General features: G+C 34.1%; 1 long non-coding RNA gene and 1 pseudogene across 1 annotated transcript; both read right to left on the bottom strand.

Annotated features, from left to right (window-relative positions):
• Positions 1-22,708: 22,708 nt before the first annotated feature.
• LOC135274803 (uncharacterized) lies at positions 22,709-68,038 on the bottom strand. Its single transcript, XR_010342540.1, has 4 exons — positions 67,987-68,038; positions 53,634-53,754; positions 50,369-50,445; positions 22,709-22,830 (listed from the first exon to the last, which is right to left on the bottom strand). It is a non-coding gene; the product is annotated as an uncharacterized LOC135274803 (long non-coding RNA).
• On the bottom strand, positions 40,168-40,603 carry LOC105734635 (ubiquitin-conjugating enzyme E2 variant 1-like; annotated as a pseudogene).
• Positions 68,039-72,089: the final 4,051 nt, after the last annotated feature.

Genomic DNA, 72,089 nt, shown 5'->3' with positions numbered 1-72,089 from the left:
GATATGAGAATTATTTTTAAAAAATAATAACTGTGAAGCCCAATTCCAACTAACCAGAAAATGGATTGAGCCTCTCGGTTAAGGAATGAAGCTGCGATTAGGTACAATTGTACTTTTGGTTTCATACTGCAGTGCTAGAAAATGACCACGCTTTGGAGCTACGTATTCTTTCTTCGTTTCACTCTGACACTTTTTCTTTTTAAATTGCACATAGAAAATGGAATCTACTACCTCAATGTTCCTATGAAAATATCAAAAAATTTTCTTATTATACATGGGATGCATATTTTTCCCTATGTCGTACACATGTTGCATGGGGTGGATGGGATGCAGGATAGTAAGATACACAGCTTCCAACTAAAGTGAAGAAGGAGTTTCACAAAATATCTTGCCAGAAAATTACAACACAGTGTGTTATGTGCTATATTTACAGTCATGATAACTCACTGTGCAGTGAATTACAACTAGTGATAAATGACGAAAACAAAACTATTTACTTAAAGATCCAAAGAGTTTTAGCTACTGAAAGAAAATTTTTCAGAACACTTTACTGTCAACATTATCATTAAAATTTTGAGAAGTAGACAAACATATTATGATTCTTTAAATGTAATGGACAAGGAAAATTATAATCACAGAGTTGATGTAACATTGCTGGTAATACATAGGAGGCCAAGAAGCCATGTCTTTTGTTTGCCATTAAAAAATCATCAAAAAATACTGACAGTAAAAAGATCATTCATTTATTATAAATGAAAACAATTTACTAACAAAAATCCCTCTTCTTCTGTAAAATTGAAGCCTCATGGTATATTAAATATTAAGTATGTAAAGTATAAGTAATTCAGCCCTGTGCTCATAAGACCATTAAATGCACTTTTTCAATGTACATGTTGAATATTTATTGTCTTATCTCAGTTTTCTATGAAAAAATAGGTTGATACAGCCTTCTTTAATAAGATTTAACTGATGAGTGCAGTAATACAACTACAAGGGTGAAGAAGGAAAGGGCCTCTAACCTTTATATGGGACTGTAACTGCCTTCAGTGTCATCTTTCTGGCTGAAATTCTGATTTTCCTCAAAAACATCCTTGTTTTACCTCTAACACTTCAGGCATACTCCTAATACAATAAAATCTTCCAAGCCTAGTTTTCTGGAAGTAAAAGAAAAAAAAAAAAAAAAAAAACAATAGAGTAATTTTAAGAATAGAACGAAAAGATAGAAGAAATTGGTAGCACCTATGTCTCCCTGGATCTCTTCCCTTAAAGAGTAGGATCATTAAACATGCTTTTCAGAAAGGGGTATCTTTAGATAAACCTATTTCTGGTCTGAGGCTTTTAGAGGAACCTATTTCCTGTCTGTGGGTTTAATCTATTTGTGAAAATCTGCAGAGATATATCTGAAAAACGATTTAATTTCTCTGGGCCTCACATTCTGAATCTCTAAAATTGAGAAAGTATTAGTACTCACAGGGTTGCTGTAAGGATTATTACTATTAAGGATTATTATTATTATTAATTATTATTTTTGAGACAGCATGGATCAGCTCACTGTAACCTCAAACTCCTGGGTTCAAGAGATCCGACTTCCTCAGCCTCCCACTATTCCTGGCTATTTTACTTTTTTGTTTTGTTTTGTTTTGTTTTTTTGAGATGGAGTTTTGCTCTTGTTACCCAGGCTGGAGTGCAATGGCGCGATCTCCGCTCACCGCAACCTCCGCCTCCTGGGTTCAGGCAATTCTCCCACCTCAGCCTCCTGAGTAGCTGGGATTACAGGCACGCGCCACCATGCCCAGTTAATTTTTTGTATTTTTAGTAGAGACGGGGTTTCACCATGTTGACCAGGATGGTCTCGATCTATTGACCTCGTGATCCACCGACCTCGTGATCCACCCGCCTCGGCCTCCCAAAGTGCTGGGATTACAGGCGTGAGCCACCACGCCCGGCGCTATTTTACTTTTTATCTTTTATAGAGGCATTGATTATTTTGTTGCTTGGGATTGATTTCAAACTCTGGGATCCAAAGATCCTGCAACCTCGGTCTCTCAAGGTGCTGGGATTACAAGCATGAGCCACTGTGTCCGCCCTTGCTGTGAGAATTACAATTCACATATGAAAAGCATTTAGAACAATTTCTGGTCCATAAGTAGAGGCAAGAGTGACATATACCAACACTCACCTCCTCTTGTATACTCATAACCTTGTGCAATTATTATCAAAATTTGGGCATTTTCTTTCAACTCTACACCTACACGCTTTACTCCCGTCTCTAGAGTGTTCTAAAACAGATCCTAAATGTCAGCGTTTTATCCACAAATGATTAGGGCTGTGTAAGTCTATAATTCTAGTGGATCAGATCTGTCTCTCCCCCTCTCTCTCTCTTCCCTACAATAACATTATCAAAACCAACAATATTAACAACAAGACCTTAATCTTGTTGTTGATAATGTAATATCAAGTCAACATTCCAACTTGCAGCAATTTTTCAAGACATGCTTTTTCTTCCATATCAAGATTCAAACAAGTTGCAAATGTTTGATTGACATGACTTTTTAAGCCTTCTTTATAATAACAGTAGATTAACAATTTGGTATCACAGCATAAAAAATTGGTTGCAAAGTGCTTGATATTTCAGATAATTTTTTTTTTAAATCAACAAAAACAAATTTTCAGGATGTGCCTTGTGCATCAGTATAGTTTTCCACAGCAACAATGGTGAAATTGCAGAATGCACTGCAACTGCAAAGTAGCAATAGAATGATACTATCCTATGCTTAGCTGTGACTACATATGCTGCTGTTAGGCTGGTTTACATTCAGTGAGAGTGCTATGAGCACTTATGAAATATAACTACAAACTTAATTTATTAAAAAATGTACATTTATAGAACTAAATACATAAGAATAAAAATAGGATGTTTGATTAAACTAAATTAAATAGTTAAAGCATGAGGATAGAAGATCCATGTTTAATGCACTTATCTTTTTGAATCCTACTTTGTTTTTAAATATGGCTTTTTCTTTACATCCACTGTAATGAGCTATAGCCTAGATTTTAAATTTTATCACAGCAGTTCCTTGAACCGATAAGTTACTCTATAAAGAGTTTGTGAAAGAATTTCATAATGAAGCAGCTATGTTAATACAAGCTAATTCTTCCTAAGCAGTTTTGTAACCAGTTTCTCAAGGTAAGTGTATTGTTTGATTTTTTTTAATATAACAAAAATAAAGTTATAACAGCCACTTCCAGGTTCTCTGATGATTTCTCCATTACACAAAATAAAATGGAATGTTTGAGTATCCAAAGAACAAATGAATTCCCTAGATACTTTACAAATTAATACTGAATTTCCAAAAACAGGATAAAAAGTCTCCAGAATATGTATTTAAAATCAGCATGAAATTGCCAATTCACACTCCACAGTAATGTGTTTCTTTATCATCTAAAAACAATGACAATGAAATGAAAAATTGGTCCAGCTATAATGATAGTCATCCTATTTAAGCAAAAATATTTGGTGGCATGAATTATCAAATAATTGCTTCAAATCTTCACTTTATTTTGTATTTGTGTAAGCAGTATCAACGATGAATCCTATCAGCAAAGATGAAATAACCTTATTTTTATGGCATTGGATTTTTTCCAGATGGAGGAATATTTAAGTAGAGCGCTTAAAATCCATATTTTTATTCCTTCATTTACTGATAAGTGATCTGAAGCATAAGTTGTTCCAAGTGCAGAAGTTCTTATTGCTAGATTCATCTGTGCCAATAAGGTAAAATATATGTATATAAATACAGATTTTAATCTTTGATTCATTCTGCTTACTAATTCCATCCATATACTCAGAGGTTTGCTTTATATTGGTAATTCAAACACCCAATTTGTGTATTACAATGTTTTATTCCAATTATCTGTTTATGTCATGTCTTTCATGGAGATATCATATGGTAATGGTCATATCATTCTTATAAAACTTGAAAAATCCTACCACTACACTATTTCAAACAATAGAAATTCAAAGAACAGTAAAAATATATTTTTGCTTTTGGTCATGTAATCCCCTTACCAGTGTTTTTTTTTATGTTGCCTCAACTTACACGTGGTGAGCAATGAGCGTAGGTACTGCCTGCCCTGTCTTGGCCTCTGTAGCCTACTTAGCACTACCCACTCTTTGTGCTGAATCCCCGACAGGTAGTTTCTTCTTCCATAACGAGAGTACCTATTTCTTTTCTACCCTTTCTCTGGTCTTGAAAGTGCCTCTGTAATCTCACAGATCAAATATCTTTCACTGTTAAAGTCCAGTCACATCAGGCACATAGTTCACCACTGGCTCGACACAACTTCACAATGCTAGCAGATTCAAGCAGCCTTTACACATGTAGGATTTGGTAAGTTCAGTCACTGTGTTACTAGATATTTGAACAAGAATAATTTGTTGCCACATTTAATGCTTTAATACTAAAAGTCATTTCTCTAAAACAAGTTACTGACAAATAATTTGTAGCTTAAGTATGACAAATATGATAATATAATATGAATGATTTTACAAGTTCACTTTATTTTATTATTTTACAGGCAAATCATATGCATATCTCAAAATATTTTCATATATTTTTTTAAATCTTCCATAAAATAAGTTGAATGATAATTCTCTTTCTTTATGTAAATAAAATTTGTGGAATGCAGATTTAATTAAAAAAAAACTCTTCACCAATACACTCAGTAATAGGATTGATTTAGTACGCATCACTAAAGTTATAGAAATGTCTTTCAGTGAGCTTAATTCTAGATCACATTGCTGAAACAATTCTGAAGTCCTCTAAAGATACCAAGCTGATGTAGGATTAAATAAGATAAGACTAAGGAACATGATTTTTATGAAGATCACAATGATTCATTAATTTATAAGAAAATTTTATATTCATTTTGTAAATAAATTTATTATTTCTAGAAAAAATCTTACATTAAAAAATTAAGAAATTTTGAATTTCTCATAATAGATGATTAGGAAGAATGTAGGAAGAAAATGTCCTAGAAATATGATCAAAATATTACTTTAAAAAGCTATACAATTAAACAAAATAAATGATTGTGTATTAAGCACCCAGAACCAAAGAATAGAATAATGGCCATGATTATGTCCTTACATTTTTATTGAAGACACAAAGGCAGATGAAAATTGAAGTTCCCAGTGTTTTCTCCTATCTTCCACTCCAGAGGTAACTACTGTCATGAAATTAGTGTTTTTAGTTTTATACCTTAATACTAACTTATGTTCCGTACAAACATTGGTTTTGAAATTGTAAGTTCCATGATTGTCTTCTGTATGTGAAATTATCAAGCATGCTATATTTATTCAACAGTATGATTTCAGAATTGTCAGTGTTGATAAGCACAAGTATGTGTTTATTTCTTTCTTTAAGAATGACATTGTTCAGATTTTCCTGTTTTGTGCTGTAATGATAAACCTGTGACGAAAAACTATGGGTGTGTCTTTATGTGCTCATGTGCAAGAATTTTTTTTATTGAATTTCACTTTTTAAATGAGCTTATAGTTCATGAGTTATACATGTTTTTATCATCCAATGATCACTATTCCTTGACTACTCAGGATATCCTTAAATTCAGAGGTATCATTTCATCCATCTTGCCAGGTTTTTTTTTTTTTTTTTTTTTTTTTTTTTTTTTTTTTTTTTTTTTTTTTGAGACGGAGTTTCGCTCTTGATACCCAGGCTGGAGTGCAATGGCGCGATCTCGGCTCACCGCAACCTCCGCCTCCTGGGTGCAGGCAATTCTCCTGCCTCAGCCTCCTGAGTAGCTGGGATTACAGGCACGCGCCACCGTGCCCAGCTAATTTTTTGTATTAGTAGAGACGGGGTTTCACCATGTTGACCAGGATGGTCTCGATCTCTTGACCTCGTGATCCACCCGCCTCGGCCTCCCAAAGTGCTGGGATTACAGGCTTGAGCCACCGCGCCCGGCCCATCTTGCCAGGTTTATGATGAAACATAATAGCAGTAACATTTGGAAAGAAGTTTAATTATAAAAATGGTGTCTGGGAGATAAAGAACAACAAAAAAGTCATGACACCAGTTATGGAGATCAAAATGAACCATTGAAATGTATTTTTATTCTCTGAAAATAACCCACTAAATGGCTATGATATTTATTTTGGGCGAAATAATTAATAGTGCTCAAATGTGAGGTGCAGTTTATTTCCCTGGGAAATCTACATCTGACCTAAAGACTATTATAATTTCCAGAATTTTAATCTTAGTGCTACCTATCCAAAACGCAATAATCATGGTGAAAATAAAACGTTCCAATATCCTCTCTTGGCATGATATAAGGAATATGGCTTCACAAGCCTGGAAGATAATGTTTACCTGGTTCTACGGAGAAAAACAGTAAGAAAAAGACCTACCATTGACATGCATATTTGACAGTTTGTGCCTAATCCAGTCATCACACTGGACAATCACTTAACCTCTAGAGTCTCAATTTCTCACCTGTAAAATTGTTATAGTAGTGTCTACCTTGCCGTTTTCATTGGGTTGTAGTGTAGTAATTATCAAGCAAAATAATGGATATTATATAGGCTTTTAAAACTGACAATTTTATGTAAATATACATAGTATTTACGCAATATTTCCTAATGCATTCATAGAATGACATCAATGAGCATATGGCTTTGGTGACAGGTAGTACAATCTTTGAGACTCTTAACACTAAATGTAGCACTGCTTACTGCTATGAAAGTCATGTGTACGCACACACACACACACACGCACAGAGGCACACTCACACACATCTTATAATTACCTTGAAGTAGTATATAGTGTTCTAAATGATATTTTGAAAGAAATACTAGCAGAAGAGCATCCTTGATAATGTTAAGTCTAGATGGCAGTTCAGTTGATGGTAACACTGTCCTGGCATTGAATCTGTGTTAATCAACAGCCTGAGCAAATGAATCAAAAGTGTCTTATGATTGCTGTTAACCTCAGCAAAGACAGAGGCAACAACAGCCGTTGTAACAGCTTCATGGATACCAAGGGAACTGGTGCACTGCCATTTCTTGCATAATCTGACAGCTGCTAAGTCATCTCTGATGTAATTGCTATTTGTTTTACTCTTTAATTTTGCACATTTGATTTTGACTGTAAAATATCAAAGTTAGCATAGAGATCATGTAAGGGTACATTAAGTTATAAAAACAATTGTTCAAATCAATCATTGCTCATTTTCAATAGCATTTTATTAGTAATAGTTACACATATATATGCATACATATATATATATATACACACACAACCTATACACACACACACACACAAACATTCATTCCCAAATTTAGCCAAACCTTAATTCAGAGGTGGCTCAAACTGGGATCTGTCAGCTTTGAAGAAGAAAGTAATGCACAGTGATTTCTACATTGCTTAATTGTCTTAAGAATGTCTAGCAACTGACTAAATACTAAGTTTATAACTTTAGAATTTCCTTTAGCTATTCAATTTCCTCATAATATTATAAATATATATTCTTATGTAAAATAACACCCAAAATACAATACTATTAAACCTTATAAATCTAAACATCTTATAAAATTTTATATTATGGAATTTGTATGTTAGAATATATAGAGAGAATATATAAATATTTTATATATTCTGGAATATGATATATAGAGAGAATAAATATTTCCTATGTTCTAGAATAGAGTTTATGGAGTGTATGTAAAGAATTTATACATTTATTACATAATATATATATCAGATAATTATATATAAAATTTATACATAGACATGCACATAAAGAATACTGAATAAATACAAGAAAAAATCATAAATATTGTGAAAGTTGAAATGCTATTGGGTTTCTAAGGTCCTTGACAGATACGAAATATTTATCTGCTATTGTACAGCATAGGTCAGAAAAAATTATTGGAGCTTATGACAAACCAGTCCTAAAGACACATGTATTTTTGAAATGACATAGCTATATGTCATCATGAAAAATAATACTGAACCATTTTTATGTGAAAAACAACAGAATAAACACCTTCTTATAGATACATAGATATCTGTTTTTAGAAATATAAATATATATCTATACATAGATATATAATACATACATATAGGCTGTATTCAAAATTCTAAATATTTCTTAACATTTCAAAATTTATCTTTGCATATCTCAGTATGTTTGTGTGTATATGCACACACACACACACACACACACACATAAGGATGTAAGATCATAAATGCTGAATCATATAGTAATGGTATGTTTAGCTTTGTAGAGACTGCCCAATTTTCTTCCAAAGTGGTTTTACCATTTCTGCATTCTCACCAGCCATGCTTAAAATTTCTTGCTACTTTATATTCTTACCAGTAACTGAGCAAAACCTACAATTAATATCTTAAATCTTAAATTTCCCATTACCTTGAATCCCCATTTCTACTCTGGAATGAAACATTTTCATTTTTATGGATCTAGGGTCTGATGTGCAAGGAAGATATACAATTTTTTTACATCTATTACTCAGTCACTTATGAGGATGTGGAGAGACAGAAACTTTTATTCATGACTGGTGAAAAATGCAAGACTGCAAAACCACTTTGTGAGACAATTTGGCAGTTTCTATAAAGCTAAATATACAATATGGCACTCATGACCTTAGATTCTACCAAATTAATTTGAAAAATGTGCCAACACAAAAACCTGCACATAGATATGTATAGCAGATTAAGTCATAATCCCCAAAAACTTGGAGAGAAACAAAATAACTTTCAATAGACGAAAGGATAAACAAACTATGGTACATTCATACATTGGACAACTAATTAGCAATAAAAAGATATATATATATATATATATATATATTTTTTTTTTTTTTTTTTTTTTTTTGAGATGGAGTTTCGCTCTTGTTACCCAGGCTGGAGTGCAATGGCGTGATCTCAGCTCACCACAACCTCCACCTCCTGGGTTCAGGCAATTCTCCTGCCTCAGCCTCCTGAGTAGCTGGGATTACAGGCACGCGCCACCATGTCCAGCTAATTTTTTGTATTTTTAGTAGAGACGGGGTTTCACCATGTTGACCAGGATGGTCTCAATCTCTTGACCTCATGATCCACCCGTCTCGGACTCCCCAAGTGCTGGGATTACAGGTGTAAAAAGAGATTTCTTATCAAATTAGGTAAAAATCTGGAAGAATCATGTATACATATTGCCAAATGAAATAAGCCAAGATATGCACAGTGACTCATACCTGTAATCCCAGCACTTTGAGAGGCAGAGGCAGATGGACCTAGGAATTCAAAACAACTCTGGGCAACATAGTGAGACCTCATTTCTCCAAAAATATTATAGAAATTAGCCAGATGTGGCGGCACAGTCCCAGCTACTGGGGAGGCTGAGGTGAGAGGATAGCTTGAGCTGAGGAGGTAAAGACTGCAGTGAGCCATGACTGCACAGCTACAGTCCAGCCTGGGTGACAGAGTGAAACACTTCAAAAATGTAATAATGATAAAAATAAAAAGAAATAAAGAAGCCAGACTGGAAAAATAATGCCATATAATTCAATTTAAAGGATATTCTAGGAAAGCCAGAAATACAGAAGTAGTGAAAAGATAAATGATTGCCAGAGGTTTGTGGGGGGTGGTAATGTATGGACTAGGTGAAGCCCCTAGGATTTTTGGGGTGGGGCAGGGTGTTGAATTTATTCTGTATGCTACTGTGATGGTGGATACATAACACTGTGAACTTGTCAAAACCCATAGAACTTTATAGCACAGAGTGGACATTAATGCCTGTAATCTCAAAAAATAGATATTTAGAGGTGAAAGAATCCTATGACAGAATACACACTATGAAAAAATAATTGCCCTAAACTGTATCAAATAACATCAGGAAGTGTTGTTAGGGTTGGGTATGGAGGTTGACAATTCTGGCTCAAGTCACTTTGGAAGTGATCGAAGTCTGTAAGATCTAAGACAAAATAAATTGTATATAAGCACTATATTTGGTGGAATTTTCTCCCCTCCACTTTGGAAGTACAGATTAATTATTCAGAATATATTTTACACATGCACTAAAATGAAATGCATAAATGATTGGCAGAGGTTAAAGTGGGGCTTCTCACTCTCAGACTGGGATAAATCACAGAAAGAAAGCTAGATAGTTTTATGTGGTAATGAATTAGAGCTAAAGGCATCAGTATCACCTCATTTTTAATGTAATACAGAGACAAGTGGACACACATAGAATGTTTTTAGATATGTATATATGTATGCAGGTTAATATATGCACATATATTTTCCTCTTCTTTTAGTGGAGAAGGCCTAGCAAAAATGACACCTCAGAAGAAATGAGCATAGCTAGCACCCACATCTTGGTTTCTAATACCATTTTTCTGAAAAAGGAATAAAAAACCTGAGAAATAGTTGATCTACAACTGGGCAGAGAATTTACAAGATAATGTTGGAGCATTCTATAATGTCAGAAAGTAAGGAAGTAATAAAAAAAAAAGATGAGATTTGTCGAAGAAACACATGAACCATGGGAAGGAGACTCCAATGGTCAAAGGTAGAACAATTCCAGATTCTCACAACCAAATAAATAAAGTGGTATCAGACTGTAACCCAAAATATAAAATAATTATTTATGAATAATATATAAATAAGTGATTGAATAAACACATAGGGCAAATAGACTTTTTTTGTTGTTCAGGAGATTTCTAAATAATTTAATTATATATCCTTCCATTTAAAAAATGCTGAATAACTCTCCACTACTTAAGTATGGACTGCAAAAAGTGACTTCCTTTCACAGAATATAGTTGGTAGAGGGGAAAAAACTGTATTGTTCTACATGCTGTATAGAACAATAAGTAAATTTTATATTACTTGATATGATTAATAACAGCAATTCAAATTGTTTTCTTTATTTGTATTCTTTGATTATATTTTATTATCAAAAGAAATGATTGTTATGTTCTAGCACAAAATAAAAAAATAATCAAAATAGGATGTATTTTTCAAAAGCAGAGTGGTTTAAAGTTAATTTTGTTATCAAGTCATCAGCAAAATTTTGTTCCCTTGACATATCATCTCAACTCTTCAAAATTCTCAATACAGTAAAAATTTCAGGAGTTTTGCCTCAAGTTTAGACACTTTTTTCATTCAGAACCTGAGCCTATATATCGTTGATATTTTCACACTACAGACACAAAAGGAAGAAAGGAATACAGCAAGCATTTGAAACTTTCTTTTAAATAATACAATGCCGGAGGGAACTATGGCCAGAGTGATTCAATAATATTTACAGATTCCTACAGACTGAACCCCTTTGAGACATTTTGTATGGCTATAATCAAGCAAACACTTTATAAACAAAGATACAAACAATATTGAAAGCTTCTGAAGGATTACTGATCATTAAAAACTAAATTTTCATATTCACATACTGTGCATGGCTGTCCTATGGGAGAGCATTGTTTCAATGCTAGAAGCACTTGGTAGAATCTACTCATTCTACTTATTCCAGATGAGTAATATCTCATTCTGTGTGAAGTGGCATAATAGTAACTGGGATAAGCTGAACATGCATGATGTAACTGTTACACTAAACAGTAAAAAGTTACAAAGAATTACAGCTTAAAAGTTAATAGGAAGGATAAAATTGAATGAATACTTGATAAGTACAAAACAAGAATAAAACAAGAAAAGGAAAGGAGATATTTTAAAAGAACTTATAGAAAGCAATTAGCAAAAGGAAGCATTTTGTACAAAATCATATTTACATAAATATAAATGGACTATAGCCTCTAATAAAATTAAAACAGTTTCAAAATATATTTTTTAAATTTTCTTTTCTTTTTTTTTTAATTGTACTTTAAATTCTGGGGTACACGTGCAGATCTTGCAGGATTGTTGCATAGATACACACATGACATGGTGGTTTGCTGTCTCCATCCCCTTGTCACCTGCATCAGGCAATTCTCCTTATATTATCCCTCCTCAACCTCCTCATCCCCCACTGTCCCTCCCCTAGCCCCCCACCCCACTACAGACCCCAGTGAGTGACATTCCCCTCCCTGTGCCCATGTGTCCTCATTGTTAAAGACCTCCATATGAGTGAGAACATGCAGCGTTTGGTTTTGTTTTTGTGTCAGTTTGCTGAGAATGATGGTTTCTAGATTCATCCATGTCCCTACAAAGGACATGAAGTCATCATTTTTTATGGCTGCATAGTATTCCATTGTGTATATGTGTTACATTTTCTTTGTCCAGTCTATCATTGATGGGCATTTGGTTTAGTTCCAGGTCTTTGCTATTGTAAACAGTGCCACAATGAACATACATGTGCATGTATCTTTATAATAGAACAATTTATAATCCTTTGGGTACATACCCAGTAATGGGATTGCTGGGTCAAATGGAATTTCTATTTCTAGATCTGTGAGGAATCGTCACACTGTCTTGCACAATGGTCGAACTAATTTACACTCCCATCAACAGTGTAAAAGCATTCCTATTTCTCTACATCCTCTCCAGTATCTGTTGTCTCCAGATTTTTAATGATCGCCATTCTCACTAGTGTGAGATGGTATCTCAATGTGGTTTTGATTTGCATTTCTCTAATGACCAGTGATGATGAGCTTTTTTTCATGTTTGTTGGCCTCATAAATGTCCTCTTTTGAAAATTGCCTGTTCATATCTTTCTCTCACTTTTGAATGGGTTTGTTTGTTTTTTCTTGTAAATCAGCTTTAGTTCTTTGTAAATTCTGGATATTAGCCCTTTGTCAGATGGGTAGATTGCAAAAATTTTTTCCCATTCTTTTGGTTCCTGGTTCACTCTGATGATTGTTTCTTTTGCAGGGCAGAAACTCTTAAGTTTAATTAGATCCCATTTGTGTATTTTGGCTTTTGTTGCCATTGCCTTTGGTATTTTAGTCATGAAGTCCTTGCCTGTGCCTATGTCCTGAATGGTATTGCCTAGGTTTTCTTCTAGGGTTCTTATGGTCTTAGGTCTTACGTTTAAATCTTTAATCCATCTGGAGTTAATTTTAGTGCAAGGTGTGAGGAAGGGGTCCAGTTTCTGCTTTCTGCACATGGCTAGCCAGTTTTCCCAACACCATTTATTAAACAGGGAATCATTCCCCCATTGCTTCTTTTTGTCAGGTTTGTCAAAGATCTGATGGTTGTAGTTATGCAGTGTTACCTCTGCAGCATCTGTTCTGTTCCATTGGTCTATATCTCTGTTTTGGTGCCAGTACCATGCTGGTATAATTTGATTATAGTAGCATTGTAATATAGTTTGAAGTCAGGTAGACGATGCCTCCAACTTTGTTTTGTTTGCTTAGGATTGTCTTGGCTATGTGGGCTCTCTTTGGTTCCATATGAAGTTTAAATTGTTTTTTTCCAATTCTGTGAAGAAAATCATTGATAGCTTGATGGGGATAGCATTGACTATAAATTACTTTGGGCAGTATGGCCATTTTCATGGTATTGATTCTTCCTAACCATGAGTATGGAATGTTTTTCCATCTGTTTTTGTCCTCTTTTATTTCTTTGAGTAGTTGTTTGTAGTTCTTGAAGAGGTCCTTCACATCCTTTGTTAGTTGTATTCCTAGTATTTTATTATCTTTGTAGCAATTGTGAATGGGAGTTCACTCATGATTTGGCTCTCTTTTTGTCTGTTATTGGTATATAGGAATGCTTGTAATTTCTGCACACCGATTTTGTATCCGGAGACTTGGCTGAAGTTGTTTATCAGCTTACGGAGACCTTAGGCTAAGATGATGGGATCTTCTAAATGTACAGTCATGTCGTCTGCAAATAGAGACAATTTGACTTCCTCTTTTCCTAATTGAATGCCCTTTATTTCTTTTTCTTGCCTGATTGATCTGGCTAGAACATCCAATACTATATTGAATAGGAATTGAGAGAGATGGCATTCTTGTCTAGCACCAGTTTTCAAAGGGAATGCTTCCAGTTTTTGACCATTCAGTATGATATTGGCTGTGAGCTTGTCATAAATAGCTTTTATTATTTTGAGATACTTTCCATTGATACCTAGTGTATTGAGAGTTTTTAACATAAAGGGCTATTGAATTTTGTCAAATGTCTTCTCTGCATCTATTGAGATTATCATGTGGTTTTTGTGTTTGGTGCTGTTTATGTGATGGATTACACTTATATATTTGCATATGTTGAACCAGCCTTGCATCCCCAGGATGAAGCCTACTTGATTGTGATGGAGAAGCTCTTTCATGTGCTGTTGAATTTGGTTTGCCAGTATTTTGTTGAAGATTTTTGTGTCAATGTTCATCATGGATATTGGCCTGAAGTTTTCTTTTTCAGTTGTATCTCTGCCAGATTTTGGTGTCAGGATGATTTTCATCTCATAAAATGAGTTAGGGAGGATTCTCTCTTTTTGCATTGTTTGGAGTAGTTTCAGAAGGAATGGTACCAGCTCCTGTTGGTACGTCTGGTAGAATTCGGCTGTGAACCTGTCTGGACTTGGACTTTTTTTGGTTGGTAGGCTATTAATTTCTGCCTCAACTTCAGACCTTGTTATTGTTCTATTCAGGGATTCAACTTCTTCCTGGTTTACTCTTAGGAGAGTGTAAATATCCAGGAATTTACCCATTTCTTCCAGGTTTACTGGTTTATGGGTATACAGTTGTTTGTAATAATCTCTGATGATACTTTGTATTTCTGTGGAATCAGTGATGGTATCCCCTTTATCATTTTTTATTGCATCTATTCGATTCTTTTTTCTTTTCTTCTTATTAGTTTGGCTAGCAGTGTATTTTGTTGATCTTTTCAAAAAACCAGCTCCTGAAATTATTGATTTTTTGACGAGTTTTCTTTTATGTGTATGCTTCTATCTCCTTCAGTTCTGCCCTGATCTTAGTTATTTCTTGTCTTCAATTAGCTTTTGAATTTATTTGATCTTGCTCGTCTAGCTTTTTCAATTTTGATGATAGGGTGTTGATTTTAGATCTTTCCTCGCTTCTCATGTGGACATTTATTGCTATAAATTTCCCTCTAGACATTGTTTTAAATGTGTCCCAGAGATTCTGGTACATTGTGTCTTCATTCTCATTGGTTTCAGCGAATATCTTTACTTCTGCCTTCATTTAATTGATCCAGTCGTCATTCAGGAGAAAGTTGTTTCAGTTTTCATGTAGTTGAGTGGTTTTTAGTAAGAAACAAATAGTATTATCAGAAATAGAGATTTTATAAAGAGAAGCAATTCCTCAAGAAAGCATAAAAATCCCATATGTATACACAGATGTGAAATATATCCAAAACTAGTATAAAATTACATGAAACAAATCTACCAGGACTAAAAAGGAAATATATTCATCATTGCAGTTACAAATTTGAATGCTCATTTCTTAGAAATTTTGAAACAGACAATATTCAGTGAGGGTATAGAAAATTTGAATACTACTCTCAGTAAAACTAACTTCTTTTTTAGTGCATATGACACTGAATCCAATAGCAGAGAAATATATGTTCCTTTTGAGTGTACATGGAAAATGTTCCAACCTAACATATATGTTGACCTGTAAGGCAAATTTCAGATTTTTCAAATAATTGAAAAAATGTAGACTATTCCAATTATAAATAAATAAAACAATAAAAATATCTTTAAAAATGTCCAAATATTTGAATTTAAATGGCACACACTCATAACCTATGTTTTAATCAAGAATATGAAGTGTTTCAGAATTTTCCCTACTTTCAATATAGCACATTAATCTATTAACTAATCTGCCATTAGTTTACGGATGCTGGTAGAAATTTAAATACTTCTAAGTCAAAGAAAAAATGATCTTTATATTTTTTATACTTTCCAGAGCACTAATTCCTCCAGGGCAATACAGTTATAGACCTATAAGCTCCTGTAACTCTAAAGCTTCAACAGTTAAACACAGGATTGAATCTTTGTGATCTTGGAGAAGATGCTAACTGTTTTAATTGAAGAAAATAACATTTAGTAAGTTTTACTGAATCAATTGAAAAACCTCCTTCTCATGAGAAAAATTTTAAAAACCATCAAAAATATTGAACTCTATGTAATAACCTACATGTGTAAGTATTTAGGGACGATAATACTTATGACCAGAATTTACTTTGAAATAGTTCAAAACTAGGGTGATATTTGACAAAAGACTCATATCCAGAATATATAAGTGGCTCTTATATTTAAACAGTAAAAGATGATTTACCTAGTTAAAAGATATGGGGAAAAAACCACTTAAACAGATACTTCATAAAATTCCCAGATATTTGACCAAACATTATTCTGAGTGTTTCTGTGAGAGTATTTTCAGATGATATTAATATTTACAATAATAAACTAAATAAAGCTTGTTGCCCTTCATGAGGTGTGTTGGTCTCATCTAATAGGTTGAAGTCTTGACTAAAACAAAAGGCTGATCCTGCCCCAAGTAAAAGAGAATTCTGCCTGAGAACTGTAACAGAGCTCTTCCTGGTTCTATAGCAGCTTGACACCCTTAAGGCTCAAACTGAGACATGAGCTATATAGATTTTGTACTTGTCAGCATTCATAATTATGTGAGTCCATTTTTTATTATATATGTATATAGAAAATATTTTATACACACACATACACACACACACACACACACACACACACTCCAAGGGAATATTACGTGCCTGGTTCTCACATGTAACCAAGAAATAGCTATTTGACTTTTAAGTATTTACCCAAGAGAAACAAAAACATATGTGCATAGAACATTTTAGATGAAAATGTTATTAGAAATGTCATTCAGAACAAAAATGTATATAACAAAAATAAATATACACTTATCATAATTTCTTTGACCCTGAATATTTGCAGATATCCACAAGTTAGGTAATACATAACATAATTATTAGTTGTTTCTGGTCGTATTTTATTTTATTAAACTATATGCATCCATAGATTTTTATATCAATTTACATTTAGAATGACAGAACAATAATTCAACCCTTCAATAAAGTTAGCAAATATGTGGCCAGCTCTGTATTCAATAGCCCCAAAATTGATTGTGAAATTCATAAATGTATATTCAAACATTTCACAGCCTACTTGGGTGATAATTGCATTTGAAATTCTGTCAGATGTCAGGTATAAAACTCAAGATTCTTTGTGGAATGTAGTTTTGGCAACTTATGTTCTTTGTAGTTATGTTTGAAAAAAATTAAAATTGGACCTCTATTTATTGTTAAAAAAAACTTACCTCAATAATTATAAAATATTACCATAATAATTATAATCTGTCTTTTATCTAAAGCTGCAAAATTCTTAGGACTAGTTATCCTTCATAACTTTGTATATTCATACAGCATCTACACAGTGACATTTGAACTATTTTGATCTAAATGTCATTGTATATGAAGTATTGCTTTGAAATTTTACTAAAATTATAAAACCTAATTTCTTATACTTGAAAATTCATGAGCAATGGTAAGAAAACATTTTTCTTCAAAATATGTCTCATTATACTATTGTTGATATCTAAATATATTACAATGAGACTCTAAATGGTTCTAGGTTGTATAATATTGTCTCACGAATATTGTAACAAAAAAAGACATTTTTATATGTTCTGATATGTGCTCTCAATTAATTTAAAGGCCAAAGACTTTTGAATTGATGTCACAAATCCTTAACAGATAAAGAATTCTATTTCCTAATATCCAAATGAGATGCAGTAGGTGTTGTTTTCATTAACAGGCTAACTGCATGTGAAGAATAGCAGGTGGGCAATGATATGTGCTCTGAATCAGAAATATCTTATATTTTTAATAGAAAATTCACTGTGATGGTCCAGAATACTTAAGGAAAATTACTTAGAATTTTTAAAATGTGAAAGCATCTGTCAAATTTGAATTAGTACACATATTACTACTTTATTCACTAATTTGTTTGTTTTTAAATGGATGGTTAAATACTTGTGAATTAAATGTTAGATTATTTATTCTCCCCTTATTTACCTATTTATTTCTTTGTTATGAAGTTTTCACTTGGGAAATACATCTTTCACATCAGTGTAATAGTTATTCCCCTAAGAGTTAAGTCTTGACATTGTTCAACAATTTGTATTGATCTTTTTCAAATCTCTTACTTTCTGTCAATATTGGTTTGGTAGGCTAGCTTCAACTCAGACATTTTAGTGTTATTATCATATTTAAATAGTCAGAATGATCTTGATTCTATCTTAATACACGTAAATTTAATGTTAAAATTGACTCAATTCCAATTTTTATCTTCATGGTTATGAGGAACAAAAATACATGAAAACCAAATCTAAGTTTTGGCTAAGTATTTTTAAAAGGTAATCATTTTTAATGCCTCATCCAGTCTAATCAAGAAAAGCACGCTTGAGTTTCTAAATTTCTAAATTTTTACTTGACTATACAAAAAGTGCAGATAACCTGTGCTACTTGTCTGTTTTATAGCGATAGGGGAGATACCCTTGCTTCCTTTTGTTTCCTGGTCTCCACCTTCTCCCTCCACTTCCCTCCAGATGAGTATGGGTGAAAATTAAAAGAGAATAAAATAAAATAAAATACCAAAGAGCTGGGAAGATGGCTCCCTGTTCAGTTTCCAGCATCTCTACTATCTATAACCCTTGAAAGAGTTACAAATGAATGTTATCACTACTGGCTGGAACTCAGCACTGGGTCACATCCCCCATGTTTGCATGACCCAGGCTCCCTCCTGGAAATACCTCTGCCAACTAATAATTTACTACCTTTGTCTTGTCTCTGTAAATCCCCTCCCCTGCCTGTTCTCACACTGCAGATGACCTAGAAAATCAATGAAACCAAAAGACTGTAAGGTCAGATATCCAGCCAATGGACAATGACATAGTTTCACTTCAGTTTCCCCTTTAGTGTAAGCCTATAAAAGAGGAAAGAAGCTGCTTTTCAATAAATGAGGCTGTGGCTCCCTGCAGCTCCCAGCCAAATAAAAAGCCACTTCCATTTGCAGTTTGGTGTTCTAGAGGTTTGTTTCTTAACACTCCTGCTTCAATAGGTGAGACTTTTCTTGACACTGTATACCAAAGCACTTCATCAAATAAGTAAATAGAATTATGGGCATCCTTTCAACCTATCCACAATCTCTCTTTTATATGCTTCCCCTAAAAACAGAGATTCCTACACTTAGCCTTCTTTGTGATAAAGGCTTATCTAAAATGAGTAATGTCAAACTATGTATCAGTCTGTACTCACACTGCTATAAAGAACTGCCTTAGATTTGGAAATTTATGGAGGAAAAAGGTTTAACTGACTCAGAGTTACACAGACTGTAAAGGTAACATGGCTGAGAGGCCTCAGGAAAATTATGCTCATGGTAGAAAGCAAAGAGGAAAGAGTCACACCTTCCATGGCTAGAATAGGTGGAAAAGAATGAAGAGAGAAGTGCTACACACTTTTTAACAACCAGATCTTGTGAAAACTCCATCATGAGACAGTACTAGGGAGACAATGCTAAACCATTAGAAACCACGTTCATAATCCACCCATATCCAACCAGGCCCTAACTCCAACATTGAGGATTATGATTCAACATGAGATTTGGGTGGGCACAGAGCCAAGCCACATAATTCTGCCCCCTGGCCCCTCCCAAATCTCATGTTCTTCTCACATTTCAAACACAGTAATGCCTTCCCGACAGTTCCCCAATGTCTTAACTCATTCCAGCATTAACTCAAAAGTCCAAGTCTAAAAAGTCTCATCTGAGACAAAGCAAGTCCCTTTTGACTATCAGCCTGTGAAATCTAAAACAAGTTGGTTACTTCCAAAATGCAATGAGGGCACTGGCATTGGGTAACTGTTCCCATTCCAAAAGGGATAAATTGACCCAAACAAAGGAGTTACAGGCCCCATAAAAGGTTGAAACCCAGCAGGCCAGTCATAGAAACTTAAAGCTCCAAAATAATCTCCTTTGACTCTATGTCTTACATTAAGGGCATACTGATAAAAGGTGTGGGCTCCCAAGGCCTCAGGCATCACAGACCCTTTAGCTTGCAGAGTACACCCCCGTGGCTGCTTTCATGTGCTGCTGTTGAGTGCCTGTGCCTTTTCCAGGTGTATACTGCCAGTTGTTGGTGGATCTACCATTCTGGAGTTTGGAGAATGGTGGCCCTCTTCTCACAGTTCCACTAGGCAGTGCCCCAGTGGGGACTCTGTGGGGGCTTTAACCCCACATTTTCCCTTTTCCCTGCATGAGTAGATATTCTTCATGAGGGCTCTACCTTGCAGTAGACTTCTGTCTGGTCATTAAGACATTTCCATACATCTTCTGAAACCCAGGCGGAGATTCCCAAACCTCAACGCTTGCCTTCTGGGCACCCAAAGGCCCAGCACCACATGGAAGCTGCCAAGGGTTGGAGCTTTCAACCTCTGAAGCCATGGCCAAAGCTGTATCTTGGCCCCTTTTAGCCACAGCTGGAGCTGGAGTGGCTGGGACACAGGTTGCCATATCTCAAGGCTTCACAGAGCACTGGAGCCTTGAGTGTGACCCACAAAAACATTTCTTCCTCATAGGCCTCCAATTTTCTCATGGGACAGGCTGCCAAGAAGATCTCTGAAATACCATGAATGCATTTACCCCATTGTCTTGGTGATTAATATTTGGTTCTTCTTTACTTATGCAAATTTCTATAGCCTTGAGTTTCTCCCCAGAAAATGAGTTTTTCTTTTCTACCAAATAGTCAGGCTGAAAATTTCCCAAATTTTAATGTACTGCTTCCCTTTTAAATTTAAGTTATAGTTCCTTATCATTTATTTGTTTATGCAAATGCACATAGACCTTTAGAAGCGGCCAGGCCACATCTTGAACTGTTTGCTGCCTAGAAGTTTCTTCCACCAGCAAACCTAAATCATCTCTGTGAAGTTCAAAGTTTCGCACATGTCTAGAGCAGGGGCACTATGCCATCAGACTCTTTGCTAAAGCATAGTAAACAGGACTTTTACTCCTGTTCCCAATAAGTTCCCATCTTCATCTGAGACCACCTCAGCCTGGACTTCATTGTCCATGTCACTATCAACATTTTCATCACAACTATTCAACAAGTCTCTAGGAAGTACCAAATGTTCCCTCATATTTGTGTCTTATTTTAATTCCACCAAACTGTTCCAATCTCTGACCATTGCCCAGTTCCAAAGTCATTTTCAGATATCTTTATAGCAATACCACATTTCTCTGGTGTCAACTTCTGTAGCACACTGCTATAAATAACTATATGAGATTGAGTAATCTATGGAGAAAAGAGTTTTAATTAACTCAGTTCCACAGGCTGTTTAAGTAAGACTGTCTTGGAGGCCTCAGGAAACTTATAATAGTGGCAGAAGGTGTAGGGGAAGCAGGCACAAACTTCACATGGTGGAGCAGGAGAGAGAGCAAAGGAAAAAGTGGTACACACCTATATACAACCAGATGTCATGAGAACTCACTCACTATTATAAGAACAGCAAGGGGAAAACCGTCCCCATGACCCAATCGCCCCAACCAGGGCCCTCTCCCGATATTGAGGATTACAATTCAACATAATATATGGGTGGGGACACAGAGCAAAACCATATCAATGTGTTAACACAGTAAGGCCTATAAACATCTCAGAAGACAGTACTAGATCTCATCAAGTAACAGCTATCAGGATCCAAGGGAATTTTGACACTAGACGGGCATTTTTATGGGACAAGGTGATCTTATTGACTAATGTGGAGAGATGGCCTACAGAATCTCATAGTACTCAGTTGTGTTGTGTAAAAAGGAATGGGAGGAAGAATGGAGAGAAAAAGAAGTTGGGATAGAGTAAAAGAGCTGTTAAAAACCAAGTTTCCTTTGTTTCGATTTTGCGCTACTCATGGATACATGACTATATCTCCAATGTCTGTAAGATTATATTTAAATACTTTTTCTAAATTTCTTATTAAAATTAAACTGGAACATTTCTAGGAAAAGTAAATTTGGTACAAATGTGTACTGTTAGATTTTCCAATTTCAATCATAAATTGCCTTTGAAATAGCTGTTAATTTTAACATTTCATACCAAAGGTGGAAAGAGAATGCATGAGAAGGCATACCATAAATTTTGTGAATGTCCTACTTTTCAAATCACATGAATTAGGATACTTTTTAGGACTGGACCAATTACTTTGTAACATCAGCTTAATAAAACTTGTGCACTTAATATAAGCTCACTTAGTTTAATGTGTTATTTATGTTGTCTGTCTATAAAGCTCCAAAGAAACCAAAGAAATGAAAAAGACAATAATTATTTTGATAGTTAATATTATATGCCACTTAAATATTGAATTGTAATTTTTTATTATTTTATGATTTTTAAAAGGCATAGTTCACAAATTGTGTATTTTGAATACTAGGCAAGTGATTTTATGAATCTCTTTGCATGCTTAGAGAAATTCTGCTCACATTTTGATAACTTATGACTCCTCAAACCATGGCTGTCAGATGGTAACTAAGTAATCTAATACGAAAGGTAGGAGAAATTAACAACAGTTAAATGTAGAAAGTAGAAAAATACAATACACAAATGGGCAGAAGTAATTGATTTGGGTTTATTTTTATCTATAGCCATCCTATTATGGCTATTGATCACGTGTAATTTATAAAATTAATTAGCATAAAAATAATTTACCTGAGAGTTCTTTTTTTCCTTTCTTCTCCTGTCTGTCCCTGTTCCTACTCATTTTTTCTTGGTTGGTTCACTTCTGTGTATGTTGAATTAGAGATAAAAAAGCTCAGGCTTCCTTTTCTTTATGTCCACTGTTTGAAAATTCATATAAAATCCTTAATAACAACACAACAAAACATTAAGAAGAACAACAAGATGTAAGATCATTGCCTAGACAGGAATTGAACTCTAAATATTGTGGACTATAATCAAAAGTATTTATCTACAAAACCATCTTGAACATTTTAGTTGAATTTTACAGGTCATTGACTTCTTTGTTTTTTGTCATTCCCTAGGAAAAGTAGTTTCAAATAAAATGTCACCTACTAGCCAAGCTGCAATATGTGAGAACTGCACTAGTTTACCTATGACTGCAGGGTTTGAATACACATTCAATAAACATTTGCATTCTATCTTGAGGTTTCTCAGCAGAATTACTTCTAATTGGGAAAGGAAAACAAAAGTGGAATAAATAAAGGAAATGAAGAATTTAAACATCTTTTATCGGAATTTTTTTGCGGATGTAAAGTATCTGGTACTTAGGACAAGTAATAATTGTTCAATGCTATAACCAGTGAAGTTATCTGTGGCAAGTACCAAATCCCTCAACCTGGATTATCAGTCATATTGTGATGTACAACAACAATAACAAAGTAATTAAGGACCTTATATCTAATTTAAGGGTCAGAAAATAAGGGCAGGTCTGGGTTGACAACAAACTGCCTGTATTTATTAGCTTCTGCAAAGTTCTACAAAACAGTAATATGTTATATAATGTTTATTATATAATACATATTGCACATATAATATTAAATTTTGTATAATAAAAATTTTATATATTTTACATTATATATATTAAAATACATGTAAATATATTTAAAGCATTAAAATACACATCATGAAGTAAATTGATTAGTATTTTAGGGATAGATAACTAGTTTGGCTAATTTCACAATATCAATTGAGAGCTTAGATACTTAGAAAATCAGCACTAAAGTGAAATTTTATAAAATCATTATATATAAAATATGAGGGGTTTTATATATTACTTAATTTAATCTTCAGTTGTGTCAAGTAGTATAAATCCAGTCTACCAATGAAGATGCTAATTTAATTTTTTTATCTGTCACCAAGCTTGTAAGATCCCATAATACAATTTTCACTTTATCACAGGAAAAAAATATACTTCTCATCTCTTACATAAAGTATTTAAATTAATAAAAATTTTATAGTTTTAAAATATAACTTACTTAAATCATTCAACTAATTTTTTTTTTTTTTTTTTTTTTTTGGTATGGGTTTCAAGTTTCTTTCTTCTTCTATTTATTTTTCTTTCTCTGACTACTTGAGCATTTCAGAACCATTAACCTCCTAGGGAGCTGCTAGGAAAAAAAACTAACAGAATCAAAGAAAGTGTCATTTTGCCTCTTACTAGAAATAAAAGTGACAAAGATGCTTATGAATTGCTTAGGGATCTGTTTATTGGAAAACTTTAGTCTTTAATAAATATTTTTAGGAGAGTTTTATAGCCATTAGAACTATAAAATGAAATAGATCGTTAACCACGTCAGTCTTCCCTAAAACACATACATTTCTATCAGAATTCATCTACTTTTAGAAAAGTGTCTCCACCCTTTCACTCCCACATATAAAAATGTGACATTGCTGCATAAATTGTTTTCACATGTCACATTCATTTTTTCTTTCAAAATGTAGTCTTTGGTTTAATAACTTCAACACAGACTTATTATTTGTTATATTATTTACTACATATATTGTGAGAAAAGCAATAAATAATTTTACCAGAAAGAATTGTAATACAGTAATAAAATAACTTTTGTTAAAAATGCTTATAAATAAGGGGCTAAATCCAAGGATGTGAAAATTTCTCAAGAGATAATTTAATCCAAGAAAACAGAAGAACTTTTTAGCTTATACCTGGAGAATGCGTAAATATTTTCATACATAAATATTATGAAAAGGGACTGTGTACAGTGGCTTATGCCTATAATCCCAGCACTTTGGGAGGCCAAGGTGGGTGGATCACCTGAGGTCAGGAGTTCGAGAGCACCCTACTAACATGGCGAAATCCTATCTCTACTAAAAATACAAAAGTTAGCTGGGCAAGTTGATACATGCCTGTATTTCCAGCTACTCAGGAAACTGAGGCAGGACAATCACTTGAACCTGGGAGGCAGAGATTGCAGTGAGCTGAGATCATGTCACTTGCATTCCAGCCTGGGCAACAGAGTGAGATTACTTAAAAAAAAAAAAAGCACAAAAGAAAAGAGAAAAGGAATAAAAAAGAAGAAAAGTGTGAAAAGGGCAGGAGAGAGAAATTGGAAAGGTTTCTGGCTTGAGCAACTAGGTGGATGACGACGTCAGGGACTTCCATGAACATTGAAGGAGAGAGAATGATTCAAAGGTTCTAAGTTTGATGAACTGGACTTCGAAAATAAATATTAAATAACTAAAGATTATGTAGCACCTGTGATGTACTGGCACTATTTTAATCACTTTATCTACTACAGTTAACCCTTAAGGAGCCCTATTTTCACAAATACTATTGTTATCATCATTGCATAGTTGAAAAATTTGAAGCACAGATAAGTTCAGTAACTTTTCAATGATTATATAGCAGAAAAGTGGCAAGGTCCAATTCAATTCTTGGAAGATCAGCTTCAGAATATAAATTTGTAGCCAGTGGACCATAATGCCTTCAACATGTTGAGTTTGAGGTGTTCATTTATCTATTCCAAAATTCAATATATTTAAGTGTCTTTTACATGCCAGACATTATGATATGTACTATAATAGGGTACCTCTAAAAGGAAGTGTTAAAATTCTGTTTCTTAGCCGGGCGCGGTGGCTCAAGCCTGTAATCCCAGCACTTTGGGAGGCCGAGGCGGGTGGATCACGAGGTCAAGAGATCGAGACCATCCTGGTCAACATGGTGAAACCCCGTCTCTACTAATACAAAAAATAAGCTGGGCATGGTGGTGCGTGCCTGTAGTCCCAGCTACTCAGGAGGCTGAGGCAGGAGAATTGCCTGAACCCAGGAGGCGGAGGTTGCAGTGAGCCGAGATCGCGCCATTGCACTCCAGCCTGGGTAACGAGCGAAACTCCGTCTCAAAAAAAAAAAAAAAAAAAAAAAAAAAAAAAATTCTGTTTCTTGTAGTCAACATAAGCCAACCAGATGTCCCCTTAAACCCGGGATAAGACTCTGGTTCTGCCATGCAATTAATGTGCCCCTCTCTTTAAAGTCATATGTAAAGCCCTGATCCCTCAATATGACCTTATTTGAATATGGGGCCTTTGGGTGATAATTAGGTTTAGATGGGTTTATGAGGCTGAAACCATCATGATGAGATTAGTGTCTTCAGAAGAAGAGAAAAGAGGGTACTTGTTCTCCTCTTTGGGGAAACTCCAAAGAAGGCAGCTATCTACAAGCCCAGGAAGAGAGCCTTCACCGGAAATTAACCAAGCTGGTACCTAGATATCAGACTTATAGCCTCCAAAACCTTAAGAAATTAACACAGCTGGTACCTAGATATTAGATTTATAGAGCCTCTAGACCTGAAGAAAACAATTCCTATCATTTAAGCCACCCAGTCTATGGTAATTTATTATGGCAGCCCAAGGTGACTAAAGAAGTCCATTAGCTGATCTTGTCTTAGATGCTATATATGTGAGAAATGACTACAAAACTCACTGATTTTATACCCTTTTAATGCTAATTTTAAGATGCTTTTCTGAAATACTGTTTACAGACGCTTTTTTGTGTATACTTTGGGTGAATGTTTTATGAAAAACCCAGCAAGGGCACAAAAAGGTAGAGCTCTGGTACTACCTTTCACATAATGAACAAGTTGGAGAAAGGGTTTTAGACATGCTTACATCGTTGAATTTGCTTTGTCACTTTGCAACATGGTTACAAATCAGTTGGTTAAATAATTAATTTAGTACTCTGAACTTCAATCACATATAAACTATTTCTGAGACTTTGGAGCACTGTTTGAAAATAAAATGGTGTGAAAATGTTCTGGTTACCCTTCTAATAATATTACTCAACATATTTCAGTGAAGAACACTTTAGTAAAAAGAAGTCCATTCTTTCTGATTCCAGTGATTCAAGACTGCTGAGGATTGTCAATCATAAATTGCCATTTTCCAAAAACTGAATTCATTGCTCCATACTAAAGTTAGTGAATTGTCTAAAAAGAGAAGTATACGGAAAAAATCAGGTAAATTAGAAAAGATGATTGCTCCAGGATCCAGCCAAACCTCTCCAACTGTGTGTCCTTGGCTCATCAGAAATAATAATCCCTACCATTGCAAATTGTGATCAACTGGCATATAGTATGAGAGCAGAGGGAAGATTAGCTTTGTCTCTTCATGTCTCCCAAAGTACACCTCCTCAAAGACAGAAGCAGATGAATAGAGCCACAAGACAGAAAATCTTGAAAAGAAAATGATCAAGCTTTGCCTAAATGACAAGCGGTCAAGAAATTCAAGTTAGGTTACTGTTGTTTTTAACTATATACCTGCCATCTTGATTGCATAAAGTAATAAAATTACCTTTCATGCAACCCATTTAGAATTGGGCTTCTTTCACTGCAAAATTATTTCTAACTAATGTATATTCTTAACTATTCTTCAGTGTTACTTCCTAATATACATCATAGATAATTGTCAATAAAGGTTGAATGATTAAGATCATTCAACTTATAATGTACCTGCTTTTCTCTTAAAGATTTAAGGATTTTACAGCAATGATCATGCAAATTTGGGCAACTAACTTAAGCTCTCTTCCTCATTGGATATAATGTCATCTATTGTATAAAATTTTAGAGAATAAGTTGAATATGTTTGTGTTTAGCCTGGAACAATGCCCTTGTAACACAGTGGATGCTCAATATATATTAAATATTATTATAAAGATTTCAAAGGAATCTATGCCAAAGTCACTTATATGCAATAATTAGATGTGAACAACATCATTCTGGGTACTGTACATCTGTGGCTTCAAACATTTTTTACTGCAACGTATAATAGACAACACATTTTATATGCTGAAATACACAAAATAGTAAAAATACACAAAAACCCATCTAATAAATTTCATTAAGAAAAGTCTAATTGTGTGATATTTTTAATGTTTGTATTTTAATTTTTAAATTCATTTTATGCACAACCGTCAATTTTAAAAACAGAGGTTCAAAGTTTTTTGACCAGTCAATTATTTATGTACACTGCTATAGCTCTCTGGCAACTAAGTAATCACTTTTTTGTAATATCAGATTTCATATCCAGTGCTGATAACCATCTCATACAGCTATTGAATTCAAAAGTCAGAGGTAGCAAAGTGCCTAGCCTTTAAAAACAAACCTACAATTTCTGACTTTATCCTGGATTATATTTATACTACTTCTGCAAATGGGTTTAGTTGCCTCATAACATTTTTAGTTCATTGTTTTGAGTCATATATGTTAGTATCACCTTTGACTGTGAAGCACAAATGATGAAAAGAGAATATTTCAGGTAAATATGTTTTTATCATTATTAAAATAAGCCTGTTCCATAATGTATTGTAATGTGCATTGTCATTACCTTTACAATCTTTGTCTTTTTAATGAAATTCAGTTGTAGCAGTGAAAATATATTGATGTCAAACATGAAATATTTTCAAAGGTCAGCTTGTTTAAACCTAACTCTGTTGTTGTAAATGGGATATAACTGATAAAAGACTTAGGGAATTAAATTGCAACTGTATCTAGCTGAGAGATTCATGAGGCTCTTCATCAATTTCACATTAGGTTATGACACTGTAGATGACAGCATGTGACATAAACATTTTGCCACAGATTTTATCACATTAATAATAGTATCCTCAGTGTGTTCAAGTAGTCAATAAAACAACTCAAAGGGGCTTTTTGAATTTATACAGGAACAAAAATTTATCAAAAATTTATATAAAGAATTGGTAACAAAATAAGAAAATTTGGTGAGGCATAAATGCTGACACATTCATCTTGGATGTATGCTCTATACTGACATATTTATCATTAATTTGATTCTGAACACATTGAAAAAGTGGGCTGAACTCTCTTTTTACTTCTCTATGAGGACAATTCTAAGAATAAAATTTTATGTTTCTTAAATTATTCATGAGTCTTAGTGAAAATGTGATATCCTTAGATTAAAAAGAAAAGGGGCAGAGTCAAATAATCTTTTTTAGCTTATTCATCAGGTTTACACTTTGCAACCATTCCTCAAATCTGGGCTGTTCTTTCCTTACCTATATGCCTCACTTTATATTGGCATAAGAATTTCTTATATTTTGCTTTAAACTTTTCTCTGCCCTTTATTATGCCCTACTATACCATTGGAAGATCATTGAGATTCTAGTAAAATTCTAGAAAATAGCAGCACCATCCTGATGTGCCCATGAGCATCTGAGTAATGCCATAGTGTATTAAAAGCCCAGCTGTACAGAGGGGAGAATAATAAGATATTTGGACAGTCTGGCCAATTCAGTAACATTATTTTTTTCCTTCTTTATTACTATAACTACACATTTGAGCACACATGGACAAAAATATTAATATGAAAGTGATTATATACTACCAAACTGGACAGGTAAGAGAAAACACCCTTACAAAAATGTTATAATAAACTTTCCTAACATCAATGACTGGGAAACTAATAGATTATTGGAAGGTATATTAATTTTCTATTGTTGTTGTAACCACTTACAAGCTTAGTAAGATGAAACAACACATATTTATTATCTTATTGTTCTGGCATTCAGATATCTGACATATTTTACTGAGTGAAAATCAAGGTGTTGATAGGATTTGCAGTTCTTCCTGAGGCTCTTAGGGTAATCCATTTTTTGCTTTTCTAGAATTTATCCACATTCCTTGCCTTGTGGCCTATTTCTTTCACGTACAAGGTCAGTAACGGCACCTTAAGTTATTTGCACACCAAGCACCCTGTCTTACTCTTCTGCCTCCCTCTTCTACTTCTAAGGACCCTTGAAGCCAGTAAGATCCAGAATAATTTTTCCATCTCTGTGACCTAATTAACAAACTTTATTACATCTACTACCTTAATTATCTTTGACCATGTAATATAAACGTATGGGTTCCAATAATTAGGGCAAAGACATATTTGAGGGGCCATTATTATGCTTATCATAGAAAAATAGAGCACCACACACATAATAAAAAATTATATTTACATCATACTTTTTAGAAACAACACACAAGAGAAAGAATATTGCATAACATGTTTAACATTTTGAAGGAAGATAACACTAAACTAGGATTTTTACATCCAGCTGAACTATTATTTAATGTGAATGCACAATAAATATAATCATAGGCATGGAGGATTTCAAAATGTAAAAAAAAAAAAAACTTTAGAAAATAAATACTTGCAAAAAAGGCTTTGTAGACTATGGAAATTAACAATTAGTAGCCATTTTTATAAACAGTATATATTTCCCTGAGGTTACATTTGTGATAATACCTATGTGGCCAGAAGTGGAAGAAGAGTGAAATCTACCAATAAATAAATAAATAATAAATAAATAAAATATCAAACATGCTAAGGTGTACATATATGGAAAAAGGTAGAATATGATATTTAAATTTAAATTTTAATTTGCTTGCTTTAGCTTAAGATGAAATCTAGGCAATGGCAAACTACAGATTGTGGCCCACTGTCTTAATCTATTTTCTGCTGCTGTCATAATATATCACAGACTGAGTAATTTATAAAGAAGGGAGATTTATTACTCACAGTTCTAGAGGCTAAATAGTACAAGGCCAATGTGCTATTATTAGGTCAGGGCTGCTGTCTGCTTCCAAAATGGAGTCTGGAATGCTGTCCTATGGAAAAGAGATGCTCTCTGTGCTCAAATGGCAAGAGGTGGAAGGGCAAAAATGGGACAAATTCACTCTGTCAAGCCACTTTACAAGGGCATTTATCCATTCACGAGGGGAAAGCCCTTATGACCTAAACACCTCCCAGAAAGCCCCGCCTCCCAACACTGTTGCATTGAGAGTGAGGTTTCCAGCACATGAATCTGGGAGCATATTCAGACCATAGTACGCAAAAAGTGCCAAATTTCACCACACCCACTTTTAATGTATTCTTATGTTGCTTTCATGCTACAACGAAAGACTGGAGTAATTGTAATAGAGAATATTTGGCCCATACAGTCAAAAATATTTATTATCGGTCTCTACAGAAAATGTTGACTACTGATATAAATTAAAAGGAAAATAGCCAAAACTTAAAAATAAATAAAATATATTCTAATCAAAATTGGTGGGACACATTAAAGCAAAACTTAAAATTGCATAGCTCATACGCATTTATTTGAAACCAGGCAAAGTTAGAAAATCAGGTCGGTGTTCAATACAGAGATAATGGATTAGACAAAATTACTGAATACTTACAAAGGAATTCTATAAGCAGGCTAAAACATTGAAGTAGATATACAGCAACAACCTAAATAGATCTTAAAAAGTGAGTTTTTTGCAAAATGCATTAGGAAATCTATAGCAAAATAAAACTTATATAAGTTAAAACATCTTCAGGTCAAAAATGTCACTACCTAGTTTAAATAAATACATATGTACAATAAATTAAAAGTTATTTAAAATCATTATAAAGTTAGTGATTTGGTACATATTATAGGAGGAATAACACAAGAGGGAAAATGAAGATTTTAGTGCGTTATGAACCAAGTAGTATAATTTGACATTTTATGTTCAGATTTTAAAAATAATAATTATGAAAATTTTATATGTGTATGTAACCATTATTTCTGCTAGATTTTAGACTGAGTTGATTCTGTTCTAATTCCAATATTAAATGCTAAATAAAATATAACAAAATTCAGAAATATGTTGTTATAGTAGACATAGAAAGAAAACTTTTAGAATCCCAAATATCAGAGACAGAGAAGAAATTCCAAGCCAGAGCCATAAACTCAAGTTGATGTTTTGGCAGTTTAAAAGCAAAGAAAGAAAGAAAAAAAACATAGACATTACATCTGGGAATTGAGATAGTCAAGACCCATACTGTAACTGTAAATGCACACCCATTTGGGAATTGACAGCAAATTAATCCCGTGTCTCCCTTACTACTCCCATTCTGTTACCTAATCATCAATAAAATCTGTGTGCTATTCTCTACGAATTGCATAAAGCACTTATTTTCCTAATTTTCTACCCTTTACTTCATCTCTATTCCTCACCGAAAAGAAAAATAAAATAGTTTATATTAATTACAGACTCACATAACTCACTGCCATCTAATGTATGCTTTTGTAGGATAAAAATTTTTAGAAATATCATTTTTATGTGGTTTATATTGCTTCTTCTTATGGGCATATGAGTAACTTGAAGAACTGAGGAATGTCTCTGCTCCACAACAACTAGATTCCAGAAGTAATGAATCTTAGAAAAATTCCTGAAACTCCAGGATCATCAGGGTGGACAGAAGGGACAACTAGATTGCAGCTCCAGAGAGAGCAGCGTGTGGAGGCTTGCATGGTGAATTTTAGCTCCAGAATTGCAAGAACAAACCATCAATCTCAAGAGAACCCGCAGACCCTCTGAAGGAAGTGGACTGCTCCTGCAGGACATGGGAGATATCTCAAGTACTGTGAGTACCCCAACAGTGGAAGTGGGAAAGGTAGAGCCTCCTCTCCTGAACACATACCCCCACTGCAGAAATTGAAAGTCTGTTTGCGGGAGAGGTTTCTGACTTTACCTGGAGCTGAGTCAATTTAGAGAGCCAAGCAAAATACAGGAGTAGAGGAAGCAGCAGAAAGGCTCTGGGAACTTGCTGTGTCCCCAAGGAGGCCGTTCTTGCTTGACACAACAGGGATCCATCAGGAGGTGGGCAGAGAAGTGGGAGCTAAAACTCTATGGGGAAAAGGAAATCTCTAGATAAACTTTGTAATAATTTGAATGGGACGAGAAGCCTCCTGGCCAGAACTTGGAGGAGAGCATAAATCTAGTGTGCAGACTCCACAGTATGGGAAAGAACCAAGCCCTCTGCTCTCACAGATGGGAGGCGGGTAGCCTGGGGCAAGTTCTCAAGCCTGTCTCACCCGCTGCCGTAATCAGACTCTGGGCTGTTAGGGGAGACAGGGAGGACATAGTGAAAGTTAGACTGGCCCTTTAGTTTGTGTGGGAGCTGAGTGTAGCCTGTGACTGGTGACTTTCCCCCACTTCCCTGACAACCTACATGACAGACACAGAAGAACCAGCCATAATTTTCCTAGGTACACAACTCTAATGACCTGGAAATCTCATCTCCAACCCCCACAGCAGCCACAGCAAGACCCACTCAAGGAATGTCTGAGCTCAGACACATCTAGCTCTGCCCTCACCTGATGGTCCTTCCCTCCTACCCTCATAGCAGAAGAGGAAGAGCATATAATCTTGGGAATTCTAGGGCCACAGCCTCTGCCAGTCCTTCTCCATCCTACTGCAGCTGATGCTCTCTGGAAAGTACCACCTCCCAGCAGGAGGCCAACCAGCACAAAAACAGAGCATTAAACCACCAAAGATATCCCTTATGGAGTCCATTGCAACCCCTGCCACCTCCCCTGGAAGAGGCACTGATATCTACAGCTCAGAGACCGCTAAAGAGTTCACATCACAGGACTCTATGCAGATAATCCCCAGTACCAGCCCAGAGCTGGGTAGACTTGCTGGGTGGCTAGACCCAGAAGAGAGACAGCAATCACTGCAGTTTGGCTCATAGGAAGCCAAATCCATAGGAAAAGGGGAAACAGCCCATGGGACAAAAGAATCAGAAAAAACAGCCTTTAGCCCTAGACATTCCTTCTGAGAGAGCCTAGCCAAATGAAAAGGAATCAGAAAACCAACACTGGTAATACGACAGAACAAGGCTCTTTAAAACCCACCCCCTCCCACAAAATTGCAGTAGTTCACCAGCAATAGATCCAGACCAAGAAGAATCCCTGATTTGCCTGAAAAAGAATTCAGGAAGTTAGTTATTAAGCTAATCTGGAAGTCCAGAGAAAGGCAAAGCCCAATGCAAGGAAATTCAAAAAATAATACAAGAAGTGGAGGGAGAAATATTCAAGGAAATAGAGAGCTTAAAGAAAAAAAATCAAAAATTCAGGAAACATTGGACTAACTTATAGAAATGCAAAGTGCTCTGGAAAGTCCCCATAATAGAATTGAACAAGTAAAAGAAAGAAATTCAGAGCTCAAAAACAAGGTCTTTGAATTAACCCAATAAAACAAAGACAAAAAAAAAAAGTATAAGAAAATATGAACAAAGCCTCCAGGAAGTCTGGGATTATGTTAGATGGTCAAACCTAAGAATAATCAGTGTTCCTGAGGAAAGAGAATTCTAAAAGTTTGAAAAATATATTTGGAGGAATAATTGAAAACTTCCTCAGCCTTGCTAGAGACCTAGACATCCAAATACAAGAAGTATAAAGAATACCTGGGAAATTTATCATAAAAAGTTCATCACCTAAGCACATTGTCATCAGGTTATCCAAAGTTAAGACAAAGGAAAGAATCTTAAGAGCTGCGAGACACAAGCACCACATAACGTATAAAAGAAAACCTATCAGATTCACGACAGGTTTCTCAGCAGAAACCCTACAAGCTAGAAGAAAGGAAATAACCAAGATCAGAGCAAAGCTAAATGAGATTGAAACAAATGAACAACAACAAAAAACAACAAAAAGATAAATGAAACAAAAAGCTGGTTCTTTGAACAGGTAAATAAATTGATATACCATTAGCAAGATTAACCAAGAAAGTTATCCAAATAACCTCACTAAGAAATGAAACAGGAAATATTACAATGGACACTACTGAAATACAAAAGATAATTCAAGACTAGTATGAACACCTTTATGCACATAAACTAGAAAACCTAGAAGAGATGGAAAAATTCCTGGAAAAATACAACCCTTCTAGCTCACATCAGGAAGAATTAGATGCTCTGAATAGACAACAAACAGCAAGACTGAAACGGTAATTAAAAAGTTACCAACAAAAAGATGTACAGGACCAGACAGATTCACAGCTGTCTGGTCCTGTAGATATTCAAAGAAAAATTGATACCAGTACTTTTGACACTATTCCACAAGGCAGAGAAAGAAGAAACCTGCCCTAATTCATTCTAAGAAGACAGCATCACCCTAATATCAAAACCAGGAAAGGACATATGCAAAAAAGAAAATTATAGACTGATATCCTTGGTGAACACAGATGCTAAATTCTTTAACAAAATACTAGCTAACTGCATCCAACAACATTTCAAAAAGATAATCTACCATAATTAAGATCATTTTATACCAGGAATGCAGGGTTGGTTTAACATATGCAACTCAATAATGTGACACACCACATACACAGAATTAAAAACAAAAATTATATAATCATCTCAATAGATGCAGAAAAAAGCATTTGACAAAATCCAGCATTGCTATATGATAAAACTCTCAGAAAAATCAGCATACAAGGATGAATGAGCATTGGATCAAAACAAAAATTAAGCATACAATTATACATCTCAATGTAATGAAAGCCATCTATGACAAACTCACAGTCAACATAATACTGAATGGGTAAAAGCTGAAAGCATTTCCTCTGAGAACTGGAAGAAGATAAGGCTATAGAATACATGAAGCAAATGATAAATGTATTTGGCATTTATTTGGTTTAAGATGAAAAGAATCATTAAAATTAAAAGGATCACTATATGATAATATAAAGGCCAGTTCATCAGGAAGATTAAGCAATTTAAAATAGTTGTGTATCTAAAAAAACAAATTCAAAATATATGGAACAAAATAGTTAAAACTGTAGGGGAAAATTAAACATATCCAGTGTCATATTGGGAGACTCATATTATTTCTCTTTTTGTAATTATAGCTAAAACAGAGCAGGATGAAAGCAAAGGCAAAAAAAAAAAAAACACTTAAACATTACATTAATGAATCTAATATAGGAAATCTGACAATAGATATAAAAATTTAAGTGTGCATATTTTCTCAAGTATATATAGAATTTCTTTAAAAGTGTATCCTGTTCTTGGTAACAAGTAAGTATCAAAATTTTCTAAGGTAAACACAAGAACATGTTGTGCTTCAGAGAAAGAAACATTTAGGGCTAATAAGAATGCAAAGAGCAGATCAGCCTCACTAGGAATCAAGCAAATGTAAATCAAAATCGTAATATTTCCTACCCATTCATTTAAGTGATAGAATTTCAAAGTTTTAAATTGTCAATGTTTTGAAAGCATTAGATTGACAGGATTTTTTTTTGCTATATATTGTTCATGAGATTTTAATTTGTTCAACCAGTTTAGACAATGTTCTAAAATAGCCTTGTAAGGTCATAAATTTATCTTCTCTTATGATTCTGTGCTTCTATTTCTATTTATAAACTAGTATTTGTTTTGCAGATTACATAGGATTTTTCTTAAAAACAATCTCTGCAAATACAGACAATTTTACTTCTTGCTTTCTGATCTTTATACCCTTTATAGTCCATTTATATTCAAGATAAATATGCAGTTGAATATAGGTCTGCCATTTGTCTCAACCATTTTTTATTTCTCCTTTTCTTCATTTCCTCCTCTTCTGAAATGAGCAGATGTTGTTTTTAGAATTTTATTTAAATTCATCTATTGGCTTATTTTTTCACCAGTGCAAGTTATGCTTTAAAAATTTCAACTAAGTTTTTTTTTATTTTGAGGTAAATACTTATTCATATATGGTTTGAGAAATAATATAAAAGTTCCTTGTATCCTTTGTTAGTTTCCCAAAATTATAGTATCTTATAAACTACATTATAGTATTAAAATCAAGATATTAATATTGATACAGTCAATATACCAAACAGTTCCATCATCAAAGATATTCCTGGTTAGCTTTTTAAAGCTACACAAAAATCTCTTTCACCATCCTCTCCTATTCCTAACTCCAGTCAATCGCTGATTTGTTTCTCTTTCTTCTCTATTTCTATAATTTTATCATTTCAGGGGTGTTATACCTAGATCTTGCAGTATGTGATCTTTTGGAGATTTTTTTTTTTCATTCAGTATAATTCTCTAGAAAATAAAAATTTTAAATATATAGATAGTAATTTCCTTGTTAATATTGAGTCATATTCTATTGCAGGGATAAATTTCAGTTTGTTTAAAAATTCTACTATCAAAAGATATCTGGGTTGTTTCCACTATGGGACTAATCTGAATAAAGTTTTTGTGAACACATGTATAAATATTTGTGTGAATGTAAATTTTTTCTCTGAGATTTATTGGATTCATAACTACAATTATTTTCATTGTATGTAGAGATTTCTCAGCAATTATAACATCTGTCACTAAGACTTTTCATTCTGCTTAGAGTTAATAATGTACTGTACCACCTAAAATGAAGAACATGTGAAACCTTATAATTCAGTTACCCTATTTTGTATGTATTGAATCTACATGTGTTACAGATTCCATGATTTAAGGTTACATTTTAACTTAATCATATGTATTTAAAAGAAAACAGGATAAATACATAAATGCAAATTCTAGTTTTTTCTACCTACCTTGAATTGCCCATTTCATATCTATTTCCATTCAGTTAACATTGCTATTAGTGCAGGTCTGCTTCTAACACATTCTTAGTTTTATTTTTGTGGGAATATGTCTTTTTACGCCATCTTTATTAAATTAGATTTGTCATGGATATAGAATTGTGGGTTGATTTTTTTCCCTTTAAAAGTATATAGATGTTGCTTCATTGACTTGCAAACACAGTTTTGGACAGTAAGTCAGCAGTCACTTAAATCATTGTTATTCCGTATGTATTGTGTCCCTGTTTCTTTCTTATTCCCTGGTTGCTTTTAAAATTTTCTATTTATCTTTGTTTTGCAGCAATTTGATAATGACGTACCTAGGCACAATTTTTACTAGTTTAATCCTGATTAGTGTTTGCTCAACTTGTTGAATCTGTAAATATATTACTTGCAAGAAACTGAAAGTATTTTTTCCAATACATTCTCTATCTCCTTGAAAACAAAATACACATTATTTTGGATCTTTTGATATTTTTCCGCAGACCTCTAAAAACCTTGTTTGTTTCTTTTCAAAATTTCTAGCCTCTATTTTTACAATTATTAGTAGATACATTTTACTGATATTTTTTCTAATTATTCAACTCGATTAACTGTTTTCTCCTGATAATGGGCCAAATTTTTTTGGTTATTTGTATGCCGCATGTTGCTGTATTGTATTCTGAATATTATGGATGTCTTTTCTCTTTGTTGTTAAGACCTTAGATTCTGTCATATTTCTCCAGAGTTGTATGCTTCTTTGTTTGTTCCTTTGTTATAGTACACAACTAATTTAATCAGATTTAAAATGATATCTCCTTTCATTGTGTAGTTAAATTTGACGTTAATGTTAACCTTTCAAAAAATTTGTAATTTGTTCCTCACATTACATGTTAAAATACAATAGTTTTACTGTTAATGTTTGAACATACTATTGTAGGGGGCACTTCAAAATTTAGGCAGATTTATACTCAGAGTTTAAGACCATTATCTATGATTCTCTCTTCTAGGATCACTCTTCATTTACCAGATGCTGTGGTCTCCTTAAAGTCTGCGTTATGATACTTCATTCCAGTTAACTGATTTTTTTAACACAATAAATTGCTTTTATTTTGGTATGCATCCGCATTTCAACATTTAGTGGTCCTGAACAGAAAGTAAGAGATGCAACAATTTGCCAGGAGGTCAAGCTTGCTAATTTCAGGAATCTGCTGTGCACACCAGGTTCTTTCCTAATTCCTGCTGATGATTTGGAGAAGCAGCAGCAGCAACAAAACCAAGGCATGCACTGGATTCCAGGTTCTTTTTGTTCCAGTTGTCTGATTCCAAAACAGACCCCAAATGATTGCAAGGATTACCAAATGATAGCCCTGTTTAAAACTTCAATTTTTTTTTTTTTTTTAGACAGAGTCTCACTCTGTCACTAGGAGGCAGGCTGGAGTGCAGTGGCTCACTGCAAGGATCTTAGCTCACTGCAACCTCCGCTTCCTGAGTTCAAGCAATTCTCCTGCCTCAGCCTCCTGAGCAGCTGGGACTACAAGCGTGTGACACCACGCCCAGCTAATTTTTGTATTTTTAGTAGAGACAGGGTTTCACCATGTTGACCAGGATGGTCTCTGTCTCTTGACCTTGTGATCCTCCCACCTCCACCTCCCAAAGTGCTGAGATTATAGGCATGATTCACCATGCCCAGGCTTATTTCAATTTCTAAAACCAAAAGCAATTACTGAAAAGTAAAACAATTCAGAGGGATCACGTGTGCTTACAAGTGTCTTCATGTGGTCTTTCTCCAAGTTCAACCACCAAGGACTCTTGAGACCTGGCAGGTCTGAGTAACTCTTGTGACTATTCTTTCTACCTTATCAAAACCTGAGCTAAAAACAACCCATCAGCTGATGACAGCAGATGGTGGCAGGGCTGAGGACCCAATATTCAATTCCCAGGCTACTGGAGAGTGAACAAGTATGGTTCCAAAACTAAACAAGGGAGGTCAGAGACTCTTTTCAACCTTACCTGATGGCTTCTGGCCAAAGCAAGGAAATGTCATGGAAGGTGCTGGGGTTGTGATGGTGCAAAAAGGAACTTGAGGAGGAGCTTGAAAAAGCAGCATCTCTCAATAAAGATGGGGGAGGGAAGATATAAGGAACACCTTAAATTCCTCACTGAAGGCCAATCTCAGAGGGGAGTGGAAGGGTTGCAATCTATGCTTCGGACAAGGCGGGTACTGGAGGAGCATGGGGACAGGACGATGGTTTGGAAGGGGCATCATTTAAGACATAAAGAAACCAGGGGTGCAGGCAAAGCGCCACACACCCAACAGTAGTTCCACAGGCTGTGATCTGAAACCTTCACGTCTATCCTAACAAGCTCCCAGTCTAGAGGGCTGTTGCTGCAGGGAGCATAGGAGGCAGGAGGATAAGGAGGGAAGGCAGAGACCCCAGGCCATGTAATCAGCAGCAAGTTGATTGTGTGATATGTCTTTTCACAGTTGAGTTAGATGAGCCCCACTAGTTTTGATGGGAATCAATTTACACCAACTTTCTTGATCCCAAAAATTGAACTACGTGGACAGTTGGTTACACATGAGAGGATGATTTGTTACAGCACAACTTATATATTTCAAATGGGCAAAAAATTGGTATCATTTACAGTATATCCAGATAAACTTCCTTCGAATGAGAGCTTTGTTTCCAGTACCTTGAGATCTATAAAACATATCTAGAAAATTTACTATTATAGAAAATGAAGACTGCTTAAATCAAATGGTGGGGAAGGGAAAGGGTCTGTGGTTTTTCTTTCTGATTAATTGTTGTAACACTGTCCTTCAGGTGGCTGAGGGAGTTTCATATTTTCTTTAGACATCAGTAGGCACCAAAGCTCTTGCAGGATAACTTTGATGGTTTGAATTCTGCCATTTTGCCAGCACATATGGCTTTGGGGTCCACGACTCCATTAGAACTATTAACTCCATTCATATTAATTTTTGTTATAGATCTTACAAAGGGGAGTGCCTCTGGGTATTTAGGTTCATGTTCTATTTTAAGGCTGCATATTCAGTTTTCATAAATTATTCTTGGAGGCCCAGTTATCATCCCTGACCATCTTACAAGTGTCATGTCTTTGTCATCTTCTAGACCCTAGCTAACTGTGCCATCTTCTACTCCTTTCTAGCCTTCTTCAAGTTCTTCCAAAAGTTAGAAATTGTGACTTTTACTCCCAATCCTGTGGAAGCTGCCATCTTGCATTGCTGCCACCTTTTTTTTTTTCTAGATAATACTTGAAACACTGATTTGGGCTTGCTGTCAGATAAAAATCCCAGTGCTGTTGTTTTTTTCCAAGGATTAAATCTCTTTTATAATTTGCCCAATTTGGTTACTCTCCAATGCTTTAAATCACTTTTTAAATATTTTATAATTATCATATACAAGTTACTCTGTCATTAAGAGAAGTAGAACTCAATGAAATACCCAAATTGTTATTAAAATATATTTATCTTCCAAAGTCTAATTTTAAAAATTCAATCATTTAGGAGCTCTTCACAATTGTTTTTATATCCATCACATATGCCTAATTACCCACTAGCCATTTCTATTTTTTGCATTATTAATTTCCTTAAATAATTATTTTTTAAAAAATATGTCATCACTAAAATATACTGTAAATTCAGTCACATTTCAAAGTTATTTCATATTTTAATACACACCAAAACAATATAGTAAAGCATATTCTTTTTTATTTTCATTTTTCTTAATTTTAACTGACAAATAGTTACTGTAATGTTTTAAGAGTATAAACTTCAAAGCCAAATAGTTTAAGTTTGAATATTTTCTCTCCTAATTGCTAAATCTTTGACTTTGAGTACTTATTTTAAAAATAGGAGTATATGCATAGTATATAAAATAAAGATATTATAGCATCTGTTTTATTAGCATATTTTGGAATTAAATTAACTCGGTTCTCCAAGAAGCTAGTGCCAAAAAGTTATTACATGTGCAAGAAAAAATGGAGAGAGAGCTAAAGAATCCTAGGACTGCATGCAGGTCTAAGATTTTTGAAGGAAAGGAGGAAGGTAAAACATATTGGTAGGAAATATCTTAGACTGTTGTACAGTACTAAGAATGTTTTGGTAATGTAAATGGGGAGTTCTAAAGCCCAGTTCACCCATTAGAGGTATCCTGCATCTCTCTAGACCTACTTTACTATTCTTTCCACAATCAGTCGTCCTCTGGTAGAAGCCTGTAGAAGTGTAGTTGTTCATATTTGTAATAATTAATTACAGAATGCAACATTTCACTCCTCACAATCAGAGATCTGAGGTTACATCTTCATTGTTGCAAAATATCTGAAAAATTTAGAACACTTCTGTCAAATGAAATGTATATGTTAATTTTTTCTTCTAATTAATGTTACTAATATTCAAAAGTAGTAAAATCAATGCTTGTCCTGTATAACTTAGTTTAAACTTGGGTTTTCACATTTTGGGAAACTCTACTCCAAATCAGTAATCTTCAAATAAATTACTCAGATTGCTTTAATAACATGTTAATAATGTCTCTGCTACCCAGCCTCAGAGATTCCAATTCTGTAGTCCTAAAGTCAGTCTCGGATGTCTTCATTTTTACTAAACATCCTACAAGATAAAAAAGATATCTCTATCAGTAAATTATATGCATCTAAAAATAACAGACTTTGCTTTGAAGATTTAAATTTACCTTTGAAGATGGGCTGGAGTACTTTTTGAACAATGAAGTTTATATGCAAAATGATACTATTATGTGGAATGGGAAATCTAGGTTTTTCTCTCTTTTGTAACAGATGGATGCATAAGCCTTTACAGAATATGGAAAACTTATTTAATTACTCATATTCATTGTGTAGAAGAGGCAGGGGAATCAGAGATAGCCCTAAGTCATTTCACCCAAAGTATATCAACCAAAAAAGTCACATACAAAAATCTCCAAATACGTGTAATGTACTTGGGAATTACAAATAATAACTATAACCTAAAATGTGTAGCTGTGGCAAGCCATATATTCATCTGAAGAAGGGAGAGTAAAGGGAGGCTTTTATTGGCAAAATAATAGGTTTACTTTAGCTGCTTGGAAATAGAGTTCATTGGTTTCAGAGACTCAAAAATCAGAAAAGCATCATTTCATGGACAGAAATGCCATTATTGGGCAGATGGTTTTTCATGAGCATCTTTCTCTGAATTGCTGCAGTTTTTAAGAAAAAAATTATCATGAGGTTGTTTTAGAAAGTCCTTGAGACAGTCTTTATCTTATACATGCATGCATGAGCCCTCTTGCTTCATGTTCTCCCGGCTCTAGTTTGTTTGGGTCTTTCAAAAAGTTATTTCAGGCCGGGCACGGTGGCTCACGCCTGTAATCCCAGCACTTTGGGAGGCCGAGGCGGGCAGATCACTAGGTCAAGAGATCGAGACCATCCTGGTCAACATGGTGAAACCCCGTTTCTATTAAAAATACAAAAAATTAGCTGGGCATGGTGGCGCGTGCCTGTAATCCCAGCTACTCAGGAGGCTGAGGCAGGAGAATTGCCTGAACCCGGGAGGCGGAAGTTGCGGTGAGCCGAGATCGTGCCATTGCACTCCAGCCTGGGTAACAAGAGTGAAACTCCGTCTCCAAAAAAAAAAAAAAGTTATTTCACCCAGCATCTACAATATTCAGAATTGAGAGTTACTTTGTGTTGACATAAAGAGGAAGCATGGAGTGCATCTTGAATGTTGATAATCTCAATAGAGTTTCATAACAAGTCTCCCTCTGATAATTCTTCTGAATGTAAGAGAGGATCAGACCTTTGATAAGAACAGGTGCTAAAGAAAGAGATGTATGAGAAAGATAAGGAGGCAATTTCAAACTTTTTGTAGCCTCTGTGCAGCATTTGCATATTGTCTTTTGTCAGACTTTTATCTCATAAATGTATAGATTTGCATTTTTCTTCTGACCACTGGCATTCTGGCATTGCATAAGGTGTTTGAGCTAAAGACTTTAACAAGAAGTACATGATCTTTGTCAAGTACTTAAGAAAGCCTGTCAATAAAATAATTAAAATAGTTTAGCCAAGTTTTAAACATACTTTTGAAATAGTTTTGAGCTTTAAATGATTAACACTGATTGTCAGTTTTCACATGTACTCCTCATTTCTACATCTACTGAGCAAATTCCCAGTATTAAATTTTGGGCTATTATATTTAAAATTTGTCATGCTATCAAAATAAAAATAGCTATATTAACATGCATGGGTTGTGTGTGTGTGTGTGTCTGTGTGTATTAGTGAAAATAAAATTAAAACCTAAATTTTCTTCTCTTTCATATAAATGTATAGATTTCTCAACAATTAGTTTAAATGAATGTAAAATAAATTTTAAATTTTGTGCTAATTTTTCTTGTTTAAAAATAGTACATAAAATTGTTTCAGTAAAGATGAAAGTATATAAATGTATCAATGCACATCAAATCATATTCTAGTTACAAAATTTGTTTTCATAACTATTTTCCTATTAACCATATTTACTCTCAGATGCTTAAACTAAAAGTAAAAGTTTTTTGAGTTGTTAGTGAAATTTTTAAAGATAAATTATACTAGTCCATTAAAAGTGTATTCTACCTTAAATCAGTGCTTATTATCAAAGAAAGTATGTCTTCCTGTGGTCCTACACCTAGTTTAGTTGTTAAATAGATGAGAAGGAATATAGTCAGCTCATCATTTGACTGAAAGACTTTTTTTCATCTTGGTTGCAAATTTTTGTCAAGCATATAGACATTTCTCAACTTACGTGGAGACAAGAGTTGAGTACATGACATATTTCCCACATTTTGTAGCATTTTTTTTTCACATGTTTTCTTCATAAGTAAATAGGCTGTCTATTAGGTGAAGACAGACACAAATAAATTCTCTGGAAACAAGTAGAACAGATGTATGTTAGTGACATAGCCAATTAGATTTGCAATATATCTTATCCACGGTGATATGTAGTGATGTGATGCTTCTCAGTAGTATTCATAATCGAATAGAATATTGACTGCCATATTACAGCAGTTTATAGGACAGTATATTTTGAAAGGCAAATGATTTCCTTAGATTACAGATAATTAAGAATTTCAAATATAGTTATTGCCACGATTATCATTTCATTGTGTTGGCTTTCAACCCTTAGTTATTAATGCCAGTATCTTCTCTTCTAAGTGTCAGCACGAGCTCTAAATAATTTTCTTTGTTGCCCTATTAAAATTTTTAATAATTTAAAATTTTAAATAAATCTCCAAATTTACGTAAATGCCAAACTATTTACATAGGGGTCAGCCTGCTCTCTGTTCTGAGTATCTAGTAAAGAAATGTACATAGAAATGGTGCACTCTAAAGACTAAACTCTAAAAATAGTTGGAATCTAGCTGACAGTTTTGAAAAATATTTGGAAATAGAATAATAGAAAATCAAGATTTGTATTGACAATTACATTCTGTCCAAAGAAAGAAATATGATTTTTTACAGATGGATCTCATTTATATTGACAAATATAATTTGTTATTCCACTGTTGATTTGCAGACTCTGTAAATTTTTTAGCTTCTTATAAAATATTCTATAAACTCTTTACTCCTATATTTAAGCAACTCATGTATTAGTTGTCACACTGCTATAAAGAAATACCTGAGACTGAGTAATTTACAAATAAAAAAGGTTTAATTGGCTTATGGTTCTGCAGGCTGTTACAGGAAGCATACAGGCCTCTGCGCCACTGCTTGGGAAGCCTCAGGAAACTTACAATCATGGTGGGAAGCAAAACAAGCACATCACATGGCTGGAGCAGGAGGAAAAGGAGGACTGAGGTGCCATACACTGTTAAAAAATGAGACCTTCTGAGAACTCTTACTTTGAGAACAGCACTAGGAGGATGGTGCTAAACCATCCATTAGAAACTGTCCCTATAATTCAATCACCTCCAACAGGCCTCGCCTCCTGCACTAGGGATAACATTTCAGCATGACATTTGTGTATTAGTGTGGTTTTCTTTGGGTCTGAGACTCTCTCAACTTCTTAGATGAATGTGTTTTTATATTTCACTAAAGTTGAAGAGTTTTAGGCATTTTTAATCTCTTCTTCTATTCTTACATTTTTTCTCTTCTCATTCTTAGATTCTGATAATATGAATGTTGAAACTTTTGCTATTGTCCCATAGAGCTGTTTTATTAGTCTATCTTATCTGTTTTTTTCAGATTGAGCGAACTTTGATGTTTACTACTGAAGTTCACTGATTTTGTTTTTTGTTATCTAAGTGTATTTTTATTTCTATATTCTTTCAGTTGTAAAATTATTTGGTTCTTTATTATAACTTCTGTTTCTCTGATGAAATATGTTTTTAAATTGAGTGTTTATAATCACTTGCTGAAGTAATTTTATAAAAGTTGTATTAAAATCCTTCTCAGGTAATTTTAATTTCTGATTCATTTTAGTATAAGAATCAGTTCTTGGTATGCTGGATGATTTCCCATTTTGTCCTTGATATTTAACTTATTATGCTAGCAAATTCTTTTCCTGTTTATACCATTTAACCTAGTAGATAATCACCCTGCTTTATTTAGCACTGGATCTTGGCCTATTTTTTTGGCTGTTTGATTTTTAGTCTTTTCAGTGTTGATTTGTTATTTTTAAAAGAAAAAACAGCTCAATTAAATTTGAAGGAGTTTAATTGAGTAATGAACTATTCATTAATTGGGCATCCCCTTGAATCACAAGAGATGCAAACAGACTCCAGCACAGCCACATTATGGAAGAAAATTTATAGACCAAAAAAAAAAAAAAAAAAAAAAAAAGAGGAAATGATGTACACAAATCAGAAGTGAGGTATAGAACAGCTAGATTGGTTACCGGTTAGTGTTTGCTTTATTTGATCACGGTTTGAACACTTAGTAGTGTATGAATGGCTGAAGTATAGCCACTGGGATTGACCAAGACTCAGTTATTTTAAGGCATATAATCCCAAGTTAGGTTTTCAGTCTTGTCTACCTATTAAGTTAGGTTGCAGTTTATTCACAAGGACTCAAATATAAAAGTATGGATTCCTTCTCAGGCCATATTTAATTTGCTTTAACAATTTCCCCTTTTTGGTTATTTTCTCAATTTGTGAGAGATTGATCAAAATTTTAGTCATTGATATCACTATCACCATAGTAAGTGTACTTATTTAGTCTTGAAACCCACTTGGAAACAGTAGGACAATGAATTTTCCAAGGGTAGGAACAAGCACTGGTAGAGGGAACTTCCCCTTAAGGTGGAATGTCCTGTATACAGGAGAAAAACAAAACCTGGTCTGTTCTGGTCTGAGATCTATGTGTTTCCTTAAATTCTCAGTTTGATTATGTCACATTTAGCCCAAGCAAGTCCATTTTTGTTTGTTTTGGTCTGTTTGGGTGTAGTGGATGAGCTGAGTTTGAAACAATGGTCTATTATAATTTTGTCTTAAAAAATATTCCCCCTTTTTGGTCAGGTGCTCACTTAGGTGAAGTGTGACCAAAACTTAGGGCCTTAGTGGCATTCTCTGATACCATCATGTTTTGTCTGATTTCAGCATATCATTCATAGGTTATGGCATCCTCATTGTCCCACATTTCTTTCAGTTCTTGTCATTCCATTTGAAGAGAAACCATTTGATGTTCTAGAGATGGCTGCATGCAAACAGTTAAAACCTTTGAGAGAAGCACAGCACACCAGGAGGACTATTATTATGACTATTGGGAGGATGATACCAAGAGTTTGGAATATGCTCCTTACCCAGGTTCCCCATAAAGCAAACTATGTAAACTCAAATAAATCAAAGAGTGAGCTAGATATGGAGTTTACACACTTGAATAAATGGTGGTCTTTTTGTTAATCCCATTCAACTGAATGTCTACAATACCCGAAGTTTTTTTCCATAGGACATAAGCACCAGAAACTGCACAATACTTCTATGTCTAGCCACTTTTAGTATTTCAAATAACATTTAAGAGAGAATTTAGGGTCTGTTGTGTAACCATAGCTTTTACAGTAGAATCTACTATAGAGCCTATCATAAGGGATACATTTCTAATCATTGCCTCATATATTCCAAAGCATGGAAAAAGGACCTAACAAATGGTGCCCTTCCAGAAGAGTGAAGGCCTCTGGCAATATTTTCTCTAACCCATTAAAGAGATGGCTGTGTTGAGAGGAATTAATCAAAGTTCTGTTTCTGACTGACTAGGGGGCAACATATGTACCCAATCTAAGTGAGGTACCAGTAAAGTTTCTCACTTACATTGGGCCTTCATCTTTTATATATCAAAGTATAAGAGTGTTCATGTCCAAGTCTGACTGCCAAATCCTTCAAAAACAAGTATAGTCCATAAGTGAATACAACAGACCACTTTTCCACTTCTATATTTTATAGAACCATAAGCCAAAAAATATATATATTCAGGCCAGGTGTGGCGGCTCTCACGTGAAATCCCAGAGCTTCAAGAGGCCAAAGCAGGAGGATCATGAGGTCAAGAGATTGAGACCATCCTGGCCAACATGATGAAACCCCATCTCTACTAAAAAATACAAAAATTAGCTGGATGTGGTAGCACACACCTGTAGTCCCAGCTACTAGGGAGGCTGAGGCAGGAGAATCACTTGAACTCAGGAGGTGGGGCTGTGGTGAGCTGAGATTGCCTCACTAAACTCCAGCTTAGAGTGGTCTAAATTTGGTTATTTCTGTGGTCTACAATAACATAACATAATAGCCATAATTATGATTGATAGTATATACTCAGACATAATAGAATTTTAGAAATCCCATTCAATTTACTAAAATATAACCTGAAAATTAAACATTATTTTTAATTTGATAATGCTTCCTAAGTAACTTAACATGTCAATCCTGTTTACCTCTCTTTTGGATGCCTCAGGGGTCCTCTGTAGCATCCCAAAGTTAGAGCTAGAAAAGATAATCTTGAAGCTGTAATTTGATTTTGAGAATTCTATCAAATATGTTAAAGGTTTAAAACAGTTGGTATTATGAAATAGAATTCCAGGTTACCATAAGTCATTCATTTAGCCAACATAATGACTCGAAAATGTTAAAAACAATAAAAAGACAAAAATCTTTACTCATTGACAGAGGGAAAACTTAGCCTTCTAAACAATGTATCTCTTGTTTTTCCTATCTTTTTTAGTAGTTCATTCATAAAGCAAACAAAAAGCTTTCATTATATTTAAGTATTACATGAAAATCTTGTTTAAGAAAGAAGCCAAATCCATCCTTGCATTAGTCTACTGTTTACATCAACTCCAACTTTTAATAAACCTCATAGACAAATCTATTCCATCTTAATCAGTTAGAACATAAGGTGAGATTCTTATAACCATTTATAACCCTTTACAAGTTTTGTGAGAGCAGATATGTGCTTTAAGAAAACCCTGTTGTGCTTTTATTCCAATGTTCAAGTTATGCAAAAATCAAATAATTCCTCTTTAAATTTAGCCAATATGTTCACACATAGAATTTCTATTACATGATTACATTTTTATAACTATGCTACAACTTGTTTAAACTCTTAGCTTTGTCTTATCTAATTTAAAACAATCCTTTAACACTCCAGGTAAAAATTTACATTCCTGTGCTTTCTTATAATCTTGTATCAAAAATAGATTTTACTTTCTTTAGATACCTTGCATGCAAACCTATTTTTTTCAGTAGTCTCAATTACATATTATAGTGGTAATTTATAACAACTTTCACTTTTGGTGCATAAATTTCCTTTCATGACTTATTTAGACCATCTGCAACATGTGTGGGCTTTCTGACTTCCCCTAAAAATTCTAAACAAGAAGTCATTTTTCTTTAGTACAAGAATGTATCATATATTATTCTTTCTTATATAAAATGTTTTTCCATTATGACCTCTTTTCATGACTAGGGGGCATGACTAATTCCACATGTTCCCAAGCCTTAAAAGTCAAGTCAGTTTATGACCTTAAAGCATTTAGCAAACCAAGTATCTGACCTGTATAATTTAGACAGAATGTCTTTATTTTGCCAATAATCTTTAAAACATTTTATTTCTCAAAGATTATTAAAATCATGTGAACTAAAAGGCATTACAATTTTTCTTTTTCTTTTAAAATATTTGAATTAAATGCTTATTTTTCTTTAAGCGAATTAATTAAAGCTCTTCTATATAAACATTACACACACAACATATATCTAACTGCAAAGACCACAGAAAGAAGATTATTACAGTAGTTATAAGTGTTCATTTACCAGTTTCTAAGTTTCTTAATTGGATTACTAGCTTTAGGGTGAAGTCATTGGAAGAACAGGGCCAAGATAGTGTCTCTGGTACCTCTTGTTTTTCCCAATTAGTCCCAGGTTGCTAGACCTTCAATATCTATTTTTAATTAAGCTGACTTTTAAACATAGCACTCTTTAATAAAGGTTCTTTTAAATTACTTGTTACCTAATTTTAGCCAGGCCAAACAGCTGATATTTTTGTGCTTATAAAAGGAAAATTTAAGATGGTTAATGGAGAGGAAGGGAATTTTAAAATGGCAAAGGTAACACAAATATTAATCAGAAAGTACTTAGTCCCTATTCTAGGAATTGAACCATGAACCCAGCAGCCATTGTGATGGTGGAGACTGAGAATATTGCCATGCGTTACAAGGTAAATCTCCCAAGGACATACAACACAAGATGGAGACCTCAACAATTTTTTTATTGACCAGATTGTTGGGCCATCTTGAACAATGAGTTTATGGGGTTTTAGGCATGTATTGTATCCTAAGGGATCCCTCTGTGTGACAGAATAGTATAGAAAGACGCACAAAGCACACCAGATTTACTACAGCTTAAGACAAGCCTCAGGATTATTTTCATATTAATTAAAATTTTACAAAGGAGATAAACAGTGATTTTTACAATTCATTTAGCAAGTTTGCACAGAGAAAAAGAGGACAGAAATATGACTGGTAAGAAATTCTTACCCTTTTGCCAGCATGTCAGGTTTCTGGGTTCCCTTTCATTGAGCAGCCCTAGTGATCCATCTGGCTACACCACAGCCCTGGGGGCCAAGCCACAACACAAAGAAATATTACCTGTCTCTTTTCTGACCAAAGCAAAATATGTGTGACAAAATATAGACATTAGCCCTCTACTTAGCACCCAATATCAAACTGGCAAGGCTCAAACATGCCCCCGGATGGGTCCCGTCATCTCTGAATCTTTTAAGAAGCTTCTGCATATTACTAGGCATCTCAAGATTAGACTAATTTGGGAACCCTCATTTTTAAATTTACTTGTGTGTGTTGTTGTTCATTTGGAATGCATCACTGTAAATTACCTTCAGTAAGATTTTGCCATTTCTGTATGATTGCATTGCCTCCCAAGCCTAATGTATAAGCCAGAAGGAACTCAGTTTTTCAGAAATTAAGTATCCCATTTTTACCTAAAATATTGTCTTTACTCTCAAGTTCCCTTGATTAACTGAGCCAATTATTTCTTTTTCTACCTAAGTGTACAAGAAAATCAAACAAAAAGGTAGAACACAAAAATCTCTGTGAATTTTCAAAAGCCAAATTGTATAATCCCTACAATATTGCCATTTGCTACCAGTTTCTTACCCACTCAGATGTAAGACGCCTCTAACTGGATCCAAGCCAGTTAATTCCCAGATCAAATCCATTCCTGGACCCATTCCAGTTTTTGTTATGACTTCCAAATCCAGTTTGGATCATAAATTTTCTCAAAGAAGCTCAGAGAGCTCAAAACATAAATCTGTGGAGCTCTGAAATCTGAGAGAGAAGTTATCATGATCCCTAGCTGCTTTGAGAGGTCAAGGGACACAAGTGGGTCTTTCAGGTACCTTGCTTGTTCATTAAGTGCTCCTGGGGCTCATTAGAAGCTCTACTTTGGATCCTGCTTCTGATACCATTTGATTAAAAATAAAAAAGAAAAGAAAAGAAAAAAAACCCTTCAGCTGAAGTAAACTTAAAAGAGTTTAAATACTGCTATATGTGAGTTTTGAATGACTGCTTTATGTGAGTTTTAATGACTTTTTTATCCTAATTGGATCATATTATAAATGGGTGTATGTGTCTTTGTATGTGTATAGTTTGGTAAATTCTTTTTTTACATGTCAAAGCATCTTCAGATGCCAATAGGTACCAATGAATGCTATTGTTTTAAGGGTTGCATAGCATTCCAATGTACAGGAAAAAAAGTTTTTTGATTGAAATACAAAGTGATGTTAAATTACTATTGTAAGTAATACATCAAGAAACATTCTTATACATGCATTTTTCACCACCTATTTAAATATTTCCCAGTGAAAAATATGAAGAAATAGAATTATTGCACCAAGTACATTTGTTTGTCTTTTTTTATATATTGCCTACTTGACCCCAAAAAAGACAGCAGTTCTTAATCCCATCAGAACTACATGAGAACTCTCACTTCTTTCATGTTCATCCTAATGCTGGATACTATCAATATTTGAACTATGCCAGTTAGATGAGTGAAATGTTATTTTTTTTAATATTTATTTGTAAATTCTGCATTGAGATTATTTAACACAGAGACACACATTCATGCTGATGTTTTGTTCAAAAATTTTTGTTTTAAGTAAATCTGTACTTTTGATTAGTATGTTTAGTTTAACTTTTTAATAATTTTCCTTAATATAAATTTATTTTTCTGCATGTCTTGATGTAAAACTGAATTTAGTTTGTTCAGGCTGTTAATTATGTGCCCTAATGCTATTTATTGAAAAATTATTATTTTCTCTCTCAACTAATGTGAAATGGTGTCATTTTTTAACCTGAAAAGAACAGACTAAATAAACTATAAAGAAAGTCTCATTTTAATTTTGACACTGCCTAGGATAAGGAGAAAAATAATGTGATATGGGTTATGAGTCTTTAGAAGCACTCTATTTCCCTGGACTAGTATTATTATGACTGTAGTCAATGTAGTGATTAAGCAAAGTCTGGCATCAGAGTGACAGAGCCTTTCCTGGGTACAGAAGACTTTAATGTGACATTGACTAGCATTACAGAGAAGAGCCTTTCACTAGATCCTGTCCATAAAGACCTGGAGGGATCTGCAGGAGCTGGAAAGCTTTTTCCCTGTCAGCTTTTTATGTTCATGAAATAGAAGAACATAAAATATATAGAAGTTGTGAATACATAGAGCCCACTAAGAAACATACCCTGGAGTGTGAGTGAAAAGTTTAATTCACAGATTAACATGCCTCTGCCATCTTATAAATGAATGGACGAATGTCTACCCATGACTTAAATTTTCACTAGCCCTTTATGCTGACTTGTCAATACAAAAAAAAGTAATACATTTCTTAAAGTTCTAAGAAATGGAATATTATTTCTGCATATTTGTTTCTGAAAGATGATTAAATCTAGTGGTATTCTAGACAGCTGATATGAACTAATGAGAGCAGACTATTAAATATTCAGGAATTCTGCAAATCAGTGGTTAAACCTTTTGTTGTTGAAAATCAGCCATTGTAGAAGTATTTATGTCAGAGAAAACAGCAGATACTGCAAACAAGCACCCCATTTTTACTAGCTAATTTACCAGAACACAACTAATAATTACGTTCTATTGGCCTATGATATGCTTCCTTCTAAAGTTATCTTATTTTTAGGCTTTAATTCAAGACTTCTAATTTGTCTGCGTAGAGAATACATTGTTTGGAATTGATGCTGTGTTCTAGCTCGGTGTCTTCCAAATGTGCATCTGCTAGTCTGAGTCTGTCTGTGAATAAAACAATGAGATAATGAAGTTGAAATAAGAAAACTGAATATAGAGGAAGTTGGATATCCTCCAGGCAAGTTATGGCTAATAGACCTCCACATATTTAAAATATAACCTCTTGTCTATTCCACACAGTAGTCAACTATATTAGGAGTAAAATTTTGGTCTTTATTATTAAGTTTCTTAAAGTCTCTTTGAAGCTATATGCTAAACTTTTATTGAATGTCATGAGAATAAGTAAATATGAATTTGCACCAAAGCTCTAGAAAGTATAGGAGAGATTATAAACACAGAATTAAAAATGCTGTTAAAAGTGGAAGAAAGGGGTCAGATGTGGTGGTTTATGTCTGTAATCCCAGCACTTTGGAAGGCTGAGGAGGGTGAATCATGAGGTCAGGAGATCAAGACTATCCTGGCCAACATGATGAAACACCATGTCTACTAAAAATACAAAAATTAGCTGGGTGTGGTGGTACTTGCCTGTAATCCCAGCTACTCTGCAGGCTGAGGCAGGAGAATTGTTTGAACAAGGGAGTCAGAAGTTGCAGTGAGCCGAGATCTTGCCATTACACTCCAGCCTGGCCACAGAGTCGGAGATCGTCTCAGAAACAAACAAACAAAAAACAAAGTGGAAGAAGAACAAGGACATCCTTAGTGGTTTGCATAATTCTTAAGACAGCTATTCTTTAGCATGCATGAAAATCACCAGGGACCCTTGTTAAAGAGTTTCTGATTCAGTGGGTCAGGAATGGGGCCTGGGTATTTGCATTTCTAACACTTTAACACATTATGCTGGTGCTGCTGGTTAAGATAGAATATTATGAGAACAACTGCCATAAGGAAAGAAGTTGTTTCTTTTTAATCTTGTATTCTTATCTATCCTAGTTAATTAACAAATATTTGTTGAATTGGGTTTCTCATCTAAGCCAGAGAATAGAGAAGCTAATATACTCTACTGAATTGAAGAAAAACAGAAAAAAGAAGGTAAATATGTTTAGTTTTTATTGTACAAATACATATAAATTATACCAAAGCACATTAATACCTATGTTTTTTATATCTTATAAGTGTATGACACAAATATCTTCATACAAAATATGGAACGTGTGGTTTTTGCATTGAAGGCTATCAATTGATGAAAGATTTAGAATCCACTGAATGATTCTAATGTATAAGCTGAAGAAGAGATAGGTATTTGCACTTTAGAATAATTCTTATTTACAGAATAATTGAAAAATGTTTAAGAAAATAAAGTTGTATAATAAATGAAGGTAATATTAAGATGAAAATTCTTAAAAAGGAATGATGTAAAATTGCTCACAGAAAATATTACTAAGACATCAACATCAAAAATAAGAACAAATGAAAGGGAATAGAGCCAAGAAAAGTGAGATTAATGTTTTACAGTAAGTCATACTTACATCTGTTGTAATTTTTTAAAAATTTTGAAGTAATTTTGGGTTTACAGAAGAGTTGCAAGAATAATTCAGAGTTACACTTTTCACTAGCTTCCGCTAATGTTAATATTTTACATGACCATAGTACAATTATCAAAACTAAGCAATTGCTATAGATACAAAACTATTAACTAAGCGGCAGACTTTACTTAAGTATCATCAGTTTTTCTTCTTAATGACCTTTTTTGTTGTTGTTCCAAAATCCAGTCCAGGATTTCAACATTTTCATGCCTCATTAGTTTTCTTTAATCTGTGACAATTTCTCTGTGTTTTCTGTTTCATTAACTTGATACCTTAGAAGCATACTAGTAACTCATATTTAGAATGCCCTTCATATGGACTTGATATTTTCTCAGATTAGATTGAGGTTATATATCTTAGGAAAGAATAACTCAGAAGTGATGATGTGTTTCTCAGTTCATTATTTTGGGGATTTGTTATCTCAACGTGTTGTTATTGGTGATTATAACATTGATCAGTTGATTAAAGTGATCTACCCCCGTTTCTTCACTGGAAAGTTTTTACCCTTCCCTTAGTATTTTTAAATTATTGCAGAAATCATTTTTATACCATGTAATATCCAATTTTTCCTAAACTTTTGTCCATTAATTTTAAAATTATCTGTGGATCTTGCCTCTAGCAATCATTACAATGGTCTTCTAAAGATGATTTTCTATTTCCCTCACTTTTTCCATGCCTATCAATTTTAAAATCTTTCTGTTTGAAAGAATTGTGCTCTCATATTTATTTATTCAGTCATTAACTCATGTAAATATGGACTCAGGAATACTGTTTTATTTGGGGGAGTGTTATAATTTAACACTGTAATTATGTATTCTCTTGTTTCAAGTTGTTCCAGTTTTGGCCCTTAGGAGCTCATCTGAGTGAGCTCTGACATTCTTTCTTCATGCTCCTATATTTTTTGTTTTTAATTGACAACTTCTTCAGTGATGGCAACGTAAGAAACTCTAGATGCTTTTTGTTTTGTCCTTGCTCCAGCTCTGGATCAACCACTTCACTAAATGTTTCTGGATTCCTTTATTAAAAAACTAGGATTTTCAGAAGCTAACATCTGGTCTGAGATATGCTCATTGCTTCTAGCATGACAACTGACAGAGTTAGGAAATATACACATATATGTATACTCATACATGTATGAAGAGATAACATATCAATTTTTGCATCTCTCTCTATATATACATAAATAAGTACATACTGAAATCTGCAACATCAATCCGAAAGCACAAGCTTCATTCTAGACTCATCCTTCTGCTCACTTGCAATTTCATTCTCCAGAAACCTAGCTCTCATTATCTATTACATATTTACTCATTCTTCAATCCATATATATATATGAATAAATATGTAATAGAGTTCATACTGAAATATGTAAGTTCATAATGAAACCTGCAACATCAATCCAAAAGCACAAGGTTCATTCTAGATTCATCCTTTTGCTCACTTGTAATTTCATTCTCCAGAAACCTAGCTCTCATTATCTATTACATATTTATTCATTCTTCAACCCATATAATATATATATATGTGTGTATGTGTGTGTGACATATATATATATATATATATATATATATATATATATATATCATCTAGTTATAGAACTGCTAGCCTATATTGCTATGGAAAAAATTTACTCATTGCTAAATAACAAATGGGATAAAGAAGAAACATAAAGAAATGTTTTTAAAAATTGAAGTGAATAAAATGTAAATACAACATAAAATTTGTGAGATGTGCTAAAGAAATGTTTAAAAGAAAAACTTTAGCATTAACTGTTTATGTTAGGAAAGAGCCAAGGTATAAAATCAGTAATTTAATCTTAAGAAACTAGTGAAATGGGAGAAAATAAAGAGCAAAGCAATCAGTGAAAATAAATAAACCAATTCAAATACTAATCTCTTGGAAGTATCTTCAGAGACATACCCAGAAATACTGGTTTTACCAGCTATCTGGATATCCTTTAGTCAAATCAAGTTCAATCAATTTAGTTTAAGCACAAATTATTTGTGTCAAATTGACACATATAATTAACCATAATGCTGTCCAAGGCATTCTTTATTTCTACAACTATATTTTTTCTTTGTAGCATTTCCACTAGATTATTTTTTATAGTTTTCATCCCTTTGCTGAAATTACTCATCTTGTCTTGTATGTTGTCTGCCTTTTATGCTAGGGCATTTTAAGTATTTGATATGCTTTAAAAACAAAGCAAAAGCCTGTCAGATATTTCTGTCATGCCTAAGCCCATTTCTCACAATTGCTTTTTCTTGAGGGGCTGATTTATCTTTCCTTTTCATATATTTCATAATTTTTGGGTTGAAACTAGACGTGTGCAAATGGAAGAGATTGAGATAAATGAACACAGTTGTTGGTTTTGTTTTTTTTTTTTTTTCTGATGGTAATTCTCTACTGAGAGGTTCTGAGTTACTGCAATCAAGAGTTGGGTTGGTATTGCTGTTTTGTTTATTTGTTTGTATGTTATTGTTACCCTTTGCACGTCACATGCTTCAAATTCTATTAGCAATATCTTGTATTTATAATAGAGGCTGGTTTGTCAAAGTTGTTTTGTTTGTTTTTAAATACTTCAGTGTTTGACACCCTGTTTAGTGCTCTTTTTGCACTATGTTTCACAGATGTTTTGCCTCTTGGAATTAACCATCTACACAATTCTTATTAACCTTGTTTGTTAACTGGCTGGTAGTTGGTCTGTTGGTAGGAATGGGAGTAGGTGATATTCTCTTTTATTTTATTAAGCCTCACTATCTGGCAGGCTTAGTGACTCTGGATCTAAGAGGTGTGGACTTTTCAGTGTTCCAGCCCCTCCCAGGGTGGTAGCCTGAGTCCAGGATGCATTCTTATCTCTCCCGCAAAGTCAGACTTTTCTATTTGTTTATTTGGTCCCTTACTCTAGCTAAAATAGATGCTTATTAGTGCACTAAGTATGACAATGTTTATTGCCTTTCTTTCCACAGATGAGGGTTTTTCTTTCATAAAGGAGCTAAAATTCTGGAGGATTATTTTATATTTCTCACAGTATTTGCTGCAATCCTTCTCTCACTCTACACCACAAGTGAGACTCTCTAAGGATACCCCAGGTCCTTTCTGTGATCAACTAGTGAGTTTTCTGGAGAAACAGTCTGTGAGATGTGCAGACTTCCACTCTATGTACAGACCCCAGGGACTTCAATCTCTTTCACAAGTAGACACCTGTCCACCAATTTGCTAGTTCTCCTAGCTGAACTCTTTTTACTGGTGTTCACCTGCCCCTGGCTCTAGCAAGTCAGTGCTTGCATCACATCTACCAGCAGGCAACAACTGTCTTTCCTTAGGTGTTGGGTATGTTGGTTTTCTGTAAAGTAATATTCCAATAGTTTAAGAAAAATTTTAAACTCACTGTATGACTTTTTTTTTTTTTTTGGTTGTAAGTTTGAGACTAACACTACTCATAGCTCTTTGTATTTCTGAGAGAAAATTGTGAACCTAGAATGTTATATGTTTTGAAAAAAATAATAACTATTGAGTATACTTGCACAAAGTCATCTGGTAAATACACTTACACTTTAAATGACAACCTATGATTTTCAGATTATATTTACTTTTTGCTCCATACCAAGTAGGACTTATCTGCATATTGCCTTACTTTATTTTCTTAAAAGCAAATTGTATCTCACCAAAGATTGAAAATTTTGGAAATAGAAAGCTATAGCATATATTGGTTTTAATATCAAAACACAGCATTAAATATTGGATTGCATGGTTCTATCTCCTATAATTTAACTAAAATTTCATCTTTTTAAATCTATTCTCACCTACCTTAAAAACTAATTTCATTTTTTAGAAAAATTTTAGACTTAGAGAAAAAACATAAAGATGGTATAAGTTTTCATATACTCTGCATCCTATTTCCCTGATTATTAATATTTTACATAATATTGTGTATTTCTTCTAAAGTCCATATTTACATTTCTTCAATCAAATGTTAAAATGTTAACTTTTAACATTTCCTGACTTCGTGTGTGTGTGTGTGTGTGTGTGTGTGTATAGTTTTTGTTTGTTTGTTTGTTTTCAGACAGGGTCTTATTCTGTTGCCCAGGCTAGAGTGCAGTGGAATGCTCATAGCTCAACGAAGTCTCAAACTCCTAGATTCAAGCAATCCTCCCACCTCAGTCTCTTTAGTAGCTGAGACTACAGGCCATGCCACCATGCTCGGCTATTTTTATTTTAATTTGTAGATATTGGGTCTTACTATATTACCCAGGCTGATATGATGATATTTTTTATTATTTTTTTCTGTTCCAAGTTCCAATCCAGGATATCACATTACCTTTTTTCTTCATGTCCCCTTAGGCTTCTTAAAGCTGTGAACATTTCTGGGACTATTACTGTTTTTGATGATCTTGAAAATTTTGAGAAGCATTAAAATATTTTGATCAGGTATTTTGTCAGATATCCTTCAACAGGAATTTGTCTAATGTTTTTTTTTTGTAATTAGACATGGATGATGTGCTTTTTGGAGGAGGAAATCCACAGTGGCAAAGTGCCGTTTTTATCACCCCATATCAAGGATCACAATATCAACATGGCATATGACTTTTTGGTTGACCTTGATCATCTGTCTGAGGTAGTGTTTGTTGTTTCTCTACTGACAAGCTATTCTCCCCTAATTCCCACCCTGCTCCCTGCTTTCCATACCATATTCCTAGGAAGGAAGTCACTATATTCAGCCCACATTTGAGTGGGGAATTATGTTCCACAGCCTACAGTGTGGAGTATACACACAAATTATTTGGAAGTCTTCTGCAGGAGAGATTTGTCTACCAATTCTTCCCTTTTACTTATTTAACTAGTAATTTATTTTTTATCAATATGGACTCATGAATATTTATTTTATCCTTTGGTTTATAACAGAATGCTTCATTATTTATTTTGTAGCTCAAATTGTTCCAACTTTGGCCACTCAAAGGTCTCTCATTCGAGGCCTGTGTCCCTTTGACATACCCTATCATTGTGTGTGTTTTTGTTTTGTTTTGTTTGAGCACTTCCTTACTTTCTGATACTACAAGATGATCCAGGCTTATCTTGTATGTTCCTTGTTCTAATCTTATAATGAAATAGCAGTTTCTCAAAGAAGTCCTGGTTCCTTTTAACAGCAGATTGAGAAATAAATATCTGACAACTAGGTATGCTCATTTCTACTGGGATGCTATAGTTTTCAGGCCTTCTCAACTGATAGGCCAAGGAAATAGATGTATGTATACTAATGATGCACATATATATAATTATTTCAAGAATTAGCAATCTAGATAGTGAGATAAACATAAGTTCATACGGGTATCCCCAACAGTCATCTATTACCTCATTAATTCTTTCTTTTCCTTGCTTATCTGTAACTTCTCATTACAAAAGAAAGAAACTTCCCTACAACACATTTCTTTAATTGTTAAATTCCAGTACGAATGCATGGCAATATCAGAGTTATTCATTTATATTCCCTTATGAAACAAGTTTATTAATGAAATTTCAATGTTCACTTACAATTTATTTTGCTTTTGGCTTTACAGATTCCATTCACAACCAAAGTTACTTAGGTCAGTAACCTTTTCCCAACCATGCTCAGTAAGGTCATCATATATATTAATAACAGTTAAGTTGTATTTCTACATCTAGATTACATGCTAGTATGTCCTAACTACTAAAATAATTGTCTTTCGATTTTCTTAACCATCTTCCACAGAGCAGAAAATTTTAATTTCAATAAAGTACAACTGTTTAATTTTAACTTTATACACTGTGCTTCTGATAATATATCTAAAAACTTATCACCAAGCTCAAGGTCACCTGTCTTTTATCCTATATTTTCTACTGGAAACTTCTTAATTTTGTGATTTACATTTAAGCCATCTATAATCTATTTGGAAATGATTTTTGTGAAAGAAATAAAATGTATATCAAGATCCTTTTTTTAAAATCAACCTGTAGATGTCCAATTCTTCTAGCAGTATTTGTTGAAAAGAGTATTCTTTCACCCTTAAATAATCTTCATTTATTTTTATTTTTTGTTTTATATTTATTTTTATTTTTAGCAGGATGGGGTCTCTCTGTTGCCCCAGCTGGAGTGCAGTGACTATTCACAGGTGTGATATTAATGCACTACAGCTTCAGACTCCTAGGCTCAAGAGATCCTCCTGCCTCAGCCTCCCAAACAACTTGGAGTATAAGCTCACACCACTGCATATCTTTACAGTTATTAAAAATCAATTAACTCTATTCATGTGGGTCTATCTCTAGGCTCTATTCTATTCTACTGATCCATGTGTCTATTTTTTTTTAAATACCATGAAGGCTTAATTATTTCAACTTTATTTAGACTTGACCATTTAGTCAAGTCTTTTAGTTTGGTTATTCTTCAATATCATACTGTCTGGTATAGGACTTTTGCTTTTCATATAAACGTTAGAATCAGTTTGTCAATATCTAAATAAAAGCTTATGAGATGGCAATTGAAGTTACATTGAATCTACAGATCAATTTGGAAAGAATTGACATGTAAAAAATCTTGGATCTTCCAATTCATGAATGCTAAATATCTATTCATTTATTTACATCTTTGATTTATTTCATCAGAGTTTTGTGGTTTTCTGCATATAGACTCTAAATATATTTTGTTAAACTTATACTTAAGTTTGTTTTGGTACTAAGGTAAACACTATTTTTTAATTAAAAGTTCAATTGTTTATTACTGGTATATAGGAGTGCATTTGACATTTGAATATTACATTATCACTTTATCTTGGGATGTTGCTACACTCATTAGTTCCCCACATTTTTTGTAAATTCTTTAGAATTTTCTACACAGATAATCATGTCATCTGTAAATAAGGACATTTATTTCTTACTCTCCAATTTGTGCACCTTAAAATTTGTCTTTCTTCTCTTATTGCACTAGATATGACTTTTATTAGGAAGATGAATAGACATAGTCAAAAAAAAAAAAAAATTTTGCCTTGCTTTCTAAAGGGAGAAAATACCTCTTTTCTGACCATTAAATATGATGTTAGCTTAAGATATTTTGCTAGATGTTCTTTTTCTATTTTAAATGGTTGTACCTAATTACTGTAGAGTTTTTGTTATAAATGGGTGCTGGATTTTGTTAAATGCCTTTGACATCATTTGACATAATGAGGAGAACAGGGGGCCTACCTGAAAGTAGTGGGTAGGAGGAGGGGATGGAGCAGAAAAAAAAATAACTATTGGATATTAGGCTTAATACCTCAGTGATGAAGTAACCTGTACAAATCTCTCTGTGAAAACAAGTTTACCTATATACGCTCTGCATATGTACATCTGATTCTAAAATAAAAATTTTTTTAAGAAGACTAAGATAGGTTAAAAGTAAAGGAATATTGAGTTATAGCTCAATAAAGCCTGTTTTAAAAATAAGGGAAGAGAGAATGATATGCCATGCTATACTTATCAAAATAAAACTGTAGTGGCTGTATTAAATTTATACAAAACAGACTTCAGAAAGAAAAATTATGAGGAATACAGGAAAGTATTATATAGTGATTAAGAGGTCAATCTTCAGGCTATCATTTACTGGTTATATCACTAAAAATAAATCTAACTATGCCATTGCCGTTGTGATGGTATTGCTCTTGCTGCCCTTGGGCTAGGGAACAAACAAGGACCTTGCTCACTTTGCACGCCTCCAGCATGTCACAGCCATCCAATGGAATAGAGGCCAGTTTCTCTTCTCCAACACACCATAATGTCCAACATACCAGAATGTCTGGGAAACCACTACACAGTGTAAAGGGAAGGGTTTATATCACTGAACACTTACATCAAAAAAGTTAGGAAGATCTCAAATTAACAACCTTATGTCACAACCAGAGGAAAAACAAAAACAAGAGCAAACTAACCCTAAACCTAGCTGAAGAAAAGAAATAATCAAAAAGATGAGCTGAACAAAATGTAGATGAGAAAAGCCATAAAAAAGAGCAATGAACCAAAAGTTGTTCTTGGAAAAAAAAATTAAGCCTGATACAGCACAAGGTAGACTAATAAAGAAAAAAGAGAAAATACAAATAAACAAAATCAGAAATTATGAAGGAGACATTACCACCGATCTCACAGAAATACAATCAAACAAAAAACCCCAGAGACTAATATAAACACCTGTATACACACAGCTAAAAAAACTAGAGGAAATGAATAAGTTCCTGGAAACATACAACCCTCAACTTTGAACCAGTAACAAATTGAAACCCTCAACAGCCTAATAACAAGTTCTGAAATTGAATCAGTATAAAAAAAATCTACTCATCAGAAAAAGTCCTGGACCAGTCAGATTTATAGCCAAATTCTACCAAATGTGTAACAAAATGCTGATACCAATTCTATTGAAACTATTCCCAAAAATCAAGGAGATGGAACTCTTCCTTAACTTATTCTATGAGGCCAACATCATTCTGATACCAAAACCTGGAAGAGACACAATAAAAAACAGAAAACTTCAGACCAGCATTCCTTAAGAAAATAGATACAAAAATCCTCAACAAAATAGTAGCAAACCAAATCCAGCAGTGCATCAAAGAGCTAATGCACTACAATTAAGTAGGCTACATTCCTGGGATGTGAGTCTGGTTCAACATTCACAAATAAATAAATGTAATTCATCACTTACACAGAACTAAAAACAAAAACCATATGAACTTCTCAATAAATGCATAAAAGACTTTCAATAAAATTCAACATCCCTTTTTTTTCTAAAAACACTCAACAATCTAGAAATAGAAGAAACATATCTCAAAGTAATAGGGCCATCTATGACAGACCCACAGCAATCGTCATATCAAATGGGCAAAAGCTGAAAGCATTCCTCTTAAAAGCCTGAACAAGACAAAGATGCCCACTCTCACCACTCCAATTCAACATAATACTGAAAGACTTAGCCAGAGCAATCCAGCAAGAGAAAGAACTAAAAGGCATCCAAGGGCCAGGCATGGTGACTCACATCTGTAATTCCAGCACTTTGAGAGGCCAAAGCGGGTGGATCTCCTGACATCAGGAATTCGAGATCAGCCTGGCCAATATGGTGAAACTCTGTCTGTATTAAAAATTCAAAAATTAGCTAGGTGTGGTAGTGCATGCCTGTAATCTCAGCGATTTAGGAGGCTGAGGCAGGAGAATTGCTTGTACCCAGGAGGGGGAGGTTGCAGTGAGCTAGGATTGCACCATTGCACTTCATCCTGAGCAATAGGAGTGAAACTCCATCTCAAAAACAACAACAACAACAACAAAACCATTCAAATAGGAAGACAGGAAGTCAAACTTTTTTTTGGCTGATGACATGAGTCTATACCCAGAAAATTCCAAAGTCTTTGCCTCAAAGCTCCTACATTTGATACATAACTTCAGCAAAGTTTCAGAATACAAAATCAATATTCAAATAACAGTAGTATTTCTATACACCAACAACATCTAGCCTAAGGGCCAAATTAAGAATGCAATCCCATTCACAATAGCCACAAAAAGAACAAAATGCCTAGGACTACAGCTAACCAGGGAGGTAAAGGAGGTCTACAATAAAAATTACAAAACACTTCTGAAATAAATCTGAAATGACACAAACGAATGACCAAAACATTTTGTGCTTATGAATAGGAAGAATTAATATAGTTAAAATAACTACAATACCCAAAACAATTTATAGATTTTATGCTGTTCTCTCAAATGAGCAATGATATTTTTCGCAGAATTAGAAAAACTAATCTAAAATTCATGTGAAATCCAAAAACTGCCTGAATAAGGAAAGCAGTCCTAAGTAAGAGAAAAAAGCCAAAGGCATCAGACTACCCAACTTCAAACTACATGATATGGTTACAGTGACTGAAACAACATAGTACTGGTATAAGAAAAGATACATAAACCAGCATAACAGCTTAGAGAACTCAGAAATAAGGCAGCACACCTACAACCAATTGATCTTCAACAAAGCCAACAATAACAAACAATGGGGAAGAGATTCCCTATTCAACCAATGGTTCTGGGTTAACTGACTAGACATACAAAGAAGATTTAAACTGGACTTTTTTCTAAAACCATACACAAAAATCAATGCAAGATGGATTAAAGACTTAAACGTTAAAATAAAATCTATAAAAACTCTAGAAGAAAACCTAGGTAATATCATTCTGGACGTCAACCCTGGCAAAGATTCAAGATGAAGACTCCAAAAGCAAATGCAACAAAAACAGGGTTGACAAGTGCAACCTAATTGAACTAAAGAGCTTCTTAACAGAAGAAAGTATCAGCAGAGGAAACAGACAACTTACAAAATGAAAGAAAATATTTGCTAATTATGCATCTGAAAAAAGTCTAATATTCAGAGTCAATAAAGAACTTAAACCAACAAGCAATAAATAACCTCATTAAAAAAACATGCAAAGGATATGGACAGATACTTCTTGAAAGACGACATACATGAGGACAACAAGCATATGAAATAATGCTTAATAGCACTAATCATTTGAGAAATGCAAATGAAAACTACAATGGGATACCATCTCACACTAATCAGAATGGCTATTAAAACAAAAGTAACAGAAATAACAGATACTGGTGAGATTGCAGAGAAAAGGGAAAACATATATGCTGTTGGTGAGAATGTACATTAGTTCAGCCACTGTGGAAAGCACTCTGGAGATTTCTCAAACAGCTGAAAATAAAACTACCATTTGACCCAGAAATTCTATTACTGGGTATATACTCAAAGGAATTGAAATTGTTCTACACATGCATGTTTATGTTCATAGCAATACTATTCACAATAGCAATACTATTCACATGGAATCAACATGAATGCCACTCCACAGTGAACTGGATAAAGAAAAGGTGATAGGTATAGTGTACAATCATGTAAAAGAATGAAATCGTGTCCTTTGCAGCAACATCGGTGGAGTTGGAAGAAATTATCCTAAGTAAATTAACACAGGAAGAGAGAATCAAATAAGTGGGATCTAAACATCAGGTACAAAAGGAAACAGAGAAACAGTAGACACTGTGGCCTCCTTGTGGGTGGAGGGTGGGAAGAGTATAAGGACTGAAAAATTGCCTCATAGATACTATGCTTATTACCTGGGTGACAAACATATCTATACAACAAACCCCCATGATATGTGGTTTACCCACATAACAAACATCCACACGTACTCCCTGAACCTCGAATAATAGTTGGAAAGAGAAAATAAAATTTCATTTCATTTCATTAAAAAATAGAAAACCATTATGTTTTAACAGAGAGGACCAAAACATAATCTTTTTGCACCAGTATACTTTTGATATTAATACAAGTTTTTTCAAAAAAACCTAAATAATAAATAATTTCCATCTCATTTTACCAGCTTGATTACACAATTTTTTTGTCATAAAATTCATCTTTAAAAAGCCTTCTATAATTTTTTTATATCTTTTATTTGTCCTATACATTTCCTCTTCCTCATATTGGAGAAATCAGTCATTCTTGCTTAGAAAAAAATTACTCTTCTTTTCCCTTAAAAAAATGCTCATAGTTTTCTCTAACAAAAGCACACCTTATGTTTTTTTGTAAATGGAAATTTTAATTATTATATATTAATTAGAATTTTTAACTCTTAGTATTCTTTTATTTTAGTAAAATCTTACAAATTAAGCAATTTTGAACTGTTTTATATCAGCATTTTGTAGAGGAGTAGCATTTCATAATTTTTAGGAACATGTTTCCTCTTAATCCAGATTTTTCATATTTATTAACAGACCCAACCATAAGATGTAATGTTTATATGCCATATAACAAGATGCTAAAATATATATTATTTAAATTTATATTCAGTAATTGTCATTTTAATTTGCCTAGAAATCATCTAAATATTTTATAAATGTCTATTATTTAATTTAATATAACATGACTTTTAGATTCCAAATTACTGAAAAGCTATTTTGAAACTATGAAAGGTTTATTTATATATATTTACCCTATTTATATTCTCTTAATACAGTATTCTGAAAAATTGTATTTTAATTACTCACTAAAATCATGGCTAGGGATTATCTTATTTTTTGAAAAATTGAGGAAGTATCAAAAATATCAAAGAAGAAAAAAAATAAGTTAAAAGTTAAACATGGTCTTATCCTCTCTTTTTTTCTCCCATAAATTATATTTATCAAGCAATTCAGTAATTTGTTTTTACTGTGCATTCTGCTCTTAGGTTGGATTTAGGGTTTTATGACCTTAGACATCTAGCATCTGTCCGACAAGAAAATGTAGATAAAAATGTACATCTGCATACAATTCTGAAGGCATTCTTATTTTTAGTTTATGCACAGTTATTAACTAGTTTATTTACCAAAGATTTGCCAGAGTCACAGTAACCAAAAAGCAACTGGGTTAGTTTCTATTCTCTTATCTGGTTTTTTTCTTTAAGTCAATTAAATAGAGATCTTTTCTAAATTTTGGCACCATTACATATCTAGAAGCAGAAAATATCAGCTACATATAACATATACATTCAGAGACATACATAAAAATACAGACAGAGCGTATCTTCCATTAAGCATATATTTCATTAAGATTCTTCATTTGTCAGATTCCAAATAGTTTCTCTCCCTATTTCAGGATGCCAATTTTTCAGTTCCTGTTTCATTGACCTAAGTGATTATTAGCTAGGTTGCTCATTGGCATCTCTACCTTCAGCTTTTAAAATTTTTTGAAACTTATGTGAATAGAGCAAACTAGTTTGGGGCCCTATCATGTCAGAGGTCTTCTGGTTGGGGGTGGGTGTCCCTCTGGTTCATCCAAACTTTAGCTGATTTAACTTTTGTTTTAACAACATTACAGTCCATTTTATTTATCATATTTTAATAATGATCTGAAAATCTCTACCCAAAACTTGCATTTCAAAAGAAACGGCTTTTAGATAAAATGACATGGAATATTTACATCTCAGAGCCAGGGAACTTAGATTTCAGGTCAAAATATACTTATTTGTTCAGACAAAAAGAAATGTATAGGTAAGATGCTCAGTTAAGACAAAATCCTCAAAGGTGGGGCTTATTTAGACCAATGTTCTCTATTATTTTAAGAATTTCTAGTGGTTTTCCACTTTAGATGTAAATGTTTTAAGGAGTTTCAAAAGATCCAGGTAAATGACAAGAAAGGGTATTTTGAAAACTAATTTGGTTCAATCTTTTCAATTTAGCTGGTGTCTTAACTAGATTACTGACTTTAAGATGCAGCTCATTAACTAATGGGACAAAAGAAGAATTTTTAACACTGAAACTCAGTGTAGATATTTCTAAAAAAGAAGACACAAACTTACTTCATCTGAGGGCCGAACTTTCGTAAATACTTCATGTAGTTTTCCTTTCGCCTTTGGGGTGGAATAGTAACTAAGTGAAAATGTTAGTAAATTCAGTTTTTCTTATCAATTAGTTGCTTAAGCTTTTCATTTGTTTCTTGTAAAAAGTCTTTTAAAAAGAGAAAATAACAGTTTTTTGAAAACTTTTTAGAAGCTTGTGCACATGAAGAGGCATCCTTGGATGGGCCTCATCTGGGAGCCCTCATTTTTAGATTTATTTTTTAATCCATTGAATTTGTTTATCTGGAATTTCCACATAATGGCCATCTTAATTTTAAATTGTCTTTAGTGATGTTTTATTATTCTTGTAGTTGTTTTCTGCTTCCCCAGCCTAATACTTACACATGTAAAAGACAAGCTGGCTGGAAAATAGATTACTTAGTTCTATAGAAATCAAGGATTTTATTTTTACATTGAATCTTTGGTCTCTTCCAGCCAAGATAAAACCTCAGGAGGGAAACACCACAGGTTTGGGTCCTGTAATGCTTTCTCAGTAAACCTCATTGCAGGAACATTTTCTTCAGGCTGTTGGGTGCTATCAAGCTCTGTGTCTAGTTTATCCTCCCACAGCAGTCTTATTTTTTGGTGGTATATGCTCTAAGAGCTTTTAAGTGCCTGAACCTTGCCCACCAGTCAAGTTATGGCTCATGCCTGAGATCTGCTTTACTAACTTAGCCAATAATTTCCTCCTACCTTAACATGCAAAAAAAAAAAGGAACAAAGAATATAGAATTCAAATTGCTGTGAATTTCAAGTCATAGTTCACAGACTCTGCAACTTACCACAGCCACAGCCAATTACCTTTAAAACTGAACCTCTTGCCAGTGACTCATCTGCCACTGTAAATCTGAAAAGGTCATATGCTCTCTCACAAAGCAAACAAACCCTCAGTATACAACCTAAGGTCATACAATCTCACAACACAAACTAACCCTGAGGACATACAACAAGGTCATATTCTGTCTCATAGCCCAAACTAACACTCAGTATGGTATACACACGAAGGTCATGCATTCTCTCATAGCACAAACTTACCCTGGTTTTGAAAATCAAAGTTACTGGGGGGCTTGCTGCAGAAAGAGAAGAGTTTGACTTGAGTGGAACTTAAAAATTTTGAAATAAAAATAAAATCCTAAAGCCCACAGTTGACTGAATGAACCTTCCTTTGGCCAAGAAGTCCTGAGAGAAACCTTAAAAATGGAGTTCCCAGACATGCCTCAGTATGCCCCTTCCTTATTAACTTTTAACCAGAAGTATTATTTTCTAAGGAGTAAGCAAAAACCAGTTCTGGAAAACAAGAAACTGATGACACAATCCTTTGTATTTTTTAGCTAGTCATCTGAGGCTGGGACTGGTTGCCCCCTCCCTCTTTGCAGTTATGATGTGACAGTTCACTTCTTTCATCCATCCCTTCGTAGAAACTGACCACCATCTCTGGATTGGTTTTGGCTAACTGGTAGAGAATGCACAGTGAGGATTTCTTGTCCTCTGTTCACCTTTTGATATCAGAGGGCTGAAAACTCCACCCTTGGGTCATGCTAATAACATCATTTTTTGCACATGTGACCCATGATGAGGCATGAAGCTCAATTGCACATCCACATTTCTCCTTTCATAAATATTCATGATTCCTCCTATAGCCTATTGAATATGCATACTTAGCCAAGGCATTTAGCATAGATTCCTGTCTTATCTTTCACTCTCTCAAAGCACTTGCACTCAGCTTCTGACAGGAGTCTACTCTTCCCAGCCTGTGGGATGGCCAGCCTATGAGAAGTCCAGCCTGCAGGCTGCAACCCTTTATGACAAATAAAGCTATCCTATCCAAATTTAAGCACCTCATGATTCTTCAGTTGACACAACCCTCAGGGCTTCATGAAGAAGACATGGGGTCTCAAAAAGGGGTCAGAGTCACCTCTCCTCCATTCCTCAAGGAGTCTTTGTGGTTGTCAGTCCTTCAGGTTTCTTTTTCAGTCTCCAAAATTGCCAAAAGGCAAAATTACAACAAATTTAGTTTTAAGAACTTAATTTAGTTCTATTTGCAATTCTAGAATTGGGAAATACCTTATTCTATAAAACAGATTGATTGCTCTGATGAGCTATGCAGAGAAATTTGGCTTTTTACACAGAAAGGGATAAGGAAAGTAGAAACATACGAAAAAAAAAAAAAAACAAATTGGTCGTTTCAAAGTTGCTTTTCTTTTAAAGGTTAAGGTACAATGGACTTCCTTATATGTCAGTGAAAACTAGCCTTTCTGGGGATTTGGCTGTTCTCTCCTGATTTCTTAGGAGGGCAGATAAACAGTTTTGGCTTTGTGATGTGGAATTTCAGAATGAGCAACTCCACTTTGGTTTGCTCTGTTGGACCTAGTGTGGAAAGCTCAGCCCAAATCATTGGTTGCCTATAAATTGTATTTAACAGAATGCAAAAGTATCTCTTAAATTAGCTTTGGTTCATGGAACATTTCCTTTGGTGTAAGTAATGTTGCTATATTATTGAGTCTTTTGTCCATTATTATAATCATTAGCCACTTTATATTTTAATTGCATTATATGAAATGTTAATAAGAAGTGATTCCGAAGAAATTGTGACCTTTTGAGAAGTTCTTGGCTGCTTAAAACATTAGCTGTGGTTTTCAGAGCAAATGTGTACAAAAAAATCATTCATCAGCTATGATATGCAAATGAAGGAAGCGATGAATTGGGATTTTAAATGATGTTCTAGGATTACTAAATGTGTATTTACCAGAAGTGGAGATAACCACTTATATTTAATTCTTCAGCATTTACATTTATATTTCCCATATTCTTCTATATGTTTCTTATTTTGTTGGCTGCTTTTATATAGATGCTGACAGTTGTTTTCTTATTCATTCATTTACCTGTTCCTTCATTCATTTTGGTTCATAAAGATATGGACCAGAATTAGAGAGCATTTTAATAAAGGAAATCCACCCATTTTATAGAAAATGGTAGATGATTGCAACCACTAATAGTATTCATCAGCATTTTAGCTCAGCTAACTAGAGTGATGACTGTTTGAAAATGGCTCTTTTATTCTCTCTACCCACCTCCCTCTAATATTTCTATATCACATAGAAATAAAGAATGGAAAATGACATGTTCTATATGAAACATATGAACATTCTTTTTCAGTTTTTCTACTAAAATAATATAGAAACAGAATGCCTTTCTTTCTAATAAAGTATCATTTCCATCATGAAGTTTAATAGGGGGGAAGAATAAGTTTTTTACACATACATACACACACACACACACACACACACACACAATCTAAGGATTATTCTCTATGTCCTTGGGACGATCAACAGTGTATTCTACTTGACTCTCCTGGACATCAGTTTTAATGAAGTTGCTACTTTTAGAATGCTGCAGAGAGATCCAAGATGGCTGATTAGCAACAGCTCAGGATTGCAGCTCCCGGTGAAAGCGTGGAGAGTGAGCAGACGCCACACTCCCAGATGAATTTTTGTTGCCCACGGACCAGGAGATTCCCAGCGGAGGAGCCCCATGGGTCACCAGCATGACTCTTTTAGCCAGCACGGCTGTTTTGCTGGTGCTCCGGTGTGGCGGTTCTCAGCACAGAGTATATGGGACTGGGTGCCCTTTTAGTTGGCGTTCGGAGCTCTGGGAAGGCAGAGTCACCCATTCAGCTGATTGAAAAGGGGACTGAAACAGGGAGCCAGACCAGGAGATTCCCAGGCAAAAAAGCACCACGAATCTCAACGCCTCTGTTTCAGCCAGTGCAGTGGGTCGCCGAAAGGGAAATCACACAGATCCGGCGCCCTTTCAACAGGTGACTGGAACACCTGGGAGAGAATTGACCGTTCAACTAAAAGAAAAAAAAAGGCTCTGAGACAGGGAGCCAGGTGATCAGGCTCAGCTGGTCCCACCCCCACAAAAAAACAGCAATTGGACACGCTGAGGGTTGAGAGTTTCACAGCAAGCACAGCTGAACCTGGAAAGGTCCAGCTCTGTAGGGGAGGGGCATCCACCGAAGGAAAACTAAGAAATAGAAAAAACTTCATCACCAACAAGCTGGA

Source organism: Aotus nancymaae, unplaced genomic scaffold, assembly GCF_030222135.1.
Source record: "Aotus nancymaae isolate 86718 unplaced genomic scaffold, 86718_ANA_hifiasm-v0.15.2.pri h1tg000014l, whole genome shotgun sequence".
Classification (NCBI taxonomy): domain Eukaryota; kingdom Metazoa; phylum Chordata; class Mammalia; order Primates; family Aotidae; genus Aotus; species Aotus nancymaae.
The sequence above is the reverse complement of the archived record's forward strand: the minus strand, read 5'-3'. Positions and strand labels throughout refer to the sequence as shown.